The sequence below is a fragment of the Vitis riparia genome, chromosome 14, assembly GCF_004353265.1.
Source record: "Vitis riparia cultivar Riparia Gloire de Montpellier isolate 1030 chromosome 14, EGFV_Vit.rip_1.0, whole genome shotgun sequence".
Classification (NCBI taxonomy): domain Eukaryota; kingdom Viridiplantae; phylum Streptophyta; class Magnoliopsida; order Vitales; family Vitaceae; genus Vitis; species Vitis riparia.
This window is the reverse complement of record NC_048444.1, coordinates 8485958-8558046: the sequence shown is the minus strand read 5'-3', so window position 1 is coordinate 8558046 and position 72089 is coordinate 8485958. Positions and strand designations below refer to the sequence as shown.

General features: G+C 30.5%; 3 protein-coding genes and 4 long non-coding RNA genes across 13 annotated transcripts in view; 1 reads left to right on the top strand and 6 right to left on the bottom strand.

Moving 5' to 3' along the window:
• LOC117930252 overlaps window positions 1-985 on the bottom strand; it is a 12209-nt gene extending 11224 nt beyond the window's left edge. The window contains exon 1 of one of the 2 annotated variants that reach the window (XM_034850818.1): window positions 769-985. The gene's annotated coding sequence lies outside the window, so the exon portion shown is untranslated. The remainder of the gene's footprint in view (window positions 1-768) is intronic. The other variant, XM_034850817.1, reaches the window with a different exon arrangement.
• Window positions 986-1493: 508 nt separating this feature from the next.
• On the bottom strand, window positions 1494-14294 carry LOC117929594 (protein GAMETE EXPRESSED 3). Of its 5 annotated transcripts, XM_034849921.1 has the most exons (11): window positions 14074-14293; window positions 13002-13189; window positions 10986-11097; window positions 10768-10898; window positions 10104-10350; window positions 9400-9684; window positions 9216-9302; window positions 2937-2969; window positions 2797-2856; window positions 2586-2728; window positions 1494-2272 (listed from the first exon to the last, which is right to left on the bottom strand). In XM_034849921.1, exons 1-11 carry the CDS (start codon window positions 14174-14176, stop codon window positions 1733-1735), a joined length of 1929 nt encoding a protein of 642 aa, XP_034705812.1. In that variant the 5' UTR covers window positions 14177-14293; the 3' UTR covers window positions 1494-1732. The 5 variants fall into 5 exon arrangements, with proteins under 5 accessions (XP_034705812.1, XP_034705811.1, XP_034705813.1 ...); XM_034849920.1 differs by having other exon boundaries at window positions 10768-11097; window positions 14074-14294; XM_034849922.1 differs by having other exon boundaries at window positions 10768-11097; window positions 13002-13184; window positions 14074-14184.
• Window positions 4132-5825, top strand: LOC117929596. The gene is made up of 2 exons (XM_034849925.1): window positions 4132-5255; window positions 5579-5825. The coding sequence occupies exons 1-2, from the start codon at window positions 4817-4819 to the stop codon at window positions 5611-5613; spliced, it is 474 nt and encodes a 157-aa protein (XP_034705816.1). The 5' UTR covers window positions 4132-4816; the 3' UTR covers window positions 5614-5825.
• A 17123-nt stretch (window positions 14295-31417) lies between the features above and the next one.
• Window positions 31418-32204, bottom strand: LOC117930906. Its single transcript, XR_004653954.1, has 2 exons — window positions 32094-32204; window positions 31418-31891 (listed from the first exon to the last, which is right to left on the bottom strand). It is a non-coding gene; the product is annotated as an uncharacterized LOC117930906 (long non-coding RNA).
• Window positions 32205-36296: 4092 nt separating this feature from the next.
• LOC117930684 lies at window positions 36297-37189 on the bottom strand. The gene is made up of 2 exons (XR_004653926.1): window positions 37082-37189; window positions 36297-36660 (listed from the first exon to the last, which is right to left on the bottom strand). It is a non-coding gene; the product is annotated as an uncharacterized LOC117930684 (long non-coding RNA).
• Window positions 37190-52528: 15339 nt separating this feature from the next.
• LOC117930688 lies at window positions 52529-53319 on the bottom strand. Its single transcript, XR_004653931.1, has 2 exons — window positions 53218-53319; window positions 52529-53013 (listed from the first exon to the last, which is right to left on the bottom strand). It is a non-coding gene; the product is annotated as an uncharacterized LOC117930688 (long non-coding RNA).
• Window positions 53320-57020: 3701 nt separating this feature from the next.
• LOC117930686 lies at window positions 57021-62726 on the bottom strand. Of its 2 annotated transcripts, XR_004653929.1 has the most exons (3): window positions 62621-62726; window positions 61672-62222; window positions 57021-57506 (listed from the first exon to the last, which is right to left on the bottom strand). It is a non-coding gene; the product is annotated as an uncharacterized LOC117930686 (long non-coding RNA). The 2 variants fall into 2 exon arrangements; XR_004653928.1 differs by lacking the exons at window positions 61672-62222; window positions 62621-62726 and adding an exon at window positions 57928-58043.
• Between the last annotated feature and the right edge of the window lie 9363 nt (window positions 62727-72089).

The following is a 72089-nucleotide window of genomic DNA, read 5'->3' as shown; positions in this document are numbered from 1 at the left end:
GCCAAGGAAGTCAAAAAAGGAACTGGCCCTTGTGATGCTCTTGAAAAGTTATAATGTTGCTTCCTGGATTTGAAGGGATCAATTTAGATTTGACTCCCTAATTCGATCTACACTAATGAATGACTACTAATAACGCAAATTTGAACTCAGAAGAACTCACAATGAATAATTGATAAACCCACAACTTAAACAAGAAAATATATCTCATCTGAATTGCTAAAATTTGTCCCATTCTTACGCCATAACCCATACAATGGCCCCATTGCTAAAACCCAAAACCCCAGTTTATCAACTCATAATTTATCCGAAAGAATAAACCCAAAATCATAGAATACAGCGCAATTGAAGCAAAAGAGCACCTTCTTTGTCCACGCACTATGTTTTCTATTGTAAGACCAATTATACAACTTGGGTCTTTTGGTGGGAAAAAAGTGTTTCAATTTAAATTCACTGAATTTTCAAATAATAACGCTATCTAGGTACCATAAAAACCAATAAGCCTTGGTCTGGTCGCTGAGAAAACGAAGGAAAATGGAAAAAAAAATAAAATTATAAATCCTATCAACTTCTGTGGCCTTGCTCTTGCTTCCTAAAATAAAAAATATTAGGAAAAATCTAAGAAAGAACAAATCTCCTGAACCAAGCCAAACAGTTCAAAAGGGTCCTTATTTCTTGTTTCCAGAGCAATGAAAATTCTAATTCAACGGAAAAGCAACAAGAATAAAAGAAAAAGAGAATTCAGCTGTAAAATTCTTTCATTCTTCTTACCTTATCTCAGCAACCAAACGTGAGGCAAGGACAAAGGCGGATTGAATCTGGGAGAAAATTTGCAGGAATTTGGTGGGTAAGAGCTTAGGGTTTTGAAGAAAAAATCTCAGGAAAAGCTGAAACAATGATAGATCTCAGGGATTTCATTTGTCTATGGGCGGAGGGGAAAAGGATCAGATGCATCGCCGACAGGGTGTTCCATCATCCGGGGCAATCCTGACTTTCTATGTTACAATTGGCGGTACAGATTATACGTGGCGCTTTTTGGGTTGTCAGATCAGTGGCCCACCGTTCTTGTGACCTTTTGACTATTCAATTTTAGAACAAACATACCAAAATGCCCTTGCCCATCTTTTGTCTCTAAGGAAGATGCGTTTCTGAATTTAACGGATCATAGACTACTTTATTTTTCTCTCCTTTTCTTTTCCCTTCTCTTTTCTTCTGAGTTTCAGGAATTAAGAACACAATTGACTTTGTGGACTTGATTTTGGCCTTTATTCTGTGGAAATTTTCTCACTTGAACCGTCAAGGTATATTTACGTTCTTCACAAAAAAAATATATATATTATATAATTATTTTCTTATTTATGTAATAATTTTTTAAAATATTTTCTTATTTATATAATAATTTTTTAAAAATAAATAAAAACAACAAAAAATAATTAAAATATATTCTCATAGTCACATATATAGGTGAATATAACACACTCTCTAACATTTCTAGAGACCAAAGAATTTAACCATGGCATATCGAACAGATTATCCAAAACACCAACTCAACATTGTAGTCATGAAAATAATTACTGGTCAGACATCAGAATGAAACTAAAAATCAGGATGCCTTCTAGTTGATTAAAGATTAAGATTACAAGGTTCCGCTTTCTAGTTTGTTGAAGACAGGGATCTCCTCTTCAGCCATATGCTCATATCACTCTTCTGCATCGACTCCATTGCATCTCCTTCATCATGCTGGTTTGACCTCCCTCAGCTCTTCAAATGGTTTCTCCATGAATAATGGGCTCATTGAACTTGTCGAGCTTGATGCCGGCTCAGATGAACTTCCCAGATAATCTTCTTTGCAAATCCTATCATCACTAGAGCTACCATCTGCTATAGGTGCCTTTGCCTTTGCCTTTGCCTTTGCCTTGGCTGCAGACTCCTTGTCTTCGAAGGAATGCCAGCTAATCTCTCGGTCACCGTAGCTTTCTCCTGATGAGGCATCACTTACAGTGTGGAAAATTGTAACACTCTCTTTCTTAGCACCTTGAAAAGAATAGCTTCTTGTTTTCCCATCATATAATGGGAGGAGAGTTTTTCTGTGTAAGCCAGTCACATCCCTGCCCAAACTGTACGTTGTTGAGAGCTTCCTCTGTATGCCTTCCCTCTCCTGGACCAAATCCCCTAATTTTTCAAGCACTGCACTGGTGGAGGCTTCCTCTGCAGCCTTTTTCTCTAGCTCGGTGATTGTCCTGTCAAATTCCTTTTTTTGGAGTCGAAGAGAATGCTGAAGAGTAAAGAAGGTCAGAAGCATATCCATAGCATTCAACAGTTTTACTGTAGAAAAATCACTCTTCTCCAAGAAACCATGTTTCAGACTAGTAGTGGCTACCTCATGGAACAAGCTGACCCTAAGCCTGCAGAATGTTATGCTTTTTATATCACTACAGAAACCCTCTTTTTATTACAAAATCCTACTGAAGTTATCTTAATCCCACCTCTTTGTTGTGCAACATTTTTTAACCTTGTATAGCATTCAGCCCCTCACACTTTAGTGAAGCATAATAAATGGAAGCAAACAGAAGTGCTTATAAGCTTACCCGCTTTTCTAAGAATTTTCCGAGATCTTGACCCTGAAGCTTCTTTTTCCTCCAAAATATACAACAGAACCGTACAAGACCAGCTAGTAGGACTAGGACAGCAGATTCGAATAACAAGAACAACAGTATCGCCCTTTCATTACCTGGGAAAAGCAGCAATGGCAATTCAAAGCAGTTCATGCACTATGTTTCACATGTAGCTGCAACTTACCCGTGTAGATGCTGAGATACTTGGGCCTTGCCTCGGAACAACTAGCTGCAAGCTTTTGATCTGGTAGGAACAGATGGATTAAAGTATAAAACACATAATGAAGTTCATGGAAATGTGAAGGCAGTTATGGGATTCCTTACATGTGGTTCGACATGGCAGCGGATTGCCAATCTCTGCATCAAATAGGAAAAAGGGAAATTTTCAGTTTTGAGATTAGTAGAGGTTAAAATGCATTAGCAACATAAAACATGAGAAATTTCCTCTCTTGGAGTTATACTTAAGAGCCCACTAAAATTTTAAAGAACATGACAGTAAAATCTTTAACCTTGAAGAAGAAATTCAATTTCATCAGGTCTCTAGAATGACTCAAAGTAAAAAAGACCTGTATTAAGTGTTCATTTCCGGAATTTTAGTAAGTTTACTTGACAGGGGACTATCAACTTATGCACAAATACCAAGCATAATATCAGGTGAGCAAGAAGACAGCATCTAGAGTCCGATTCAAGCTGAAAAGTACATAACTAAGTTTTTAGACTACCATTTGATGGCAGTCAACTTGGGAACATCTTTAGTGGTGCAGGGGACCTCTACATGAACTCCACTTCAGTCTACAATTCCACATACCTAGCAAAAAGAAGATTGGGACCCAAAAATAAAGGGCTCATATCTAAGATGTCTATAATTTAAAAAAGGATGACCAGACCGGTTTCAATTGGAAGGTAGAAGATTTTTTACAAAATGTAACAAAAATCATTCAATTAGAGAGTCTAGAGTTATCATTTCTGTATGATTGTTATCATTTCTGGTGGTTCCTTGACAAATAAATGTGATATTGTGAGAAAACCCAATGTTCACATATAGGAGATTGTGTGTAATTGTAAATATTGTTAACCTAGATTAGGTCATTTCAATGGTGAAGTAATCCTTTTAGGGATTCAAGTTAGGATAGAATCAAGCCCTAAATTATAGGGAATTAATATTCTAGATAGGGAAGAATCTGCTCCCATTTTCTAGCCTAGAATCGTGCACCTGTAAAATACTAAATGTGCTAAATGTGCTATATATTGCCTAGGGTTGGAACAAGTCAGATGAATGAAAAATTTTGATTTCTTCACATGGTATTAGAGCACTAGGGCTCACTGGGAACTCCCTTCCTTTTTTTTTTTTTTTTGGCCTTGTGTCTTCTTTGTCCTTCAAGCTTCTTTCTCAGCCTTCTCTGTCAATGTTGCTGAACTTTTCTTTTGCCTTTTTACTGTTGTCCTTTCATTTTAGCAGTTCTATTTAAAGCCCAGTTTATACTTTTGGTTTGGTTACCTGATATCTATCCAAAACCAAGCCCAGTTTATACCTTTGGTTTGGTTACCTGATATCTATCCAAAACCAGGAGTTATAATGTCAGAAATCGTTGAAAAATCCAATCCCAAACTAACAGTGGCAGAACACACAAACTCATCATCAACAGGAGAGTTGCAGAATGTTCAGGTAGCATATGGGCTAAATAAGAAAAACTACTTGAAGTGGTCTCAAGCTGTTCGAACCTTTCTAAAAGGGAAGGATAACCTGAGTCATCTTCTGGGAACTAGACCGAAGTATGATCCAAGGATTCCATGGTAATGTCTTGGGTATGGAATTCTATGTTACCTAGAATAAGTGACACCTGAAGGAGATTTGGGAGGCCGTTCGACAAAAACCTACTCAAAGGTTTGTGATGCTGCACATATCTATGAGATCAAAACTAAGATCTCAACCACCAATCAAGGGAGTCGATCAATCACAGAGTATGCCAATCTCCAGAAGATCTTGTAGCAAGGGATGGACCATTATCCGTGTATTCAAATGAAGGGCAATGAGGATGTGACTATGCTTAAAAGACTAGTAGAAAAAGACTGAATTTATGACTCTCACTGGATTAAACATAAAGTTTGATCTAGGTTGAGTTCAAGTATTGGGAAAGGAAGATCTACCTTCACTAAAAGAGACTATTGCTATAATCTGAGTAGAGGGAGGAAGGAGAGGAGTTATGGTTTTGTCCTTGTCAACAGAAAGCTCGACCATGGTCTCAAAAGGCATGAAGAATTCTAATCCTGATCAACAACAGTTTGGTGGAAGCAATGAGCAATCGGATTTCTCTAAAAGCATAAAAGCGAAAATAAAGATACCTTGTGGTACACCTACAGCAAAAGGCCTCGCCACATCAGAGATTGCTGCTACAAACTTCATGGAAGGCCACAAACTGTATCAATGCCCAACAGACCAGAATGTGAGAAACAACCATCAAAGTGGGCAAGGATGGGCCCATATGACGCATACGCGATCCATTGGTGAAGGAATCCCTCAAGACAAAGAGGAAGATCATAAAGAAGGTGTGTTCAATCAAGATGAGAATGGGAAGCTAAAAACATTGTTGGGAACTCTAGAGAAACCTATGGGTGCAGATACTTGTTCAGTAGCACTCTTAGGTGTGTATCCTTTTTCTCTTGCATTTAGTGTCTTAAATACTCCCTTTTCTTTCTCATGGGTAATTGACTCAAGGGCCACTGACAATATGACCCATTCCTCACACAAGTTTGTCACATACAACCTGTGCCCTAGTAGTAAGAAAATTGCTACTGTTGACTACATTGACAACAATTATTGGCCAAGGAGATGTCATAAACCAGTCCTTTATCCTAAAAAATGTCCTCCATGTTCCAAAATTGTTCACTAATCTTGTATTAATCAATAAACTTACTAAAGATTTGAATTGTATTGTAACATTTTATCCCTCTTTTTTTTTTTTCAGGACAAGGGTATGGGGAAGATGATTGGACTTGCTAGGGAGCAAAAAGGACTTTACTATCTTGAAGAACTAAGTGGGCAAACTAATATGGAGAATCACTTACCTTTGTCTCTAATTTTTTAGTATGCCATTTCCAATAAGAATAAAGTTTGGCTTCATCATCATCATCTTGGTCATCCTTTCTTTAGCGTTCTTAAGTTTATGTTCCATTGTTATTCAAAGCAATTGATGTTGAAAATTTTCACTCTGATGTTTATGAACTTGTAAAGCATAAACATGTTTCTTTTCTAATCAGTAATCAAAGAATATCTATTCCTTTTTCACTCATTTATAGTGATATTTAGGAACCTTCATTAGTTCCTAATATTTCTAGAGCTCACTAGTTTATTTCATTGATAGATGATTGTACCCATGTAATATGAATCTTTCCTATGGAAAAATAAATCAGATATATGTTCAGTTCTCCCAACCTTTCACAAAATGATAAAATAAAAAAAATAAAAAAAAAATCAATTCGGTGTTGAAATTAAGAGATTTAGATCAGATAATGCTAGAGATAATTTCAATCAAATTCTGTCATCATACTTTCAAAAGGAAGATATAATCCATGAGTCCTCATGCATCAGCACATCTCAACAAAGTGGGGTGGCTGAAAGGAAAAATGACCATCATCTAGCCGTGACTAGGGCCTTTCTTTTTCACAATAATGTTCCAAAAACCATTTGGGAGAAGTAGTGCTAACTGCTACTCATCTCATAAATCGATTGTCTTCCTGAGTTCTTGATTTCAAAAATCTTATGCAAATCTTTTCAAAATTCTTTCCTGACTTCAACACCACCAACCATCTCATTCCTAAAGTCTTTGGGTGTGTTTCTTTTGTCCACATTCACTTTCATAGTCGGGAAAACTAGATCCAAGAGCTCTTAAATGTATCTTTGTGGGATATTCTTCCACACAAAATGGTTACAAGTGTTATCATCCCCCCGCAAGAAAATTTTATGTCTCTGCTAATGTTACCTTTGTTACAAATGAAACCTACTTTTCTCATCTTTATCTTTAGTGGGAGACATCTGTTATAGAAGATAAGGAAAAAGATCTCTTCTTGCTTGATCTTCCAAGTCATTCTCATTCATTCAGCTATGCACCCGAACATAGCCAACCTTCTTCTCCCTTAGACACCAACCATCCCCTTTCTGATTCTTCCAAATCCAAACCTGGTACACCTAGCTCAAGAAATCCAGCAAAGGAAAACAAGTTCAAGGTACAACTCGTCCATTATAGGTTTATTCCATAAGGACAAGATCCATTGATTAACCTATGCAAATCCAAGAGTTAGAACCAGCTCCTAGTATCGAGATCACTAGTAGTTTTGAATCTCATCTGGAAATGAATTCTACTTCTAATGATGGTAATCTGCCCATTGCTATTCGAAAAGGCGCCAGAAAAGGCACTCAATTTCCTTTATATCCTTTGTCCTATTTTGTGTCCTATGATAAATTGTCACACACCCAAGACCTTTCTTACTTTCCTAAATAGTATAACCATTCTAAGAAAGTTATTCAAGGGATTAGATCATGAGGAGTGGAAAAATGATATGAGAGTGGAGATGGAGGCCCTTGAAAAGAACAAGACATGGAAGTTAGTACAAATGCTAAAAGGAAGAGTCTAACTGGGTGTAAATGGATTTTTATGGTAAAGTACAAAGCTGATGAACCCTAGAAAGATACAAAGTTAGGTTGGTGGCAAAGGGATATACTCAGACCTATGGGATTGACTATATTGAGGCTTTTACTCCAGTTGCGAAGATGAATATAATAAGAAGACTTCTGTCATTGGATGCACATCATGAGTGGAATTTACACCAGTTTGATGTTAAAAACACCTTCCTACATGGTGATCTTGATGAAGAAATTTACATGGAAGTCCCTCCCGATTTTGAATCACACTCAAAAGGAAAAATGACAAGTAAGCTCAAAAAGGCATTGTACGGGTTGAAACAATCTCCTAGAACTTGGTTTGGGAGATTTGTGAAAGCTATGATAGGGTACATACAAAGCCAAGGAGATCACATATTGTTTGTTAAACATTCGACCTTGTGGGGAGCCAAGATCCTATTAGTGTATGTTGATTATATTGTAGTAACAGGAGATGATTTAGAAGGAAGAGAAGCCTTAAGAAAATGTTTAGTAAAGGAATTTAAGATAAAAGAGCTTAGAAAATTGAAGTACTTTTTGGGTATTGAAGTAGCTCACTTTCAATAAGGAATTTTTATATCACAACAAAAGTATGTGTTAGATCTGTTGAAAGAGACAAATAAAACAAGGTGTAGACCAACAGAACCACCCATTGAACAGAATAATAGACTCAGAGAGGCTCATAGAGACACTGTCATGGACAGGGGCATGTATGAAAGGCTCATTGGGAGACTAATTTTTCTCTCGCATACCAGGTCGGACATAATATACGTAGTCAACATTGTCAGCCAATTTATGCACAATCCCAAAGAAATCTTCAAGCAATGTATCAAATTTTACAACACTTGAAGGGAGCACCAGGAAAAGGGATATTGTTCAAAAAGGGAGAGAGGTTAACGCTTGAAGCATACACTAATGACGACTATGTAGGGTCTCTACTTAATAGGAGATCCACATTTGGTTATTACATAATCTTTAGAGGAAATCTTGTAACATGGAGAAGATGCAGAATGTAATCACTCGATCATGTGTAGAGGCTGAATTTAGAGCAATGGAACTAGGGGTTTGTGAGCTTTTATGGCTCCAAATAATTTTGGAAGATCCGAAAATTAAGTGGGAAGGACCTATGAGACTCTATTGTGACAACAAATCAACAATCAATATTGTCCATAATCCAGTGCAACACAATTGTACCAAGCACATACACTTCATAAAAGAAAAACTGGATGGTGGATTGATTTGCACTCTTTTTATATCCACTACAGGTCAACTTGCATATATGCTAACCAAAGGTTTAAACAGTGCTATTTTTCAAACTATCATTGGCAAGATGGGAATCACCATATTGAGGGGGAATGTGAGAAAGCCTAATTTCAAATAATAGGAGATTGCGGGTAATTGTAAATATTGTTAACCTAAATTAGACCATTTTGGTGGTGAAGTAATCCCTAATTTTTAGGGACTTAAATTAGGATAGAATCAATCCCTGAATTATAGAGATTTAATATTCTAGATAGGTTAGAATTTGCTCTTATTTTTCTAGCCTGGAATAGTGCACCTGCAAACTACTAAATGTACTACTATATATCACCTAGGGTTGGAACACTTCGGATGAATGAAAAATTCTGATTTCTTCACAAATACAATAGGAATACGGTGCATAAGAATTTGTGCTCCAGCTGAGGCCAGATGCAATTGTTCCTTCAACTTATCCACATCAAACTGATGTCTAAAGACACTAAATCTCAAGACAGGCTGGAAAAGGAGAAAAAAAAAGATTTGTGAGTGCTTGAAAATGACAATTCTCTACAATTTTCTAAACAGTTTTATACAGGTATAGAGTTTCAAGCCAAAAAGCTCTAAGATACTCAAATGGAGGGAAAAATAAAAAATAAAGAAGATTTTTTTGTGAGGAGTATAAATTATTTACTGAGAGAGAATCTCACTTGAAGCAGCAACAAAAGCAAGAAGGACGCTCTCATCCAGTACAAAATTTTGCAGATCAGTCTCAACGAGTAAGGATGAGAACTTCCCTGTTAATTAAACCACTGAAAGCAATTAGGGTATGAAAAAGAATTTCAGCTGGTGAAAATTAAAATCCGCAGGAAAGTTCCAACAAATAGGAATCACCAGGATAGCTTTTAGACCAATAGGTGGAGCCAGTTGATGGAGCCAACATTGTGAATACTACATTTCTGGGTTTCAATGCTGAGATACAAGTGTATTCACCAGTGACATGGCTAATCTTTTCCTCCATCTCTGTCTGAGAGATATAAACTGCATAGCCAGAGCAATCAAGAAGTGGACTAACTTGAACCACAGAATCTAGTACAGCTGCTCTTGGGAATTTTTTTAAACTCCCAGTTGGTGAAAATGAATATAGAAACCCATCCAAAGAACCAATAGATATCCAGCCTGTCATAGTAAAAAGAAAAAGAAATAACTGAGCATGTTCATAATATTCCACAACAGTACCAAATTAATCACCAGAGTCTCATTCACCACACAACTCAAATATAGCAAGTATAGTTCAACAAACCTTTATATTAGTCTTAATTGTTAAATATAGTTACAAATGGTTTCATATACTAACATGTTGCTTGAACCCCTCCATCTACCCCAAACAAGCACTCTTCTAATCCCATTTTCCCAACTTAGTTCAAAAATTCCTATCGAGCTTTGTCATGTACACACACACACACACACACACACGCACGCACACACACATATATAGTTCCCAAGTTCTAATTCATCACAAGTTATCAATTCAAACTTTCCATGAGAAGCCATCAAATTAATCTATAGTTCAAGACATGCATGGAACATCTATTTACCATTTGAATCAACAACTGGTGCACATTCTGTTGTACTTAATGGTCCAGTATTCCTCTGCCACAGAATGTTTCCGGTAGTAACATCTAGTGCCAACACAAGCACTCTAACTGGTACAGTAACATACAGACGACCATTGTTTCCAGGGGTGATGGTGAAAACTTTGTCAAATGAACTAAAATCCTGGATCCATTTAAATTGAGGGCTACGAACTGACAATGAATAGATTTCTCCTTCTGTATTTGACATCTGCAGAGGTAAAGCATAGATACGAGTTCATGTATATAAAAAGAGAAAATAGTCCTAGAAGCATGATCGGTTGTACACAACCAAACGGACTACAAAACAGCTTGTAGTCAACCACTTTTAAAACTTTAACATTCAACTATGTAAATGAACTCATGAAAAAGGAACGGACTTTACCAAGGAAATCTATACTGATGTGATGTGAAATTATGCTGGTTTTAAGGTAGTGATTTTTCCAGAGAACCTCCAAACCAACACCTTTTTGTCATCAAAAGACCTTAGAAAATTATTTCCCTTGCTCACATCATCATCAAAACATTTGCCATGCAGAAGAATTTGACAGCGTAGAATGACTCTAAACAGTTATAGACCCAAAATTGGAAAAATGGAAGAAACAGAACAGAGATGTGAGGACCTTACATATATACTAGCCTCACATCGATCAATCACTGGGGTTGAAGAAAAATAACAGTCTCTAACATTCTGCTTACAACCTTGACGGTAGCCAAATCGATAAAGCACAGGTCCAGCACTCCAGCGCAGATGTCCATCTAAACTGTATGCAAAGAGTCCCCGGTTTTTAACATTAATAAATACAGACGAACTTGACGTGCTCACTGAGAGCCCTATAATTTCACCTGATACCTCTTGACCTGGTTCTGGACCAAAGAACACTTCTGCAGCAGATTCAGTTGTTCCAATATTTGAAGGATTGATTTTCATTACTCTGCTTTCTGCAACCAAATATATCTGCCAATAATAGGGTTGCATGAATCAATAACCAAAGAGAGTTGCAGAAGAGATTATGGAAAGCATATGATGGGTTCATATTGGGATGAAAGATATTAATATGGAGGCAAACTTTTCGCTCCATATGAGCTGGGCTTTCTTAGAGCTATTCACCAGATATTGAACCTTAGGCAAAATTAAAGAGAACAAGCATGTGAGAAAAAAATGACATATTGATGTATCTCTATCATGTATCAAGTTCAGGCTGCTCTTAACTCTTTAAGCCAAAATTTTCTCTCATTACATGATATTATTACTATTATAGGACAAAGGAAAATCTATAATTATTCTTAACCAGACATGGCTAGGGAAAGAAAGGTTCAGTTGTTTCCATGACTCTACCATCCACTCAATTCTGTTCCACGTAATCCTTATTTCATGACCAAATATCTTTCCTTCTAAGGAATAGGAGATCCTTCTGCTCTTAGGTGAGTCCAATTTTCATCCGCTTATGCGTGAAATTCTCAAACAGCTATAAAGGCCCAAGCATAAGCACAAAATAGAATGATGAATCTAATTTTCATCTGCTTCTGAGTTAAATTCTTGGACACCAATTAAGGCTCAGGCATAAGAAGGGAAAAGAAAAATAGCAATAAAAATCCCAGTCTAGAGAGAAGAAAAGTTGACTGTTAGTGCCTTGGCTGCAGTGTTAGCCAGGTTTGACAGCATTATGTCTTTATAAAGGCTCAGGACTAATAAGGGAATAGAAAATCTGATTTTCATCTGCTTCTGGGAAAATTCTTGAACAGGCATAAGAAGGGAAAAAAATCTGATTTACATCTGCTTCTGGGAAATTCTTCAACAGGCATAAGAAGGGAATAGAAAATATGAATTGAATTTTCAACTGCTTCTGGTGAAATTCTTTAACACCAATAATGGCTCAGGCATAGGAAGAGAATAGAAATATAGCAGCAGATGTCTCATTCTAGAGAGTAGAGGAGTTGGCTGTCATTGACTTGTCAGCACTCAGCAGTAGTAACCAGGTTTAACAGTGTTAGGTCCTTCCACCAAGAGATCACCTTAATAAAACATTTTATAGTTGAGCATATTGAGTTATCCTCATCATCCTCATCCATCTTTATTCCAATTATTTGGAGTCAGCTGCATAAATCCTTATCCACCATGGTCTGCTAGCCTTCTATTAGACCATGTAATGCCACTTTTTTCAGTCATCGCTATCTGATCTTGTTGTTTTCAATCTGTGCCAGAACACCTCCAGTTATGCATCTTTGGAGCACAAGATGGGACCTTCTTAATTAGTTAGCCTCTATCATATCATCTTGAGGGTTCTCTTAGGCTTCCTATTGCGGATAATCCTGATATCATCCATCTTACTCATTTCACTTTACATCTTAACATCCTTGGTCTCAATAAGCAAGTTGTTTTTTGATTTTTCAGTGCTCTACTCCATAACAATTGCCCCCCACCCCCAGATTAAAAAAAATAGAACAGGCTGATTAACAATCTCTACCATCAATAGAGTCCTTCCCTTGAAATTCTCCTCGAAAATCTTGGCAGTCACGGTGTAATATATCTAATCCAAGTGCTTAATGAGTTAGTGCCTCAACCTATTACCTACTTCCTCAACACAGAAATTCCATGTGTCTATAAAGCATTGAAGATCCTAAGCTTTTTTTCTTCAAATGATGGTTTTGCATGAATGTTACTTCATATTAGTATTATATTTCAATTGATGTACAATCCGGTCAGGAACTTGACGAATCTTAAGTATCTGCTAATCTGAGTTTACTTTTTCCAGGTTAATGCATCATATCTGGGCATTGCATTTGTTGGATATGTGCTGAATATGTAACAGCAATCAGTGAGAGAGATTTGAATGAAGCAAATCAAGCCAGATCTCTTACCTTTCCTCTATCTCCATGAACTGGAGCTATACCAACATTGCATGTATAGTTTAGAGGGACAGTCCAAGAAATAGAACCATTCCGTTCAAAAGCAAATAGGTTCCTTTCAGAACAAGTATATACCCTCCCATCATATCCAATTAGAGGATTGGAAAGCCTGCAAGCAGTTTTTTGGGAAGGCCCCTGTGCTGAAACAGAAGAAATTGCATTACAAACCATCTTTATCTGCAGTGATGAATTCATACAAAAGACTCATATCAATATGTTATATGTACCCCCACAGATTTGAGAACTTTTTTATAGGTTGCATAACTAGCCCTCATAATTGAAACAATTTATCAGTTTTTAAATAGAATTTCAAAATAGTCCATTCAGCTTCTGATACCATCAAAAGGAATTGGGATTTTTTTTCCATTACAATTTTTGCATTTTCATTTTCCAATATGTGACCTCACTTCTGTTTCATTCATTGAAAGTTGAAACCATGCCAGATATATTCAAATACAATTTCTAGTACAATTGTGTAATCAAGTGCTATGTAAATAATGGACTAGTCTATTTCCTGACAAATATCGGAATCCAAATTTAGATAAATGTCAATAATCTGAGGTTGAAACAGTTTGTTTCAAGTTGCTACAGAGCTATTTCCCCAGCAACTTATCTTCCAGTCGTCCCTTCAAATAATCCATTTTAAGGCTGACTATAGCAGCTAAAACTATCTCAGTACTTTTTCCTTACTGAATATATTGTGTCCTGTCTTAATTTAACTTCTGCTTGGTTGCTGAGGACAAGTAGTCAGTGCTTGGATCTGTGAGAACAGAAACCTCAACACAATTGGCTTAGTTCTAGTGACAACATGAAGACAGATTTTCCTTTCTTTCCTTTTTCCTTTGGTTTTCTCAGCAACCAAACAGAGCGTCATAGAGAAACAATTTCTAGAAAAATAAAGAGGAATTGCTATCATTATTGAATTGCACCTCAATTTTCCAATAAACTGATTTCTACTTAAACAAACAGTACTACAAGGAAAGAAAATTTCAAAAAGGGCAAATTGAGAGAGTGTGTGTGAGACCTGAAAATGATGGTGCATTTGCAGAGTTATTCTGGAATTGCACGGACAGAGAAACAATCGAAGCTGATTGGAGAAGGAAGAGCAAAAAGATTTGGAACCGCATTGAAGAGACTGCAGAGAATCGATTTTGCAAGCGAAGTGGTTTCTAGGGTTCTGTTGTCTGTGTAGTTTGAAAAATAACGGTTGCTAACCGCTCTGTACGTGGCCGCAACAGAACCTCTGTACGTGGCCGCAACAGAACCGGAGTTGCCGGTCCTGGCATCTCATGCTTTGAGCAGCATGGATTCTCGTAATTTAAAAAAAAAAAAAAAAAAAAAAAAAAAAAAATTTAATTAGCCTTGTTCACTTGGTGTGTGTTTAAATAGATTTTTATTTTATTTTATGTTTTATAAAAATAAAAAATAATAATAACCTTTACATAAAATACAAAAAATATTTATGGTATGTTTGGAAAAAAAAAGAATTTCTTTAATTTCATTGTGAAAAAAAGAATAAAATATAATTAATATTAGTTAAAAATGATGTATTTTCTATTATTATTATAAAAAATTTCAAATAAGTAAAATTAATTTAAAGTAATATATAAAAATAATTTAGTGATTTTAAATTTATTTTATGTTTTTTTTTTCCTTCTAATTTTTATGTATGGTTCTTGAAAAATAATAAAGAGAAAATAAATATTAAAGAAAATTCTTTTGTCATGTTTGGTTTTATTATGAAAAATATAATAAAATATGATGTTTCATATCGGATAGGGAAGAAAGTTTTTAACATTATATGAGTATGAGTCTCTTATAACTATGTAGATGTGTGTTTAAAGTCATAAATAACCCTTTGAACTAAAAGTGGACAATATTTACACTGTTGGGTATAGATCGTTATAAATGGTATTAGAGTTAGGTTTTAAATCTTGTGTGAGGGTTTATTTGACCATGTGAAGGATATTTGTTTGTTTGTTTAGCTCTATAATCTTATGGGACACAACAAGGACATTTTGTCCGTATGAGAGGTGTTTTTGATATCCAACATCGGATAAGGGAGAAATTTTTTGGCATTATATAAGTATGAGTTCCTTTTAAATATGTAGATACGTTTTAAGGCCGTGAGGACCTCTTTGGACCTAGAGCAGACAATATCTATACGATTGGGTGCGAGTTGTACAAAAAAAAATTCATACAACCAAGCACTATCAAAACTTAAACCCATGCTTTCTTGCTTGCTAGGGATGCCACAAGGGCCATTGAATTATATATAGTTTCATTATTTTGTCTTATCTCACATTGAATAAGAGAGAAAGTTTATGATAATATAGAAGTATGGACTCCTTTTAACCTGTAAATACGTTTTAAAACCATAAGGGTCCTTTTAGACTCAAAGCGGACAATATTTACACAGTTGGGTGCAAGTGACTACAAATGGTAATAGAGTTAATCTGCACGAAAGGTATTTATGATGTTCCACATCGAATAGGGGAGAAAGTTCCTAATGTTATATAAATATAAGTTCCTCTTAACCCCTATAGACATGTTTTAAAACAGTGAGGTCCTTTTAAGTCCTAGAGCGTATAATATCTATATGGTTGGATGCAGGTCATTATATAGAAAGTTGAATATGATTAAAATTGGTAAAATAACTAAAATTAGTTTAGAGTAGGACATGAAAATAAGTTTCTGACTTTAAATCTATTTTTTCTTTTCTTCTCCTTTTCCTCTTTAGTTTTCCCATCACATTTTCTCTTCAACCTTCTAAAAGCCAAATATTACTGAACTCCTTATTTACTTTCTCATATTTTTAACTCAAGTTTTTTAGGAATCAAGTATAACCTTAGAGACTTATGTTAAAATTGACTAAAAAAAATTGAGACATTAATTTTATTATTATTATTATTATCTCAACACACACATTAAAAACAAAAAATGTATGGAAACGAAGCCTTCATTGTTATTTTATTAATTAAAAAATTTTAAATGATAATTCACTTAATGGAACCCACCATGAACATCTATTTTTAAAATTTACAAATTTAGTTTTATTGGCTTTTATTAAGTTGATTGGTAATAAAAATTAACTAATAATTTATAGTGATAGGGTGAAAAAATTAGGTACTCCTGTAATTTCAATAACTTCCAATTCTCCTTTATTTTTATAAAATTATTTTTTTTTAAAAAAATTACCACGCAAGAGGCTGCAGAAAAAAAAAACAACGAATTAAAACAATGAAACCATTGCTTCCATATTTAAAAGAAAAATTATTATTTTATTATTATTATCGGTATGAAGAGAATCATTGTCTTTAGTTTAAAATCTTTAAAAGATAATTGGAGTTGTGATTATTAAGGTAGTATTAATGTTGACGTCCCAAATCCTAACGGAGGTGTAAATAGGGATTTCAAGAATCCCATGCCATGATAATTTTAAATCTTAGTAGGCGTTTGGTAAACTAACTAATAATTTAAATTAAGTTATTAAGTAAATTAAATATATTTGGTAAAGTAATTTAATGTATGATTTAAAGTAAAAAACAACTTTAAGTAATAAGTAAAAATAATTAACTTATTTTTAAGTCAACATCTTCATTTTATCTTTTTATCTTTATTTACCTTAATTGTCTCTATAATCTCCTTTGCTACTCCATGACCTCCATTGTTACTCGACCTCCTCTATCTTAGTTATAATTTATGAGGATCAATATATTAATTTAATGATTTAGAATAAATTATAAGTTAATTTTATCAAACAACCTTAATACTTAAAATAAAAATTAAGTAATAAGTTTTAAGTCAACAACTTAAATATAATTTAACTTAAAGTCAACTTAATAATTAAGTAATTAGTATTAAGTTTTATTAAATATCCCCTTATATCTTAGCATATTTTAATTTTTATTGCTTTGAGTTATTAATTTTTTTATGCATGTGGTGAAATTAATGATGATGATTTTTTTCCATTATTTGTTTTATGCTTTTATAAAATGATTTTTCCACTTATAAAATAAGTTTTTATTTTGTTGATTTGACATCAAGGCTTTGGTTTGTGCTTCCATATTATTACTTAATAATAAGTGTAATATATTAAACTTTGTAAATCTAAAATTCATTAGGTTTCATAATTTTATCATTGAACTAAGTCAAACTAATGGTTAAGTACAAACAAGCGGGATGTTTGATTGTATGATTAAAAAAAAGTTTTTTATTTTTAAAAATAGAAAGTTGTTTTTAAGATTTTATCACATTGTTTGGTCATTGTTTTTTCTTTCCAATTTTTAAAAAGAAAGTAAAATAGAAAATAGTTTTTAGAGAACAAATAGAAATTTTTGTCATCGATTTTTAAAAATAAAAGGAAAGCACAAAACAAATTATAAGAAAAAACATAAAAATAAAATTGAACATGATATCATTCTTCTTTTTTCTACGATTCAATATCAACACTGAAAATATTCAAATATGATATTCTTTTAAATTACAAATACTTTTTTTTAATTTCTTTTAATTTATCTAAAAAAATTTATTAAACAAATAAATTCCAAATTAAACTATACTTGATACATAAAATTTATTAAATTTTAAAAATAATTTGAAACTCAAAAACTGATTTAATTAGTACTAGAATGTCATTCAACTCAACAACATTAAAAAGTTATAGACCAAAATTTAATTTAAATGACTTGATTGATTTGTTCTTTTTTTTTACATATATATTATATTTTTTTCACTACGCAAATAAACTTTGAAATCAAGCAATACTTAATGTGTTAGATTCAATAAAGGGTTTCGTAATTTTTAAAAATAAATTAAAACTTAAATAATGATCTAATTAATATTAGAAATTTCTGGACACAAATTGGTTTAAAATGACTCTATTGTTTCTCTTTGACAAGGAATTATTATTTTAAAAACTTTTTTATTAGACAAATGAACTCCAAACTAAGCAAGATTTAGTACATTAGATTCATTAACAAGTCTAGTAATTTTTAAATATGATTTGAAACTAAAATAATGAATTTATTAATACTAGAAATTTATAGATAAAAATATATGCACAATGATTCTATTATTTCTTTTTTGCACATAAATTTTTTCACTAGAGAAATGAACTACAAATCAAGTAAAAATTTATATTAAATTTATTAATAGGTTTAACAATTTTTAAAAATAATTTGGAACTCAAAAGATAGATAATCACTTCAAAAAATAATATACCAAAATTGATATATTATGAGCTATTTATAACTTTATTGTTTTTGTTGTACACAACTATATTTTTGAATTTTCTTATAAGATAAATAAATTCTAAATTAAGTGAAACATAATATAATAATTTAAATTCTTTAATGAATCTTTTAATTTTAAAGAATAATTTGGAATTCAAAAAATAGATCCAATTAATTGCATATTAAATCAAAGCATTTCAAAATACTATATTTATAATTGAGCAGTGAATGTGTGTATGTAATGAAAAACTTGACCCATTTACATGTTAAAAAAGCTAAATTTTATTTGTTATTCATTATAAATAAAATATTATTATTTTTATTTTTAAATTATCGTTATTCATTTTTAACAAAAATCAATTATACTTTTACAAAAATGTTAATAATCATATTTTTATAACATATACTAAAATAGGTGTTATGAAATACGGGGTTTGTCACAAGAATTTGTCAGGATGGATTATTATTTGTTACCTAATATTTCTCAATTATTGTTGTTAACCCCCTTCCGATTTCTTATAAAATGAGGGTTCTACTAATGGAACTTACACAAAATTTGATTCCCACTATCTCTTCTTCTATTTCCTCTCTTATTATTTTGTTCTTTTATAACACGTTATCAGCACAAACATAATAAAAGAACATTGGCTATAGCAAAAGAGAACGAGACTAGAGTGAAGTAAAAAATTTCATCAAAGGATTATACATGATAAGGTGGGGCATGATATAACCTTTTAATTTATTTTCTATGGGTATTGTATTCTTCAATGTTCATGATTTAATCCAAATCAAAAGTAATGTAAAGAAAAAAAGGTTAGAGATAAACAAATGTTAAACTCATATAGCTTGAAACCATATATCACAAATTATAATTATACATAGCAAAACACTATGTAATTATTATTCATGATAAACTCATATAGTTAGAAGTTATATGTTACAAATTAAATTTATACATAGCCAAAAGCTATGTAAATACTATTTATAACCAGTTATGAATATAAATTATTAACATTTTTTCTACTAGTTGTTTTTTTTTTTTATATGATTATTTACTATTGTACAATAATTTCTAGATGTTTATTATTGAAAGTTGAAAAAAAATTAATGATAATGATAAAGACTTGCATGATAGGATATTATTGTAGATAAACTCATATAGTTAGAAGTTATATGTTACAAATTAAATTTATACATAACCAAAAGCTATGTAAATACTATTTATAACTAGTTATGAAAATAAATTATTAACATTTTTTCTACTAGTTGTTGTTTTTTTTTTATATATGATTATTTACTATTGTACAATAATTTCTAGATGTTTATTATTGAAAGTTGAAAAAAAAATAATGATAATGATAAAGACTTGCATGATAGGATATTATTGTAGAATATATATATATATATATATATTTAATTTTATAGATTCTAATTTTGAATTATGAGGTTTGATCATAAAAGTAGTTTCTTTTATATGTAGCAATACAATTAATATTATTTACTTTGTAAATATTTTTACACTTTTATGAATGGATAAAATTAAATAATAATATTATTATTTGTTTTTTGCAAGGGATAAGAACATTTTGAAAAGTTTGTTTTAGTAAGATGAGAGAAAAGAATGGTGCTATCTAATGCTCTTCAAATTCTAATTTTGAGGGAAAAAAAAGTGGTAGTTACTAGGTGGGTAAGTTTAGCTTTAAATAAAAAATTTACTCTCTCTTTATTATTATCTAAGCCACATTATACTCATATATATGTCATATCAATTTTTTTTCTCCTTTTTCTTTTCACCTTATTATAAATTTATAAAATTCTTTATTTATCATTTATACTTCAAGTTTGTATATATTTCTCATTAAATTATTTCATATGTAAATCTTAGACAATGTCAAACCTCACCAAACTTGAGTTTGTTGCCCTTGATATATTTGAGAAAAACTACTTATGATGGATATTGGATGCCATGAACTTTAGGATAACCATTAAGGAAGGAAATGATGTATCCCTATAGGATCACATAAGAGCCCTCATATTCCTTTGCCATCACATTAGTGAAGGGTTAAAAGTTTAATATCTTTTGATAAAATACCGTTTCATTCTCTAGAACCATTTGAAAAAAATGATATAACCACCAAAATATTGTGATCTTGCCCAAAGCTCGTTATGATTGGCTACATTTGAGATTGCAAGATTTTAAGTTTGCTAGTGAATACAATTTTGCACTATTCAAAATCTACTCTTAATTAAAACTATGTGGAGAAAAGATTACTGAAGAAGACATGCTAGCACATATTCAGTAAATATTCAAAATTAATTTCATAACTTCTAATTGTTGAAAAAAACAACGAGCTTTTATTTGAAAAACCATCAATCTCATCCAATTGGTTCTATGCCATTCCCTAAAGCAAATGCCATCTCATCCCATGATTTTAGACATGAACATGGTCAAGGACACATATGCGATCGTGGTAATGGAAGACACAATTCCAAACATCATGGTAGTCATAATAGTAGAAATACCACCTACCATTAGAAGTGGAACAATACTCAATCGAAATCATTAGAAAATGAGAAAGATAGACAAGACACACAAACTTATGAGAATGAATGCTATAGATATGACATGAAAGAGCATTGGTTATGTGCCTGTTGTACACCGAAACATTTAGTTATCTTTTCCCAAGCCTCACAAAAGGAAAAAGGAAAAAAAGTTGAGATGAACTTTGTTAATAATAATGGATTTCATAACATTTAGTTATTTTATTTATTTATTTATTTTAAGATCTTAATGACAAAATTGATTATTTAATTGGAGATGGATGTGTTCTTTATGATTGATTGTTATGTCTTGATATTATTTTATCTTCATATGTTTTTTGGTTTTACAAACATTAAATTTTAACTTCATCTGTTCTACTTATTTCCTTTTATGATTATTGTTATAAATATAATGTTTCTTTGACTGATGCAACATTTGCATTTATGATATAATTCCTTTTTGTTTATTACATTTCAATCTGATTATCTAAATATGAGAGTGATTAGACATTATGTTCATAGTATATTTAAAAACTTGATTAACTTTCATCCAACATATTTATTTGTCAACAAAGATAAAGATAAAGTTCATTGATGTTGATTTCTTTAATGAAAATGTTTATTCAATGTAGACACCATTATATATGTTTAACTTCCATATCTTATTCTTTTCATATAGTATTTGTACTGTTTTTGCATTTCAAACCTCTTATTTGTTTATACATAAAATTATATGGGTTTACTAATAAATTGATAAATCCTTACATGATTGTCTCATAAACTATGCAACATTAGCCTGAAGCTAATGTTAATACAATATTAAGGCTTGAAAGCTTGATTAAAAGGTCTTAAAAAGTTCCTATTTTATTATTAGATAGAACATAATTCTATAAGAATAATGCTCCAGATTCTAATTATGATGAACTAGAAGTTCTTTGAAATAAAGTATTATATGTTTTCATATGGCCAACTTGGCCTCCCAAGGTTAGCATTTATTGTCCTCACATGGACTTAACAAAAAAAAAACCCAAAAATTCACTTGTCTAGTACATGTCCATCTATGGTAACATATATTATACCAAGTGGTATATATTTTGATGAGACAATTTTCTGGGGATGTAGTTCCAAAAGAATGATGTGAAAATAATAAATTATTTGGAATGCATAGACTTCGTTTCATCTTGATTCTTGTATAAATAAATATGAACTAGAAGTTTAGAGAATTATTGAGTTTCAAAGTATTGCAAATCAATTATGAGGTCATTGACACAAGGATAGTAACGAAGTCACATATTCTAAAGGACAAATCAACAAAAGTTATACTAATATAAATTTAAAACATGCTTGAAACATGATAAATATGTTTGTTCAAAGGGCAGTAATTCTCTTGAAGAGATTGACATAAGGAAAAACACAATTGATATATTGGTTACTCTTGAAGACACTACAATTAGTCTTACTAAAGAGATTGTAATCATAAGAAGGGCAATAAAATAACTAATCAATCTAAAATTATAAATAAATAGTCCTTAAAAAAGTATAAATAAATAGCAATAAAAAAACCAACAAATTATACAACATCCCTTGACAAGAAAGATGGTTTTTAAAAAGGAAATAAACCTTGAAGAGACTTAGGTACCTAAAAATAGTGAGATCCCCATATGCCATATAAAATGGGATCAAAATAATGTCTTTTTTCTAAAGTGACTTAACAACATTAACAATGATGAGCATCCCAACTGAAAAAAGATACAAAACCATTAGTCAAAGTGGAAATAAATAATCTAAACAAATCTAAACTCGTGAACAAAACAAGAAATATTAGGACCAAAAGTCTAATGCCTAAAGACATAAAAAAAAAAGAACCTTAAATCTTATTCAATAAAATGAGTATTTGTATTGAAGTGCTATGAAATATGAGATCATGAAACATTAAACATTACTTACAGTATGGAGTTTCTCGAAGAAACCATATGTTAGCTCTCGTAATAACTCAATTATGAAGTAGTCCTAGAAGGACTTAATACATACTTTCTAAATCAAGCTACAACTTATTTATATTGATCCATAAACATTAATATATGTATAAATAATAGAACGATTTTGAATGTGTGAAGCAAATAATTTAAAACCTCAAATATGTGAACTTTCTAAAGAATTTAAAATGCTTGAAGCAAATTATTTAAGACCTCATAACATGTATTCAATCAAGCTACAACAATCCTTAAATGAATTAAAGTAATCTAAACGTATGTGGTATAATCATTTTACCAAATATCTTCTAAAAGAGAGTATAGGAATAACCTTATATGTCTATGCGTTTTTGTTAAGATATCAAAAACCAGATTGCAATTATAACAATAGATGGTTCAAGAGGTTCATTGGTAATACAACCTGCTCATGGTCGAATTAACTAGTGGTTTTATTTAAACCCATTATTTTCCCCTCAAACTTATAAATAAACATATAAAAATGCATCATCTCACCTATACAAGAATCCTCATACCAACTTGCACCATTTATATAACAAAAATTCAAACCAACCAATTCCATTATAAAAAAAACCAAACCAATCAATTTCCATTATAGAAAATCCAAACCAACCGTTGTTGTTATCTAGTTTCCTTTTATTTATATTTTCTTTATTTCAAGTACTTGGTGTTCTAATAGATTTGATGAAATACTGAAAAAGTAAAATACTACCTAGAGTAAGTGGTGACGTGCATATCTCAAGCAACTGGTCACCTCATAATTTTCTTTTGAATGGTTTTCTAAATTTAGTTTAGTTATCTTTAATTATTAAGAGGACTGCAATCTTTTGTAAGAAGGGATAACCACTTATATAAAGATAAGTGGTGTAAAAAAAAAAAAAAACCCAAAATAAAAGGGTCATAAGTTGCATAATAGTTGTGTAAGTGTGCAACCTAGACTTGTAGATCTACATGTAGGAAAAAAATTACTTTAGGCTATGTTTGATAGGCGGGAATGAATATTTCATATATTTTCTCTTTCATTCTCATGTTTGGATAACTTATATGAATTTAGGAATGGAATAAAAAATTATTCTAGTAGAAATGATATCTTACTTATAAGTAGAATTTCAATTCATCTCTCATAAATGGTATTCTAATTTATTGAACATAGGAAATAATATAAAATAACTTTAAATTACTATTTTAGCCCTTGATTCTATCGATCAAGCCTGATGCCTTTATCTTTAATCTCTAAAGCTAGAGCCTCTATTCATCGACTTTTTCCACAATACTAAGTAGATTTGCCTTTTTCTCTTAATTTTTTTTCTTTTACTTTTTTCTTTACCTTTCTTCTTTCTTGTGAATTGAATGTTTTTTATTGATTTGTGTTTCAAACCGTGGTTTTTATTTTTTATTTTTTATATTAAATTTAATGTTTTAAGATTGCCCTTTGCTATTTTTATAAAAGAAATTTTGTTTTGTGACTTCCAACAAAAACCTATGGAGTTACTTTTACTATTTTTTTTCCCTTTCAATTACATTTTTTTTAATCATTAAAAGGTTGAGATTGTTTGAATTCATTTCAAAATATATTAACAATAAATTGAGATGAATATTTGGAGTTCAGAATTGTGATTTTCAATAGAGCCTAATTGATGGTTGATCAAAACTAGGCCACTCAGATATTGAATTTCACAAGAAATGCTTTGTTGATTATGGATTTTGGCGGTATTGGTGGAATTTGGGAGGAAAATGCATTTGCACCCTTATGCTTAATGCTAAGAGGTTTAAAAAGTGTGATTGCTCAAAGTTTTGATAGGTTTTTAGGTTTTTTGAAGTGAGATCGTGGGGTGCATTTGCCCAAAAGGATCTCAACATTTAATATAAGGAACTAAAGCTCTTACTTGAATCCTTTGTGTTCCAGCTATTGGATTAGAGTGGTCTACTTGGTTGTTTCAATTTGTCATTTATAGCTTTTGGATTTCCATGTTATCATTTTCGAGTTTTCAACCTCAAAGCATAATGCAATTTAACGTGGAAGGTTCTAATGTTTAAATTAGTTTTTTTTGTTTCTCATTTTCTTTCATACCACGATTAATAAATGACCATGATTTTTTGTTGTCGAAAATACAAAACCTTTTTACATAGCAACTCTGTCCAAGAAAAACCAAAGAGAGATTACGAATTTTTTAATACTCTCAAGGACTAGCCTTTTGAAGTTGTCAAACTAGGTATAAATGATTTCTTTTTACCTACTTTTTTGAATTGAGAATGTGTAAAAGTGATTTGAATAAATTGAATTTACTAAAACAAACCTAATTAAATTATAAAAGAATTATTGATTTCTAATTCAAATGATTTAAGATTGAAAGTTCTACAATCTAACTTTAAGTATAAGGCCTCAAGCAAAACAAAGGTATCAACTTTAGATATTCTTAGGGTATTCAAAATGTGGAGTAAAATGAGATGAACCCAAGTTCCATAACTCAGGTTTGTATCTGTATTGTAACTTTTAATATTTGATTCAATTATTGAAATACCAAATAGATGAATAGATATGAAATTTGGGTTTAGGTCTAGGATTTAGGTCTTCATCACTCTATGTAAATTTGTCTTAAGATAGATAGTTATAGAAAAACCTTAAATAACTAGGGATCAAGAATTACTAAGAATCCTTAGTATTAAGGAATAAACTATTGTACCGTCCCCTGATTCAAACTAACATTAGAGGATATCTATATTTTTATTCATTATGCCTTAGCCTTTCATTCATTTCATTTTTAGTTCAATTTTACTCATTGTTTTTCCCTTGGTTCTAACCTTAGGTTTTCATGTTTCACATCCTAAGATAGCTTGTTAGCCTCTCATAGTGGTGATTTAATTAACACAATTCATAAAAGAAAAATAAAGAATAATTATTGTATAAAAAAAATAAAAAATTGATTAAATTAATAAAATGGAGAAAACAAACCAAGAATCTTCAATATCGTCTTCTCTCTCATGAAAATCCAAGAACCCTTAAAAAAGAAATTTAATGTCCTATTTATAGGCCAAAAGTTAAGTTGACACATAATAAGATCTTAGAGACCATTTAAATATTCTTTCCAAATCAAGGTCTCTCAATCAAAATTGTAAAATTTGAATCATGAGAGCCTTCAATGAAAAATGATTAATTTCGCACGAGGATGCTCCATTTCACATGGTCATGTCAAATTTATTCCCATTGCTCTCTCAACATGCTCTCTGGTGCATTCCACACGTTCATGCGAAAATTTGCATGTTCATGCAAAAGTGATATACATAGGTTTTTGAGTTGTTGCAAAAGTTAGCTCTTTGGTTTATTTCACACGTTCATGTGAAAATTTGTATGATCATGTGAAATTGACACTTCTTTGGTTTCTCTATGTGTAGTTCTCTTCAATCACCCATATCTTCCTTGTTTTAGCTTTGATTTGCCCATCGTTTGAAGTATTGGACTCCTGGCTTCTTGAGCCTCGAAATGATATATAGCATGCCTAAAAATGACCTAAAATAATACTCCATATGTCACCTAAAAATTATAGTATATGTTGCTAGATTTTGAGTTCCAATTAGAATGTTTGAAAGTTATATCCTTTAACTTTCTTTCTTGTATTTGTTTGCTTTCTAACACTTTCCAAAACCTTCATTTCTCATCTCTTATGCTATGAATTGCTCTATTTTCATTTTTCAAAACTTTTCTCATGTTTCACACTATTGGAACTCGTTTTAAACATATCTAGTCTCTTCTTTATCATGATTGAAATTGATTTCTTCAACTTACATCATTTTCATCTTTTAAACCTGAGATTTAGTTCAAGATATATGTTAGTTTCATGGCTAGGGTTTTAGCAATAATTCAAGTCAAGTGAGTTGAATCTTTACAGTTGCATAATTCATTCTTATATATGCCATTAGAGTACAATTTGTGACTTTAATCAATAAACCTGATGACAAACTAATTTATTTGCACTGATAAACCTTACAATCCATTTATTATTATACAAGCTTGAACAACCTAAAATGTTTCATTTATGGTTTTTTGTACTCTTTTTTCTATAGTCTCACCCTTTTCTTCCTCCTCTTCATTAGGCTTATTATTGTGGGCTTCTAATTGTTGACTTTGTTATGTTTGCTCTCCATAAGGCTTGTCATTTCCCCCCTTGTTCTGTATAAGGGGTTAAGTCTTAGACTTGTTATTGGACATCATTACTAATTTATTTATGTTACTAAGTGAATTTGCTTTACACTATTCATATGGTTCTGCTTTATAAAAGTAATTCATTCACATCTTTTCTATTAAAGTTACTTTCAAAAGTGAATACTTACATAATTGTTAGTGTTTAATCACATAATATTTTAACACATGTTCTTGGATTTGCCTCCTTATCCTCTTTAATGATATTTTCTTACTTATTTAAAAATATATAGGCATGCTTAATTCGATAATTATTGGTGTTTTTTCATGAATTTGATATTCTAAAGTGAATTTTTTATCTAACCTCTATGGCATATGTATGGTCCAAACTATAAAAAAGTGGTGCATGGAATCAAAATATTGTAATTTGTTTTTATCTCCATGAATATGGTTTTGGTGATTTTTGTAATTAACTACATTATGTGCAATAGTGATGCACATCAATTGATATAGAAAGTGAATTCAAATATTTTCATTTGTATTTAATTTTTGTATTTGATTTTTCAGGAACCATGGATCCATTCTAGCTATCTCTTAGAGTTGATGATTATAATATGTTGTTCCCTTTAGCCTTACCAATGCCAATTTTCAATCATGAATTTGTGCTATTCTACTAAAATCTGTTATGTGCACCAATTTCGATTTGATGCAAGGTTTCTTAGCATTAAATAAAATTTTTTGCATACAATACTTTATTATAGCATACAATTATATTATGTGCAACTAATTTTAATGGGCTACACAATGCAATTTAGCTAGTTTTTTTTTTTTTTTTTATTATTTAATTTCCATTTAGTTGTTGATGTTGCTAGGTTTCTCCCTTGCTTGGATTGCTCTATCATATTGTTGGGTTGCTACAACTCATGCATTTTGTATTATTGATGTTACATTTTTTACTTTAGTTTTTGTCATATTCATGAAGATGGAGGCTTTTCTTAGTATTAAGGTGGTTGATCACTCAACAAAATTAACTTTATTTTAATAAAAATTCTGAATCATACCAAATTCTTTTGGATTATATTATATAATTCAACAATGTAACAAGACCATCAAGAGAGGATTATTGTTAATGGATGTGTGCTCTAATTCTTTCAACACATGAATGCATTTGTGAATACTTAGAACTTGGATAATTGGATATATTGTTGCACCTGAGAAAAAATTAACAATTTTGTGCATGAATAACAAAACATTAGTACTTGTAGTTACAAGATGGCTATATATAAGGATAATATTTTTATATGATATTTTAGTGTAGACATATTGTGTAGTGTTTGGATTGAGGAAGGACATATTTTTTTGGATTTTCAATTGTTGATGGGTGTTTTTTTTTTTTTTTTTCTAAATGGTAATTGATTGAGATTAAAATAGAGAAGTGTACAATTTGTAATTTACTAGAAAGTTGACCACTAGGAAGACTTAACAACAACTATTTTTATGATGCATAAGACATTTCTTTAGGTTAATTACTTTTATGTTAATAAAAATTCAAATATCATTTTTGTTATTTCTTTCATCTACTTCATTATTTTGTGTATATTTTATAGGGGCATAAATATTCTAATGATTTGAGACTCAAACCATTTTCACATGATGATCTAAGTCTTGTTTTTGGTAAAGATCGTGTCAATGGAAGTTTGGTTGATACTTTGTATTTCAACTATTTTGATATGTTTAAACAAATTACTAAGAATTTAATAGGAATTCGTTTTACTTGTATTTTCTTTGAACAAATCTATTTATACATAATTTAGTTTAGGTTGCAATATTTTATGTAAATAATTTATTAATTGGGTATGAGAATTATTTTTATGAATGGTTGAGTAGATTCAAGTTTATATATTAATATATTGGGAATGAAAATTATTTATTAAGAGATGATTTGGTAGCTATGTGATGGAATTAACTTGTTAAACAAAATAAAACAATAATATATTACTTTAACTTAAATTAGTTTCTTGATGGTAGCAATGTCGAAAAAAAAATTAATAAAGACTTACTTTGATGAGAAAATGATAATTAATCAACATAATTTTCTATTGACTTATAAAATTGGGTCAACATATAAATATATTAATGGAACAAGAAGACCTATACGGATAATGAAACATCAACATTAGCCTATATTGATAACTTTGGAATATTAACATCTGTCCATGGTGATAGCAAGATGCTATCAACATATCTTATACCTATGTTGACAACTCGATCAATGATGCTAATCCTAATCTTCATCGTTAACATAAGTCAATGTTGATGGTGAAATGCTATCAACAAAGCCATTCTTCTTTATAGTGGGTTCACTGGTAATACATAACCCATCCATGGCGCAATCAACTACCAATTCCTTTAAACCCATTATTTTTCCCTCAAACCTATAAAGAAACCCATAAAAAAGCATCATCTCATCTCGATAAGACTCTTTTGACCAGCATGCACTGTTTTTATTATAGAAATCCAAACCAACCAATTCTATTATAGAAAACCTAAACTAATCGCCATTGTTTTCTATTTTCTTTTTGTTTTTATTTTTTTATTTTTAATACTTGGTATTCGCAAATGGTTAATGAAAGTAAATGAAAGACTAAAGAGGTAAAATGTTACTCAAAGTAGGTGATGATGTGCTTATTCTAAGTAATTGGTCATTGCATAACTTTCTTTTGAATGGTGTTGTAAATTTAGTTTAGTTGTCTTTGGTTATTTAGAGGACTATAATATTTTCTATGAAGGACTAACTTTTTATGCAAAGGCAAGGTAGTAAAAGAAAAAAAAAAAAAAGGTAAGATGGAGGGGTGAAAAGGTACACAATAGGTGTATAAGTGCGTGGCCTAGACCTATAGGCTTGCAAGAAGGAAAAAAAGACTATTTTACATGACAGGATAACACTGATACAATTAAAAATAGGTAGTGTAAAATTAAAAAAACAAAAAACAAAATAAAAGGGTCAAAATATGAACATTAGGTGTGCAAGTGTGCAACCTAAACTATTAGGTCTGTAAGAAAAAAAAAAAGGGAAATAATCGTCTAGTTCTTGAGATCAATAGTACCAGAGGTTTACTGGTAATACAACCAGTCTAAGATCTAATCGACCCCTAGTTTCCATTTAACCCATTGTTTTCCTCTCGAACCAATAAAGAAATTCATAAAAAAGAATTATCTCACCTAGATAAGACTTTTTTGACCAACTTGCACTATTTTTATTATAGAAATCCAAACCAGCCAATTCTATTAGAGAAAACCCAAACCAATGATCATTGTTTTTTTTATCTTCCTTTTGTTTTTATTTCTATTATTTCAAAATATTAGTATTTTGACAGGCTTGATTAAAGGAAAAGAAAGACTAAATAGGTAAAGTACTGCTCAGAGCAGGTTACGATGTACTTATCTCCAATAGTTAGTCACCATAAAAATTTATTTTGGATGGTGTTGTAAATTTATTTATTTATCTTTGGTTATTCAAAGGATTTATATAAGGAGGGATAACCACTCATATAAAGGCAAGTGGTGTGAAAAAAAAAGAAGTAAAACGAAGGGTCAAAAGGTACATAGTAGGCGTATAAGTATACAACTTAAACCTTTAGGCCTATAGGGAAGAGAAAAAAAATTACATTACATGAAGGGATAACACTGATACAAAGATAAATAGTGTAAAAATAAAAATGGGGAGCGAAATGGATGGGTTAGAAGGTGAACATTAGGTGTGTAAGTGTACAACCTAAACCATTAAGCCCACAAGAGAGAGGAACAAAAAAAAAAAAAGAAAAAAAAAAGAAGAGGAAATAACCATTTGACTGTTGAGATCGATGGTTCAAGAGGTTCATTGGTAATACAATCAGTCCAAGTCCTACTGACAACCGGTTTCCATTAAACACATTGTTTTTCCTCAAACCTATAAAGAAGCTCATAAAAAATGCATAATCTCACATGGACAAGACTCTTAAGAATATAATGTTACTCTTTCTTTACAATGTGATATTATGTTATAATAATTATATATATAACTTTATTATTATTATTATTATATATATAATATTTTCACTATACTTTTTATTTTAAAATGCTTGAATAAAATGTTTTAATATGTTTATGATATTTCATATATATATATATATATCGAGGTTCCTTTTATATATATTTATGGGTTCTACAATGTCTTGTTTATGGTTTTATTTTCTTACTCATTTTCAACTTTTTGAAAATACTTTTCACTTTTCTAAGAAATTCATACAATAAGAAAGGCCTTATGTAAATTAATTGGCGATCATGTTGTATATATATACACTTTTATTTATATGCAGCACACCCCTCAAATACTAGCCTCAGTTCCCACCCACGTTTGATTATGAGTAGAAAGGGGCCAATTAATCCTCCTACAAGAGGGAAGCAAAGAAAAGACGATGAAGATATGGTTCACTAGAAGCATTATCAGTTGATGATGGAGTAGTTCCCCAATTGGGAATAAATCATCAGCAAAGAAGAAACACAACATACTTTCTCATGGAGACTGACCTAAGTCAGCTCTATTATTAATTAAGCAAACTCCCAATACACATAGTACTTCTGGATTATATATCCAACACTCGAAACCACAAACTCCAAATCAACCCATACGTATGTCACATGCGCCAAGCTATATATATTATTCTTCAACCCCAAGAAACCACAAACTCCAAATCAACTTCCTTCATTACACACTAAGCATTATATAGAATGCCCGTTGAGCTTCTTCTCAGTTTCAAGGGCCTGGTGGGTTGCGTGGGCTGTGTGGACTTCCCTTTTTTTCACACCCATGTGATCGTAACGGATTGCACTTTTTTTTAGACGGTGGATCAGGTAAATTTCCTGTTATAACGCCCATCTTGTCGCTACTCATTTCTTCTGCAACATCCATGTCAAATATCATCATATATCACAAAGAGGCAAAAACGTACAGCAGCTCATGCATGACTGTATTAAATTGGAAAATTATGTACTAGCCTCCAACCATATCTATTTGAAGTATCATTAAGAGAAAGTTATCGTATGTATAGTTAATTACTTAGTTATACGAATATTAAATGCATGTAGAAAAAGAAATTACCATTTTGAATCAGCTCTCGAGCACTAACGCAAGAGGGAAAGAGAAGGACTGAAACCAAGAGAAAGCATACAAGGAAAGCCTTCATGGTGGTGGGAGATTGGAGTAGACTATGCTAAACTTTCTCCCCCACTGCCCTTATTTATAATGGCATTCATATGCGTGGATTGGGAAAAAGATATGGTCATTTTAATTAATTGGAAAGCATGTAGGGCTGGGTGTCCCACCAAAAAAGGGGAGCAAGGTTGACAGGCTTTTTAAACTTGTACGACTATTTTAAAAAATAATTCTTAAAAAATGGTAGTTTGAATTTTTATTTTATTTTAAAAATACAATCATTATAAAACAATTGATAAATACTTTTTACCATTTTGAAAAGTGTTTTTTGAAAAGATACCTTCCATGTTTTTCATATCAACGATACATGTTAAAAAAAAATTGAATTTACATTAAAAGTGTCTCTCCTATGATTCTATAAAATTGAATTTATATTAAAAGTGTTTCTTCAAAAACACTTTTCCATAAATTTTTTATTAGTCATACACGTTAAAATAAATTGAATTTATACTAAAGAAATATTCTTTCCACAAAACCCATAAAATCAAATTTATAGTAAATGTGTTTCTTGAAGAGACATTTTCTACAATTTTTATATTAGTCATATAGTGAAAAAAAAAAAAAATTTACATTGAAAGCGTCTGTACAATTCTACAAAATTGAATTTATACTAAATGTGTCTTTTGAATAAACATTTTTCATAATTTTTATATTAGTCACTTATCGAAAAAATTAAATTTATACTAAAAGTGTCTCGTGAAGGAAAACCTTTTAATATAAATTTAATTTTATGAAATTGTGGAAGATATATTTTGAAAAGACATTTTTAGTATAAATTCAATTATTTCAATAGATGATTGATACAAGAATTGTTGAAGACGTCTCTTCATCTTTAATATAAATTTAATTTTATGAAATTATAAAAAGTGTCTCTTAATAAGATATCTTTATAGTGCGTTTGGTAATGATTCTAAAAAGTGTTTCTAATTTTTATCACACTTAAAATTTTTCATCTTTTAAGTATTAAAAAAAAGTTAGAAACATTTTCTAAAATCATTATTAAACGCATTTTTACTATAAATTCAATTTTTTTTCACTGTGTAATTGATATGAAAATTATGAAAAAAGTTTATTTAAAATACACTTTTAATATAAATTTGATTTTTAAAAAATTTCACTGTATAATTATCAAAAATCCCAAGGATACTCACTATCTCAATTATCACAACACTCCAAATAATCCCTAACCCTAATAAAATAAAGTAAAATAAAACGACACCCTTTTTCTTAAAGTAAAACAGAAGGCATCTTACTTTGGAAAACCAAACCCGTTCCTATCCAGAGGTCGTCACCTGCTGATGTTGGCTCATGACGTCTGCTCAAACATTTGGCTGACTCGTATCCTAATTTCTATACTTTATATAATGCCATAAAAAAGAAAGCTAGATGCCCTCGATTCTAGAGTGGTCATGAGCCCCACTGAAAAGCAAAGGGATTAGAATAAATAATCTTTCACACATAAAAGCTAAGACTTGCAAAAGTTGCAATGAGAGAAAGAGAGATGACAAGGATAACATCAGACTCCAATTCCATATTCACCATGTTTCACGTGACTCACCTCCTGTTCATATTTTACTTCATCCAAAGATTTTGAGTACGTTTTTTAATTAAAGTATTTTTTTTGAAAATATTTTTTAAAAATAATTATTTATTAAATATTTCTTCAAAAAACATTGTAAATAATTTTTTAATATGTGATTTTTAAATTTTTTTTAAATTTTATCAAATGAACTTTTTTTTTTTAAAAAAAACACAAAGGTGGTGTTTGTTTTTTAACTTAATTCTAAATAGAACTTTAATACTTAATAGTATTAAATATTAGGTTGTTTGTTTTTATAGTATTTTATTTCTATTAAGTATTAAAAAGTAAAAAAAACTATTGTGTTATTTTTTCTATTTAGAAAAAGCCACATATTTTGGCTTTTTCTATTTAGTAAAAAGTTTATAATAAGTCATGAAAAAGTAAAAAAACAAATAACCTAAATTCTAAAACTAAATGGTTTTCAGTAAAAAGTCAAAAAAACAAACACCATCAAAGTGTTTTTGAAAAACTATGTAAAAACGGAATCTTAAATCATGACGAAGTTGTGGCCAGCCGAGAGGGTGCTGTTGAAGGGAGGGAAGGAAAGAAAATTACACTTTGTGTGGGGAAAGAAGAGTGATGAAATTAAAGTATTGTGAAGTTAGGTAAGTTGAGAAATTTGCATTGAAATATCTTGTTTGCTTAGATTGACTTTATCAAACAGGCTTTAATTAGTTCACCAGAGGGATTTCATCTGGGGTACATCTTTGTCCATGTGCATGAAAATCAAGCCTTTCTTTGCTGTTAATGTCAATTATTATGATAATAACAAAATTTAAATATCATATGAACATTGTGACTATTTTTCATTAAAAATTACACGTATGAGAACTCAACAATAATGCTAGGGATTTTCATGAGAGCTTAAGGATTGCAAGCTATATTCTACCCTAACCTACCATATGTTTCTATTGTGAAACACAATCATTTCATCATAAATCAAGTGATATTATATTGTAGGTCATATTCTATTAGCAACTGCAACACTTGGGATAACAGCCATGTGTTTGTCAAAAGGAGGAACTACCCATTCTTGACTTAAGGTCTTAATAAAGCTAAATGCTTCATTCATTTCTTAAATTAATAAACAGTCAAACTTAGTTTGATCTACTAAGATATACACCCGTCGCTATTTTTTGAGATGAAGTCACGATAGTACATCGACATGCTTTTAAAACCATTGATCAAACTTTAAAAGGCTTAAATTACGTTTGGTAGTGATTCTAAGAAACGTTTTTAGTCTATCTAACACTTAAATGATTAAAGAATTTAGGTGTTAAAAAATTTAAAAATACTTCTTAAAATCACTATCAAATGGACTCTTAATAGGTATTGATGAATCATTTAGTGAAAAGGTAATGATATTAGAAGGAGATTTTTGCTAAATCCTTCATGTTGTGAAAAAAGGTATAAAGTCTAAACTAATTGATGCATGTGTGGTTAAATCACCATTGTCAACAAATTAATGTTCAAGTTCTAAGATTGAAAAGAAATAGGAGATCCATAAATAATTAACCATTCATGGATCTTCTGTTTTGAGTTGGTATTGGATCTCAACCTACATAACGGGATGACACGATAATGAACATTTATAACACATCAAAATGAGTTATTCATTAACAAATTATTAGAGAGGTGTTTCCACAAATAGACCATCATATAAGTGATGAAAAGGCTTTAATAACTCCTCCACATGAAGATATCCATCGATTGGCTTAATAAAAGCATCATACATATGTTCCTTGGTGAAGAATTGTACAAGTTTTACTCATCATTTGACTCGTTTAAGGATGAGACAAGGAATTTGTATCAACAAGTATTTCTTGATTCAATCTCACTTAGAGGGTTACCACCACATAGATTGATACTGAAAGAAAGGATCATCCGTTATGCTGATATAGAATATTGACTCTAAGATCGAATCATGTAATGGTACAAGATTGTTTTTCTATGATTATTAAAACAATTTGATTGATTGTTAAATTTTGGTTGTTCAATTCGCTGGAAGTAGAGTTTTCTTACCAGAAATTCCTATGAAGACTTCAAAAAACATGGAAGTACTTCTATTTTGAAGATTAGTAATAATCATTGTACCACAATAGGTATATGTCCATTTACTACTAGTTATCTCATTCTTTTGAATCTATTATGTGCATGTTTAACCTATACAAGACTACTCAATTTTAGGGAAATCTGAAAAGATGAAACAATGTGTTCATGATGAAGAACATTCGGAGTCCATGTGACATGTGCAATGCAAAAGGTGAAGAAAAGGTAAGTTGATTTTTTTCATACTTACTTGAACATATTAGCCATGTTTGTTCACATACTAGATCTATTGAGAATTTTACTTAAATTTTATTTTGATTCTTGTACTCTTAGCCCAACAATGAAAATCAAGATCTATGGTAAATATGAAATGTTGAAAATGTTGAATGGAGTAGAAGAATCAAAATAAAACAAAGAGAAAAGAACAAAAGAAGAAACACCACATACGCACCCATGGGGACTGACCTAAATCAGCTCTATTATTAACTAAGCAAACTCCTAATGCACATAGTCCAACACTCGAAACCACAAACTCCAAATGAACCCATACATATCTCAGTACATGCGCCAAGTAATATTATTCTTCAACCCCTAGCGACTCCTCTTCATACCATCTATCCATCTATCTATATATGTTTGTTGTTGATCCATAGCGGCCAGCTCCTTGATACTAAGCATTATCTTCTCATTTTCAAGGGCCTGGTGGCGCACATTTTTTATTCTTCCCAGAACACTTCTTTGGCTTGGGTCCGCAATTTCGACGATAAATTCCACAGCTCTCGCGGGCTGTAATGCCCACCTTATGATCAGTACTCATCATTTCTGCAAGACCCATGTAAGATATCATCAACACAAACAAGACCGAGACAATATTTATACTAACAGCAAAAAAAAAAAACAAAAAACAACTTCCTTTATATTAGATAAGATGGAAGTGAAAGGATTTTTCTTATCCAATTTTTATTTCCCTATATAACTTATATATGACAAAGAGGAAAAACAGGAGCTCATGCATGATTGTGCATTTGAAGTTTTTTACATGCAACGTCCCCTATATACATACATACTAATATTTTCCAAAACAAAGAAAAACACTTCCAATTTTTATCTCTCTCTCGTTTTCAAACTATGAAAAACCTTGATTATGTTAGCAGGACATTTTATTCAAGGCAGTGTAAGTAACGATCATATGTACAGCTAACTAGTTACATTAATATAAAATGGATGTAGAAAAAGAAATTACCATTTTGAACCAACTCTCGAGCACTAACGCAAGAGGCAAAGAGAAGGACTGAAATGAAGTGAAAGAATACAAGGAAAGCCTTCATGGTGATGGGAGATTGGAGTAGGGTCTGATAAACTTTCTCCCCCACTACCCTGATTTATAATGGCATTCATATATGTGGATCGGGAAAAAGAGGTGGTAACTTCAATTAATGGGAAAGTGTGAAGGGTAAAGTGTCCCGCAAAAAAGGGAAAGCAAGGATGAGTCCCCACCACCCCACTGCCTCAATTATCACAAAACATATGGTACCTCTCTTGCACATCTTTTGATCCGAAACCAACTTTTCTCATGCACATGGATTCACTGCTATCACATGTACCCAACTTTCTCACTCCACTCAATTATTTTACTCCACGATAGAATTTTCTCTCATTATCATGGTAATATTCATGAATTGACACTGGCTGAGGCCAGAATTCTCTGGAGGAAAAGAATACAAGCAATTTTTCATTTTTTTAAAACTTTTTGATTTCCATTTTCAAAAATGGTTTTTATATTAAAAATATTGGTGAATTGAAAGTGCGTTTATCAAATTTTCTTTTAAAGTATTTTTAATTTAAGTGTTTAAGAGTTTGATAGTGATTTTATAAAGCGTTTTTAGCATTTCTAATATTTGAAAGATAATTTTTTTTTTAAATGTTAGAAAGACTAAAAGTATTTCCTATAATCACTATCAAACGAACTCTTAAATATTTTTGAAAAAAACCGCTTATCAAATATTGCTATAAAAAACACTATTAATGATTTTTCAACTATTTAAAAGTATTTTCTAAATTTCAAATACCTAATTTTTCTTGAAAAATACTTTTTGATATAGAATTGTTTTTCAAAACACTATTAAATATGATTTTTCAACTATTTAAAAGTGTTTTCTAAATTTTAAATACCTGATTTTTCTTCAAAAATACTTTTTGATTTAAGAACTATTTTTAAAAAAACAATCTAGCTAGTTAATATTAGAACTGCCATAATGCTAATTATTGGAGCGGCAGATAAACACATTACTTTTGCGGATCAAAAGGAGCTGGATGACATGAAGTTTTGTTGTTGGATTAATCTTAGAACTGCCTCCAATTCTAATGTGTTCATATCTATTATATATATGGTCATGAAAATATATGAAAAGGCATAACATATTATTTGACTAAAATATATGAAATAATCTAAATTTGTAAATCTCACTCTCCTTTGTTTAAACTTGAAAAGTAATTTGTTTTTGTTATAAATGTCCTTCAATGTTTTGATTATTTATTTGTAATTTTTTAAAAAGAAGGTTATATTTTTGTGGTTTAATTTAGGTATCAACCCGATGTTTGAATGGAGTTGAACAATCATTTAAAATACTCGGATTGGGTTTGAATTAGGTTTTTTCCAACTCAAGTTCTATTTATGGGTTGGACTCAGATTAATGTTCGAACAATCCAAACCTATGTTTTTATAATATTTATTATGTATATTATCCTATATAATAATATTCTTTTTTTTTTTTTTAAGAAAAAATATCAAATTATTTTATATTGTATACTTTTTTTTAGAAAGATATATAAATTTATTTTTACTTTTTTTTGGTTATTATCTTGAAAATTTGTTCTATTTATTTTAAAAAATTTTAATATAAATATATTTAAGAAACATTATAGATAGATTTTAAATTATGCAACTCAATCAACCTAACCAACCTAAACTTGGAGAAATGATATTAGGTAAAGTTTAGGTTAAGTATTTCATGTTAAAGGTTAAGTTGAACTTAGATTTACTGTTTCTTAATTTAAGTTGCGATTGGATTAGTCATCAATCCACCCAAGTTGCAACCTCATTGTTTTTAAAAGAAAAATATTAAGATGTTTTTTTTTTTTTTATTAAAAATTTGTATTTTTTAGGCTAAAAGAATGTGAAAGGTTAGACTTACAAATTGAGGATTATTTCAAAGTCAAATAACCCTATATATATATATATATATATATATATATATATATTAAAAATAACATTGTATATTAATTAATAAGAAATTATGGTAATAATATTTGTTTTCATTATTTATCTTTTTAACTTGGAATAGAATAGTGATGATAAATCATCTTCGAACTTTTTCCCATTGCTCATCTCTACTAATTGAATAGATATTTTTTTTAAAAAATAAAATAAAATAAAATTGAATGTATATAAGTGTAGACCCCCATTTAGGCATGAGTCACTTTTTCTCTATTTGTTTTTGCAGATCACATTTTTAGCCACATGTCACATCCTTAGTGGCCATAAGGAATCAACCTCGCTTTTTGAAGCTGCAGTAAGACTTTGACACGTGGAGGAACTTTCTGTGAGGGAGACCCCCCATTTCTGACCATGAATCCCGGCCAAATGGGACGTGCAGCCAGGAAGCTGGGGGCTTTATGCCGGTTGCAGCAGGCGTGCAGCAGGCGTGCAGCAGCAGAGAGAGTGGTTGGGGGAGCCATGCTTGCTAACCAGTGAACAACAGGGAAGAAGAAGACACCAAAAAAAAAAAAGGAGGACACCAGAAGGAGGACAGAAAGAAAAAAAAAAAAAAAAAGTGGAGGAAAAAGGGGCAGAAAAAAAAAAGAAAGGGGAAACGATAGGGAGAGGGGGAACGAGAGGAGGAGAGGAGAGTTCGAAGAGTAGCCTTGGGAAAAGAGGTCCTGATCTGGGCATCTTCCAGGAGGGGTCATAAAAACAGGGCTCGAAGTCAGGTGAGCTTCCATCTGCGAGGAAGCTTTTCAGGTATGGACCCTGTTCATTATCTTCTCTATTTTGTTTTTGGATATCGATAAGATTCTATTTTAGTGCTTGGATGCGAGCATTGGAGATTTTATTATGTTCTTATGGAATCTGAGTTCGTTTGCCTCCATGTTGTGCTTGATTTCTAACTTGGCTTTTAACTTGTTTACACCGACTATTTTAAACTGCTCTTCTCTGTTTCTTGATTGTTTACGGGTTATCCTCGATGCCTGGAGTATACTTATTCTCTCTATTCCGCCAAATTTTGAGAGAAGATTCATCACACGCTTTTGATTCGTGGGGTCGCGCCAGCATTTCTTTTCTTTTATTTATTTATTTACCATTCCACCTTCTCCGGATGTCTCACATCCGGAATCCTGTCTGGCCGCCATTCTACCTTCTTCGGATGTCTCACATCCGAAATCCTGGCCCGACCGTCATTCCCTTCTCTAGATGTCTCGCATCCGGAATCCTGTCCCACCGCCATTCCACCTTCTCCGGATGTCTCACATCCGGAATCCTGCCCTGACCGCCATTCCCTTCTCCGGATGTCTCACCTTCGGAACTCTGTCCGGCCGAAATCCCACATTCTTCGGATGTCTCACATCCGGAATTCTGTCCGGCCGACGTTCCACCTTCTCTGGATATTTCACATCCGACGCCTGATGTCGGATGGGAGAGGGGGGTGATTCAACTTCCCCCGTCAGACATGTCCGGATCCTCGTTTTATAACTTCTTTTTTTTTAAAACCATTTCAAAGCATCCTATCTTTCATCCTTAGAATTTTTAAGATCACCCAAGTGTCCCATTTCCAATAAAAATTGGTTGCCATTTTCTTTCTGGTAAGCCATTTTCACACCTCCTCTGTTTTAAAATTGTTTTGAAATAAGCAAAGAATCAAATCTTGTAATTCAGAATAATGGAGTTTATGAAATTAATTCATGCAAAAATAAACGGGCTTTGGTGGGAGCCCGACATATGTGACTTTATAATTGATTGATTGATTGATTGATTTAGTTGCCATGCATGATTGTTTCTATTTTGCCCTATGACATGCTTGAAATTATTATTTAATCGTGCACTAACCTCACTTCTTGATAGCGCATTATGGATCGCTACCCAGGTACGCATCTACATCCGCTCGGGTCATTTTTTGTATGCATGTTTAGATTCTCACATGCGCATGATCATTCTGAGTATCCATTGATTCCCTCATCAATTGTCATGATTGCTTCATTTTATTAGTAGAGACCCGACTTTAGGGATTTAGAAGAGTGCTACGGTCTCTACCGTACCTTCCCGATAAGTAACTTGACCCCCGAACCCGATCCGATTTTTCGTAGACCACGTTTTCCAAATAAGGAGTCACACTTAGGGTTTTTCTTTTTTATTTTGTTTACCCTTTTAAAAATAAAACAAAAATAAGTGGCGACTTCAAGTCATTTTCTTAACCAATATAAAATCAAATTTTCCAATAAAATAAAAATCGAGCTCGCCATCGCGTGGGAAACCCATTGAGCCGAAATGCGGGGTCCACAATAAGTTATATAAATTCATATAACTTCCTTTATATTAGATAAGATGGAAATGAAAGGAATTTTCTTTTACAATTTTTATTCCTCTGTATAACTTACATATATGACAAAGGGGAAAAACAGCGGCTCATGCATGATTGTGTATTTGAAGTTTTTACATGTAACGTACCCTATATACATACATACTAATATTTTTCACAAAAAAAGAAAAACACTTCCAATGTGAATACAATTTCACATTATTCAAAATCTACTCTTAATTAAAACTAAGTGGAGAAAAGGTTATTGAAGAAGACATGCTAGAAAAGACATTTACTATTTTTCATGCCTTGAACGTACTCTTGCAACAAAAATATCAAGAGCACATATTTAGTAAATATTCAGAATTAATTTCATGACTTCTAATTGTTGAAAAAAACAACGAGCTATTATTTGAAAAACCATCAATCTCATCCAATTGGTTCTATGCCATTCCTTAAAGCGAATGCCATCTCATCCCATGATTTTAGACGTGGACATGGTCAAGGACATAGATGCGATCGTGGTAATGGAAGTCACAATTCCAAACATCATGGTAGTCATAATAGTAGAAATACCACTTACCATTAGAAGTGGAACAATACTCAAGCAAAATCATTAGAAAATGAGAAAGATAAATAAGACACAAACTCATGAGAATGAATGCCACAGATGTGACATGAAAGAGCATTGGTCATGTACCTGCCGTACACCAAAACATTTAATTATCTTTTACCAAGCCTCAGAAAAGGAAAAAGGAAAAAAGGAAAAAAAGTTGAGAGAACTTTGTTAATAATAATGGATTTCATAACATAACCCACTTGAATGTCTTTGATTTTTTTTTTAAGATCTTAACGACAAGATTGATTATTTAATTGGAGATGGATGTGTTCTTTATGATTGATTGTTATGTCTTGATATTATTTCATCTTCATATGTTTTTTCGTTTTACAAACATTAAATTTTATCTTCATTTGTTCTTCTTATTTCCTTAAACTATGCAACATTAGCCTGAAGCTAATGTCAATACGATATTAAGGCTTGAAAACTTGATTAAAAGGTCTTAAAAAGTTACTATTTTATTATTAGATAGAACACAATTCTTTGAGAATAATGCTCAAGATTCTTGAAGAATAAACAAAAGATTTCACTTGTAGCAGATATCATATTCTAATTATGATGAACTAAAAGTTCTTTGAAATAAAGTAATACATGTTTTCATATGGCCAACTTGATCCCCCAAGGTTAGCATTTATTGTCCTCACATGGACTTAACAAAAAAAAAAAAAAAAAAAAAAAATCCAAAAATTCACTTTTCTAGTACTTGTCCATCTATGGTAACATATATTATACCAAGTGGTATTTTGATTAGACAATTTTCTTGTCATTAGGGGGACGTAGTTCCAAAAGAATGATGTGAAAATAATAAAATTATTCTGAATGCATAGACTTTGTTTCATCTTGATCCTCGTATAAATAAATATGAACTAGAAGTTTAAAGAATTATTGATTTTCAAAGTATTGCAAATCAATTCTGAGGTCATTGACACAAGGATAGTAATAGAGTCACATATCCAAAAGGACAAATGAACAAAAATTATAGTAATATAAATTTAAAATATGCTTGAAACATGATAGATCTATTTGTTCAAAGGGTAGTAATTCTCTTGAAGAGACTGACATAAGGAAAAACACATTGAAATATTGGTTACTCTTGAAGAGACTACAATTAGTCTTACTAAAGAGATTGTAATCATAAGAAGGGTAATAAAATGACTAATCAATCTAAAATTATAAATAAATAGTCCTTAAAAAAGTATAAATAAATAGCCATAAAAAAACCAACAAATTATACAACATCCCTTGAAAAGAAATATGGTTCTTAAAAATGAAATAACCCTTGAAGAGACATAGGTACACCTAAAAATAGTGAGATCTCCATATGCCATATAAAATGGAATCAAAATAATGTCTTCTTTCTAAAGTGACTTAACATCATTAACAATGATGAGCATCCCAACTGAAAAAAAAAAAAAAAAAAAAAAAAGGTACAAAACCATTAGTCAAAGTGGAAATAAACAATCTAAACAAATCTAAACTCGTTAACAAAACGAGAAATATTAGGACCAAAAGTCTAACACCTAAAGACATTAAAAAAAAGACCTAAAGTTTAAATCTTATTTAATAAAATGAGTATTTATATTAAAGTGCTATGAAAAATGAGATCATGAAACATTAAACATTACTTACAACATGGAGTTTTTTTGAAGAAACCATATGTTAGCTCTTGTAATAACTCAATTATGTAGTAGTCCTAGAAGGACTTAATACATACTTTCTAAATAAAGCTACAACTTATTTATATTGATCCATAAACATTAATATATGTATAAATAACAGAAGGATTAATTTGAATGTCTAAAGCAAATAATTTAAAATCTCAAATATGTGAACTTTCTAAAGAATTTAAAATGCTTGAAGCAAATTATTTAAGACCTCAAAACATGTATTCAATCAAACTACAACAATCCTTAAATGGATTAAAGCAATCCAGACGTATGTGGCATAATCATTTTATCAAATATCTTCTAGAAGAAGGGTATATGAATAACCCTATATGTCCATGCGTTTTCATTAAGAGATCAAAAACCATATTGCAATTATAGCAGTAGATGGTTCAAGAGGTTCATTGGTAATACAACCTGCTCATGGTCTAATCAACTAGTGGTTTTTATTAAACCCATTATTTTCCCCTCGAGCTTATAAATAAACATATAAAAATGCATCATCTCACCTATACAAGAATCCTCATACCAACTTGCACCATTTATATTATAAAAATCCAAGCCAACCAATTCCATTATAAAAAATCCAAACCACTCAATTTCCATTATAGAAAATCCAAACCAATTTTTGTTGTTATCTAGTTTCCTTTTATTTATATTTTCTTTATTTCAAGTACTTGGTGTTCTAATAGATTTGATGAAAAACAACGAAAGACTAAAAAAGTAAAATACTACCTAGAGTATGTGGTAACATGCATATCTCGAGCAACTGTTCACCTCATAATTTTCTTTTGAATGGTTTTCTAAATTTAGTTTAGTTATCTTTGATTATTAAGAGGATTGCAACCTTTTGTAAGAAGGGATAATCACTTATATAAAGATAAGTGGTGTAAAAAAAAAAAAAACAAAAATAAAAGGGTCATAAGTTGCATAATAGTTGTGTAAGTGTGCAACCTAGACTTGTAGGTCTGCATGTAGGAAAAAAAAACTACTTTAGGTTATGTTTGATAGGTGGGAATGAATATTTCATTTATTTTCTCTTTCATTCTCATGTTTGGATAACTTATATGAATCTAGGAATGGAATAAAAAATTATTCCAATAGAAATGAAATCTTACTTATAGGTGAAATTTCAATTCATCTCTCATAAGTGGTATTCTAATTCATTGAACATAGGAAATAATATAAAATAAATTTAAATTATTATTTTAGCCCTTGATTCTATTAATCAAGCTTGATGCCTTTATTTTCAATCTCCAAAGCTAGAGTCTCTATTCATCGACCCTTTCCACAACACCAAGTGATTCTGTCAATCCTTTACCAATCTAATTTTTGTTTCCAATTCCATCAAACATTCCACAACACAAGGTATAGAAAAAAACTTTCAGGTTTCTAATTTCTAGGGTTTTGGATGTTTATTTTATATTGTTAGATTTGGGATTCATCATTGTTCTCTAAAACTAGGATTCTGATAACCTCCTAGTGCATTTTCAATTAGATTTGCCTTCTCCTCTTAATATTTCTTCTTTTACTATTTTCTCTATTTTTTTCTTCCTTGTGAATTGAATCTTTTTTTTATTGATTTGTGTTTGAAATCGTGTTTTTTTTTTTTAAAAAAATTATACTAAATTTGATGTTTTAAGATTGCTCTTTGCTACTTTTATAAGAGAAATTTTGTTTTGTGACTTCTAACAAAAACTTATGGAGTTACTTTTACTAATTTTTTTCCCTTTTAGTTACCATTTTTTATCAATAAAAGGTTGAGATTGTTTGAATTCATTTCAAAATATATTAACAATAAATTGAGATGAATATTTGGAGTTTAGAATTGTGATTTTCAATAGAGCCTGATTGATGGTTGATCACAACTAGGGTACTTAGATATTGAATTTCACAAGAAATGCTTTGTTGATTGTGGATATTGGCAGTGCTGGTGGAATTTGGGAGGAATATGCATTTGCACCATTGTGCTTAATGCTAAGAAGTTTAAAAAGTGTGATTGCTCCAAAGTTTTGGCAGGTTTTTAGGTTTTTTGAAGTGAGATCGTGGGGTGCATTTGCCCAAAAGGATCTCAACATTTAATATAAGGAACTAAAGCTCTTACTTGAATCCTTTGTGTTCCAGCTATTAGATTAGAGTGGTCTATTTGGTTGTTTCAATTTGTCATTTATAGCTTTTGGATTTCTATGTTATCATTTTCGAGTTTTCAACCTCAAAGCATAATGCAATTTAATGTGGGAGGTTCTAATGTTTAAATTAGTTTTTTGTGTTTATCATTTTCTTTCATACCATGATTAATAAATGACCATTATTTTTTGTTGTCCAAAATATGAAACATTTTTATATAGCAACTCTGTCTAATAAAAACCAAAGAAAGAGATTACGAATTTTTTAATACTTCGGGTATCATCCTCAAGGACTAGCCTTTTGAAGTTGTCAAACTAGGTATAAATGATTTCTTTTTGCCTACTTTTTTGAATTGACAATGTGTAAAAGTGATTTGAATAAATTGAATTTACTAAAGCAAACCTAATTAAATTACAAAAGCATTATTGATTTCTAATTCAAATGATTTAAGATTGAAAGTTCTACAATCTAACTTTAAGTATAAGGCCTCAAGCAAAACAAAGGTATCAACTTTAGATGTTCTTAGGGTATTTAAAATGTGAAGTAAAATAAGATGAACCCGAGTTCCATAATTCAAGCTTGCATCTGTATCCTAACTTTTAATATTTGATTCAATGATTGAAATACCAAATAGATTAATAGATATGAAATTTGGGTTTAGGTTTAGGATTTAGGCCTTCATCACTCTATATAAATTTGTCTTAGGGTAGATAACTATAGCAAAACCTCAGATAAGTAGGATAAAAAATTACCAAGAATCCCTAGTATCAATGAATGAACTATTGTACCATCCCCTAATTCAAACTAACATTAGAGGATGTCTATATTTTTATTTATTATGCCTTATCCTTTCATTTATTTCATTTTTAGTTCAATTTTATCCATTGTTTTTCCCTTGGTTCTAACCTTAGGTTTTCATGTTTCACAACCCAAGATAGTTTTTTAGCTTCTCATAGTGGTCATGATTTAATTCACACAATCCATAAAAGAAAAATAAAGAATAATTATTAAATAAAAAAATAGAAACAATTGATTAAATTAATAAAATAGAGAAAACAAACCAAGAATCTTCAATATAGTCTTCTCTCCCATGAAAATCCAAGAACCCTTAAAAAAGAAATTTATTGTCCTATTTATAAGCCAAAAGTTAAGTTGACACATAATAAGATCTTAGAGACCATATAAAATCTTCTTTCTGAATCAAGGTCTCTCAATCAAAATTGTAAAATTTGAATCATGGGAGCCTTTAATGAAGAGTTATTAATTTTGCATGAGGATGTTCCATTTCACATGGTCATGTCAAATTTATTCCCATTGTTATGTCAACATGCTCTCTGGTGCATTCCACACATTCATGCGAAAATTTGCATGTTTATGCAAAAGTGATTTACATAGGTTTTTGAGTTGTTGCAAAAGTTAGTTCTTTGGCTTATTTCGCACGTTCATGTGAAAATTTGTATGATCACGTGAAATTGACACTTCTTTGGTTTCTCTTTGTGTAATTCTCTTCAATCACCCATATTTTCCTTGTTTTAGCTTTGATTTGCCCATCATTTGAAGTGTTGGACTCCTGACTTCTTGAGCCTTCAAATGATATATAGCATGCCTAAAAATGGCCTAAAATAATACTCCATATTTCACCTCAAAGTTATAGTATATGTTGCTAGATTTTGAGTTCCAATTAGAATGTTTGAAGTTCAAGCTATATCCTTTAACTTTCTTTCTTCTATTTGCTTACTCTCCAACTCTTTCTAGAACCTTCATTTCTCATCTCTCATGCTATGAATTGCTCCATTTTCATTTTTCAAAACTTTTATTATGCTTCATACTATTGGAACTCGTTTTAAACATATCTACTCTCTTTTTTACCATGATTGAAATTGATTTCTTCAACTTACATCATTTTCATCCTTTAAACTTGAGATTTAGTTCAAGATATATGTTAGTTCCATCGCTAGGGTTTTAGTAATAATTCAAGTTAAGTTAGGTGAGTTGAATCTTTACAGTTGCATAATTCATTCCTATATATGCCATTAGAGCACAATTTGTGACTCTAATAAATAAACTTGGTGGCAAACTAATTTTTTTGCATTGATAAACCTTACAATCCATTTGTTATTACACAAACTTGAACAACCTAAAATGTTCCATTTATGGTTTTTTGTACTATTTTTTTCTATAGTCTCACTCTCTTTCTTCTTTCTCCTCATTAGGCTTGTTATTGTGGGCTTCTAATTGTTGACTTTGTTATGTCTGCTCTTCATAGGGCTTGTCCTCCTCCCCCCCCCCCCCCCCCCCCCCCCCCCCTCTGCCCTTGCCCTGTATAAGGGGTTAAATATTAGACTTGTTATTGGACATCATTACTAATTTATTTATGTTACTAAGTCAATCCGCTTTACACTATTGATGTGGTTCTACTTTATGAAAGTCATTCATTCATGTCTTTTCTATTAAAGTTGCTTTCAAAAGTGAATACTTGCATAACCGTTAGTGTTTAAATCACATAATATTTTAACACATGTTCTTGGATTGTGTCTCCTTATCCTCTTTAATGATATTTTCTTGCTTATTTAAAAATATATAGGCATGCTTATTTCGATAATTATTGGTGTTTTTTCATGAATTTGATCTTCTAAAGTGAATTTTTTATCTAACCTCTATGGCATATATACGATTCAAACCATAAAAAAGTGGTGTATGGAATCAAAATATTGTAATTTGTTTTTATCTCCATGAATATGGTTTTGGTGATTTTTGTAATTAACTACATTATGTGCAGTAGTGATGCACATCAATTGATATAGAGAGTGAATTAAAATATTTTCATTTGTATTTGATTTTTAAAGAACCATGGATCCATTCTAGCTATCTCTTAGAGTTGATGATTTTAATATGTTGTTCCCCTTAGCCCTTACCAATGCCAATTTTCAATCATGAATTTTTGCTACTCTACTAAAATTTGTTATGTGCACCAATTTCGATTTGACACAAGGTTTCTTAGCATATTAAAAAAAAAAATTATAGACAATATTTTATTATAACATACAATTATATTATGTGGAACTGCTTTTAATGGACTATATAGTGCAATTTAGCTATTTTTTTTTCAATTTCCATTTAGTTGTTGATGTTCCTAGGTTTCTCCCTTGCTTAGATTGTTCTATCATGTTGTTGGGTTGCTACAACTCATTATGTATTATTGATGTTACATTTTTTACTTTAGTTTTTGTCATATTCATGAAGATAAGAGGCTTTCTCAGTATTAAGGTGGTTGATCACTCAACAAAATTAACTTTATTTCAAAAAAAATTCTGAGTCGTACCAAATTCTTTTAGATTATATTATATAATTCAACAATGTAACAAGACCATGAAGAGAGGATTATTATTAATGGATGTCTGCTCTAATTATTTCTACACATGAATGCATTTGTGAATACTTAGAATTTGGATAGTTGGATATTTTGTTGCACATGAGAAAAAATTAACAATTTTGCGCATGAATAACAAAACATTAGTATTTGTAGTTACAGGATGACTATATATAAGGATAATATTTTTATATGATATTTTAGTGTAGACATATTGTGTAGTGTTTGGATTGAGGAACATATTTTTTTTGGATTTTCAATTGTTGATGGGAGTTTTTTTTTCTAAATGGTAATTGATTGAGATTAAACTAGGGATTATAAGTAGTGTACAATTTGTAATTTACTGGAAAGTTGACCACTAGGAAGACTTAACAACAACTATTTTTATGATGCGTAAGACATTTATTTAGGTTAATAACTTTTATGTTAATAAAAATTCAAATATTATTTTTGTTATTTCTTTCATCTACTTCATTATTTGTGTATATTTTATGAGGGCATAAATATTCTAATGATTTGAGACTCAAACCATTTTCACACTTGATGATCTAAGTCTTGTTTTTGGTAAAGATTGTGTCAATGGAAGTTTGGTTGATACTTTGTATTTCAACTATTTTGATATGTTTAAACAAATTACTAAGAATTTAATGGGAATTTGTTTTACTTATATATTCTTTGAACAAATCTATTTATACATAATTTAATTTAGGTTGCAATGTTTTATGTAAATAATTTATTAATTGGGTATGAGAATTATTTTTATGAATGGTTGAGTAGATTCAAGTTTATATATTAATCTATTGGGAATGAAAATTATTTATTAAGAGATGATTTGGTAGCTATGTGATGGAATTAACTTGTTAAACAAGCTAAAATAATAATATATTACTTTAACTTAAATTATTTTCTTGAGGGTAGCAATGTTGAAAAAAAAAACTAATAAAGACTTACCTTGACGAGAAAATAGTAATTAACATAATTTTATATTGACTTATAAAATTGGGTCAACATAAAAATATATTAATGGAACAAGAAGACCTATGCAGATAATGAAACATCAACATTAGCCTCTATTGATAACTTTGGAATATCAACATATGTCTATGGTTATAGCAAGATGCTATCAACATATCTTATACCTATGTTGACACCTCGAACAATGATGTTAATCCTCATCGTTAACATAAGTCAATGTTGATGGTGAAATGCTATCAACAAAGCCATTCTTCCTTATAGTGGGTTCACTAGTAATACAACCTGTCCATGGCCCAATCGACTATCAATTCCTTTAAACCCATTATTTTTCCCTCAAACCTATAAAGATACCCATAAAAAAGCATCATCTCATTTGGATAAGACTCTATTGACAAGCTTGCACCATTTTTATTATAGAAATCCAAACCAACCAATTCTATTATAAAAAACCCAAACTAATCGCCATTGTTTTCTATTTTCCTTTTGTTTTTATTTTATTTTTATTTTTAATACTTGGTATTCGTAAAGGGTTGATGAAAGGAAAGAAAAGACTAAAGAGGTAAAATGTTACTCAAAGTAGGTGATGATGTGCTTATTCTAAGTAGTTGGTCATTGCATAACTTTCTTTTGAATGGTCTTGTAAATTTAGTTTAGTTGTCTTCAGTTATTTAGAGGACTACAATCTTTTATATGAAGGAATAACTTTTTATGCAAAGGCAAGGGTTGTAAAAAAAAAAAAACAAAAAAACAAAAAAAAAAAAAATGGAGGGGTGAAAAGGTACACAATAGGTGTATAAGTGTGTGGCCTAGACCTGTAGGCTTGCAAGAAGGAAAAAAAACTACTTTACATGAAGGGATAACACTAATACAATTAAAAATAGTAGTGTAAAATTAAAAAAGAAAACAAAATAAAAGGGTCAAAATATGAACATTAGGTGTGCAAGTGTGCAACCTAGACTATTAGGTCTGTAAGAAAAAAAAAAAGAGGAAATAATCGTCTAGCTCTTGAGATCGATAATACTAGAGGTTTATTGGTAATATGATTGGTTTAAGATCTAATCGACCCCTAGCTTCCATTTAACACATTGTTTTTCTCTTGAACCAATAAAGAAATTCATAAAAAAGAATTATCTCACTTAGATAAGACTCTTCTGACCAACTTGCACCATTTCCATTATAGAAATCCAAATCGGCCAATTCTATTAGAGAAAACCCAAACCAACCAATGATCATGGTTTTTTTTTTTATCTTCCCTTTGTTTTTATCTCTTATTTCAAAATATTGGTATTTTGACAGGCTTGATCAAAGGAAAAGAAAGACTGAATAGGTAAAATACTACTTAGAGTAGGTTACGATGTGCTTATCTCCAATAGTTGGTCACCATAAAAATTTATTTTGAATGTTCTTGTAAATTTATTTATTTACCTTTGGGTATTCATAGGACTTAAAATTTTTTTTATAAGGAGGGATAACCACTTATATAAAAAGGCAAGTGGTGTAAAAAAAAATAGAAGTAAAATGAAGGGTCAAAAGTTACATAGTAAGTGTATAAGTATACAACCTAGACCTTTAGGCCTATAGGGAAGAGAAAAAAAATTACGTTACATGAAAGGATAACACCGATACAAAGATAAATAGTGTAAAAATAAAAATGGAAAGCGAAATGGATGGGTCAGAAGGTGAACATTAGGTGTGTAAGTGTACAACTTAAACCATTAAGCCCACAAGAGAATAAATTAATAAAAAATAAAAAGAGGAAATAACCATTTGACTGTTGAGATCGATGGTTCAAGAGGTTCATTGGTAATACAATTGGTCCATGTCCTACTGACAGCCGATTTCCATTAAACACATTGTTTTTCCTCAAACCTATAAAGAAGCTCATAAAAAATGCATAATCTCACATGGACAAAACTCTTAAGAATACAATGTTACTCTTTCTTTACAATGTGATATTATGTTATAATAATTATATATATAACTTTATTATATATTTTCACTATACTTTTTATTTTAAAATGCTTTAATAAAATGTTTTAATATGTTTATGATATTTCATATATATATATATATATATATTTATTGAGGTTCCTTTTATATATATTTATGGGTTCTACAATGTCTTGTTTATGGTTTTATTTTCTTACTCATTTTCAACTTTTTGAAAATGCTTTTCACTTTTCTAAGAAATTCATATAATAAGAAAGGCCTTATGTAAATTAATTGGCGATCATGTTGTATATATATACACTTTTACTTATATGCAGCGCACCCCTCAAATACTAGCCTCAGTTCCCACCCACGTTTGATTATGAGTAGAAAGGGACCAATTAACCCTCCTACATGAGGGAAGAAAAGAAAAGACGATGAAGATATGGTTCACTAGAAGCATTATCAGTTGATGATGGAGTAGTTCCCCAATTGGGAATAAATCATCAGCAAAGAAGAAACACAACATACTTTCTCATGGAGACTGACCTAAGTCAGCTCTATTATTAATTAAGCAAACTCCCAATACACATTGTACTTCTGGATTATATATCCAACACTCGAAACCACAAACTCCAAATCAACCCATACGTATGTCACATGCGCCAAGCTATATATATTATTCTTCAACCCCAAGAAACCACAAACTCCAAATCAACCTCCTTCATTACATACTAAGCATTATATAGAATGCCCGTTGAGCTTCTTCTCAGTTTCAAGGGCCTGGTGGGTTGCGTGGGCTGTGTGTACTTCCCTTTTTTTCACACCCCTTACTTCGGGCCGGATTGCACTTGCTTTTAGATGGTGGATCAGGTTAATTCCCTGTTATAACGCCCACCTTATCGCTACTCATTTCTTCTGCAACATCCATGTCAAATATCATCATATATCACAAAGAGGCAAAAACGTACAGCAGCTCATGCATGACTGTGTATTAAATTGGAAAATTATGTACTAGCCTCCAACCATATCTATTTGAAGTATCATTAAGAGAAACTTATCGTATGTATAGTTAATTGCTTAGTTATACGAATATTAAATGCATGTAGAAAAAGAAATTACCATTTTGAATCAGCTCTCGAGCACTAACGCAAGAGGGAAAGAGAAGGACTGAAACCAAGAGAAAGCATACAAGGAAAGCCTTCATGGTGGTGGGAGATTGGAGTTGGCTATGCTAAACTTTCTCCCCCACTGCCCTTATTTATAATGGCATTCATGTGCGTGGATTGGGAAAAAGATATGGTAATTTTAATTAATTGGAAAGTATGTAGGGCAGGGTGTCCCACCAAAAAAGGGAGCAAGGTTGACGGGCTTTTTAAACTTGTACGACTATTTTAAAAAATAATTCTTAAAAAATTGTTAGTTTGAATTTTTTTTTTTAAAAAATACAATCATTATAAAACTATTGATAAATACTTTTTACCATTTAGAAAAATGTTTTTTTAAAAGATACCTTCCATATTTTTCATATTAACAATACATGTTAAAAAAAAAAATTGAATTTACATTAAAAGTGTCTCTTTTATGATTCCATAAAATTAAATTTATATTAAAAGTGTTTCTTCAAAAGACATTTTTCCATAAATTTTTTATTATTCATACACGTTAAAATAAATTGAATTTATACTAAAGAAATATTCTTTCCACAAAACCCATAAAATCAAATTTATAGTAAATGTGTTTCTTGAAGAGACATTTTTCATAATTTTTATATTAGTCACTTATCGAAAAAATTAAATTTATACTAAAAGTGTCTCATGAAGGAAAACCTTTTAATATAAATTTAATTTTATGAAATTGTGGAAGATATATTTTGAAAAGACACTTTTAGTATAAATTTAATTATTTCAATAGATGATTGATACAAGAATTGTTGAAGATGTCTCTTCATCTTTAATATAAATTTAATTTTATGAAATTATAAAAAGTGTCTCTTAATAAGATATCTTTATAGTGCGTTTGGTAATGATTCTAAAAAGTGTTTCTAATTTTTATCACATTTAAAATTTTTCATCTTTTAAGTATTAAAAAAAAGTTAGAAATATTTTCTAAAATCATTATTAAACACACTTTTACTATAAATTCAATTTTTTTCACTATGATATGAAAATTGTGAAAAAAGTTTATTTAAAATATATTTTTAAAATAAATTCGATTTTATAGAATTATAAAAAGTGTCTCTTGAAGAGGCACTTTTAATATAAGTTCAATTTTTAAAAAATTCATTGTATAATTATCAAAAATCCCAAGGATGACTCACTATCTCAATTATCACAACACTCCAAATAATCCCTAATCCTAATAAAATAAAGTAAAATAAAACGACACCCTTTTTCTTAAAGTAAAACAGAAGGCATCTTACTTTGGAAAACCAAACCCCTTCCTCTCCAGAGGTCGTCACCTGCTGATGTTGGCTCATGACGTCTGCTCAAACATTTGGCTGACTCGTATCCTAATTTCTATATTACCTTTATTATAATTTCATTATTTATATTGTATGTACATGAATCTAACAACCTTCGCATTCTTTACATAATGCCACAAAAAGAAAGCTAGATGCCCTCGATTCTAGAGTGGTCATGAGCCCCACTGAAAAGCAAAGGGATTAGAATAAATAATCTTTCACACATAAAAGCTAAGACTTGCAAAAGTTGCAATGAGAGAAAGAGAGATGACAAGGATAACATCAGACTCCAATTCCATATTCACCATGTTTCACGTGACTCACCTCCTGTTCATATTTTACTTCATCCAAAGATTTTGAGTACGTTTTTTAATTGAAGTATTTTTTTTTGAAAATATTTTTTAAAAAATAATTATTTATTAAATATTTCTTCAAAAAACATTGTAAATAATTTTTTAACATGTGATTTTTAAATTTTTTTAAAATTTTATCAAATGAACTTTTTTTTTTTTTTTTTTATAAAAAAAAACACAAAGTGTTTTTGAAAAACTATGTAAAAACGGAATCTTAAATCATGACGAAGTTGTGGCCAGCCGAGAGGGTGCTGTTGAAGGGAGGGAAGGAAAGAAAATTACACTTTGTGTGGGGAAAGAAGAGTGAAATTAAAGTATTGTGAAGTTAGGTAAGTTGAGAAATTTGCATTGAAATATCTTGTTTGCTTAGATTGACTTTATCAAACAGGCTTTAATTAGTTCACCAGAGGGATTTCATCTGGGGTACATCTTTGTCCATGTGCATGAAAATCAAGCCTTTCTTTGCTGTTAATGTCAATTATTATGATAATAACAAAATTTAAATATCATATGAACATTGTGACTATTTTTCATTAAAGATTACACGTATGAGAACTCAACAATAATGCTAGGGATTTTCATGAGAGCTTAAGGATTGCAAGCTATATTCTACCCTAACCTACCATATGTTTCTATTGTGAAACATAATCATTTCATCATAAATCAAGTGATATTATATTGAAGGTCATATTCTATTAGCAACTGCAACACTAACAGCCATGTGTTTGTCAAAAGGAGGAACTACCCATTCTTGACTTAAGGTCTTAATAAAGCTAAATGCTTCATTCATTTCTTAAATTAATAAACAGTCAAACTTAGTTTGATCTACTAAGATATACACCCGTCGCTATTTTTTGAGATGAAGTCACGATAGTACATCGACATGCTTTTAAAACCATTGATCAAACTTTAAAATGCTTAAATTACGTTTGGTAGTGATTCTAAGAAACGTTTTTAGTCTATCTAACACTTAAATGATTAAAGAATTTAGGTGTTAAAAAATTTAAAAATACTTCTTAAAATCACTGTCAAATGGACTCTTAATAGGTATTGATGAATCATTTAGTGAAAAGGTAATGATATTAGAAGGAGATTTTTGCTAAATCCTTCATGTTGTGAAAAAAGGTATAAAGTCTAAACTAATTGATGCATGTGTGGTTAAATCACCATTGTCAACAAATTAATGTTCAAGTTCTAAGATTGAAAAGAAATAGGAGATCCATAAATAATTAACCATTCATGGATCTTCTGTTTTGAGTTGGTATTGGATCTCAACCTACATAACGGGATGACACGATAATGAACATTTATAACACATCAAAATGAGTTATTCATTAACAAATTATTAGAGAGGTGTTTCCACAAATAGACCATCATATAAGTGATGAAAAGGCTTTAATAACTCCTCCACATGAAGATATCCATCGATTGGCTTAATAAAAGCATCATACATATGTTCCTTGGTGAAGAATTGTACAAGTTTTACTCATCATTTGACTCGTTTAAGGATGAGACAAGGAATTTGTATCAACAAGTATTTCTTGATTCAATCTCACTTAGAGGGTTACCACCACATAGATTGATACTGAAAGAAAGGATCATCCGTTATGCTGATATAGAATATTGACTCTAAGATCGAATCATGTAATGGTACAAGATTGTTTTTCTATGATTATTAAAACAATTTGATTGATTGTTAAATTTTGGTTGTTCAATTCGCTGGAAGTAGAGTTTTCTTACCAGAAATTCCTATGAAGACTTCAAAAAACATGGAAGTACTTCTATTTTGAAGATTAGTAATAATCATTGTACCACAATAGGTATATGTCCATTTACTACTAGTTATCTCATTCTTTTGAATCTATTATGTGCATGTTTAACCTATACAAGACTACTCAATTTTAGGGAAATCTGAAAAGATGAAACAATGTGTTCATGATGAAGAACATTCGGAGTCCATGTGACATGTGCAATGCAAAAGGTGAAGAAAAGGTAAGTTGATTTTTTTTCTACTTACTTGAACATATTAGCCATGTTTGTTCACATACTAGATCTATTGAGAATTTTACTTAAATTTTATTTTGATTTTTGTACTCTTAGCCCAACAATGAAAATCAAGATCTATGGTAAATATGAAATGTTGAAAATGATGCTAGAATGATGGAGTAGAAGAATCAAAATAAAACAAAGAGAAAAGAACAAAAGAAGAAACACAACATACGCACCCATGGAGACCGACCTAAATCAGCTCTATTATTAACTAAGCAAACTCCTAATGCATATAGTCCAACACTCGAAACCACAAACTCCAAATCAACCCATACATCTCAGTACATGCGCCAAGTAATATTATTCTTCAACCCCTGGCGACTCCTCTTCATACCATCTATCCATCTATCTATATATGTTTGTTGTTGGTCCATAGCGGCCAGCTCCTTGATACTAAGCATTATCTTCTCATTTTCAAGGGCCTGGTGGCGCACATTCTTTATTCTTCCCAGAACACTTCTTTGGCTTGGGTCCGCAATTTCGACGATAAATTCCACAGCTCTCGCGGGCTGTAATGCCCACCTTATGATCAGTACTCATCATTTCTGCAAGACCCATGTAAGATATCATCAACACAAACAAGATTGAGACAATATTTATACTAACAGCAAAAAAAAAAAAAAAAAAAACAACTTCCTTTATATTAGATAAGATGGAAGTGAAAGGATTTTTCTTATCCAATTTTTATTTCCCTATATAACTTATATATGACAAAGAGGAAAAACAGCAGCTCATGCATGATTGTGTATTTGAAGTTTTTTACATGCAACGTACCCTATATACATACGTACTAATATTTTCCAAAACAAAGAAAAACACTTCCAATTTTTATCTCTCTCTCGTTTCAAACTATGAAAAACCTCTATTATGTTAGCAGGACATTTTATTCAAGGCAGTGTAAGTAACGATCATATGTACAGCTAACTAGTTACATTAATATAAAATGGATGTAGAAAAAGAAATTACCATTTTGAACCAACTCTCGAGCGCTAACGCAAGAGGCAAAGAGAAGGACTGAAATGAAGAGAAAGCATACAAGGAAAGCCTTCATGGTGATGGGAGATTGGAGTAGGGTCTGATAAACTTTCTCCCCCACTACCCTTATTTATAATGGCATTCATATGTGTGGATCGGGAAAAAGAGGTGGTAACTTCAATTAATGGGAAAGTGTGAAGGGTAAAGTGTCTCGCAAAAAAGGGGAAGCAAGGATGAGTCCCCACCACCCCACTACCTCAATTATCACAAAACATATGGTACCTCTTTTGCACATCTTTTGATCCGAAACCAACTTTTCTCATGCACATGGGTTCACTGCTATCACATGTACCCAACTTTCTCACTCCACTCAATTATTTTACTCCACGATAGAATTTTCTCTCATTATCATGGTAATATTCATGAATTGACACTGGCTGAGGCCAGAATTCTCTGGAGGAAAAGAATACAAGCAATTTTTCTTTTTCTTTTTTTTTTAACTTTTTGATTTCCATTTTCAAAAATGGTTTTTATATTAAAAATATTGGTGAATTGAAAGTGCGCTTTTCAAATTTTCTTTTTAAAGTATTTTTAATTTAAGTGTTTAAGAGTTTGATTGGTAGTGATTTTATAAAATGTTTTTAATATTTCTAATATTTGAAAGATAAAATTTTTTAAACGCTAAAAAGACTAAAAGTATTTTCTATAATCACTATCAAACGAACTCTTAAATATTTTTTGAAAAAATCGCTTATCAAATGTTGCTATAAAAAACACAATTAAATATTTTTTAAGTATTTTCTAAATTTCAATATTAGAACTGCCTCCAATTCTAATGTGTTCATATCTATTATATATATGGTCATGAAAATATATGAAAAGGCATAACATATTATTTGATTAAAATATATGAAATAATCAAAATTTGTAAATCTCACTTTCCTTTGTTTAAACTTGAAAAGTAATTTGTTTTTGTTATAAATGTCCTTCAGTGTTTTGATTATTTATTTGTAATTTTTAAAAAAGAAGGTTCTTTTTTTGTGGTTTAACTTAGGTGTCAACCCGATGTTTGAATGGAGTTGAACAATCATTTAAAATACTCGGATTGGGTTTGAATTAGGTTTTTTCCAACTCAAGTTCAATTTATGGGTTGGATAGATTAATGTTCGAACAACTCAAACCTAATTCAAACCTATGTTTTTATAATATTTATTATGTATATTATCCTATATAATAATATTCATTTTTTTTTAATTTTTAAGAAAAAATATCAAATTATTTTATATTGTATACTTTTTTTAGAAAGATATATAAATTTATTTTTACTTTTTTTGTTATTATCTTGAAACTTTGCTCTATTTATTTTTAAAATTTTAATATAAATATATTTAAAAAACATTATAGATGGATTTTAAATTATACAACTCAGTCAACCCAACCAACCTGAACTTGGAGAAATGATATTAAGTTAAGTTTAGGTTGAGTATTTCATGTTAGAGGTTAAGTTGAACATCGATTTATTGTTTCTTAATTTAAGTTGTGATTAGATTAGTCATCAATCCACCCAAGTTGCAGCCTCATTGTTTTTAAAAGAAAAATGTGAAGATATTTTTTTATTAAAAAATTGTATTTTTCTAGGCTAAAAGAATGTGGAAGGCTAGACTTACAAATTGAGGATTATTTCACAGTCAAATAACCCTATATATTAAAAATAACATTATATATTAATAAGAGATTATGGGAGTAATATTTGTTTTCATTATTTATCTTTTTTAACTTGGAATAGAATAGTGATGATAAATCATCTTCGAACTTTTTCCCATTACTCATCTCTACTAATTGAATAGATAATTTTTTTTAAAAAAATGAATGTATATAAGTTATATACATTCATATAACTTCCTTTATACTCACTACAAGAAAAATGGGAAACAATGACGTTTTTTAAGCGTCAAGAAAGGTAACAGATGACGCTTCTCTAAAGCGTCCTTTCCGCCTCTGTCATTGTATGTCTTAGGCAACAATGACACTTTCAGGAAGCGCCATCTTTGGCTGAAAAAAGCCCACCAAAATAAATGTTATGTTTTTGGCTGAAAGATGACTTTACAAAACTCTAAATCCGATCTTCACCGTTCAAATTTAAGATTAATGACTTATGAACCTCTCCTCCAAATTTCAGCTCAATCAGACCATGAACAAAGTGGCATCGGACCTTTGATGAAATCTGGGCATGATGTAAAAAACCGCTATTTTTCTCTCTTCTCCTCTTTCTCTCTAATGACTGTCCGAAACTCCAAATCCGATCTCCACCGTTAATATTGAAGATACATGAGCCACGAACCTCTCCTTCAAATTTCAACTCGATCGGACCACGGACGAAGCGGGATCGGACATTTGATGAAATCTGGGCATGATGAGAAAAACCTGCGTTTTTCTCTCTTCTCCTCTTTCTTTATAATGACTTTACGAACCTCCAAATCCGATCTTCACCGTTCAGATTGAAGATAAATGAGTCACGAAACTCTCCTCCAAATTTCAGCTCAATCGGACCACAGACGAAGTGGGATCGGACCTTTGATGAAATTTGGATGAGAAAAACTTGCGTTTTTCTCTCTTCTCTTCTTTCTCACTAAAAACGGTGGCTCTCTCCCTCTTTCTTGTCTTCCAAAAGTTAGGGTTTTCAATGGAGACTTTATAACAAATTCTAAAATACCATGCATGTCCTTTTTTAATAAATTAAAAATAGTATTCTTTATTTCATCTTTCAATAATAATTTTTATATATTGAACTCATAATGAATTTATATTGTTTAATTATTTGATTTTTTAGTTTGATGTTGGTTTAATTTGAATATTGATATTTAAAAAAAAAACTAATTTAATAGAATGAGCTTAATAGATTGTATTGATACAAACTATAAAAACATTAATATAAAATAATAAAAAAATAATTTATTAGGATTTTCTTTTATTTATATCCATTTTTTTTTTAAAAAAAACCTTAATGTAGCAACTTTATGTCATTAATATTAATGTCAATTTACCATAATTAATTTATAGAATAAAATTCTAATATCAAAATTTGTATAAGTTAACTTAAAAACAAAAATTTTAGAAGTCAATACAACTATGACACTTATTAGGAGCGTCATTACATACCCATCAAATAATGATGCTTATAATAAGTATCAAGGTAAATAATAAAACTATGATGCTTCTTATAAGCGTCATTATATACACAGTTATAAGGAAAAAGATGACATCAAATAATGACACTTATAATAAGTATCAAGATAAATAATACAACTATGACACTTCTTATAAGCGTCATTGTATAACCTCAATAATGACGCTTTTAGAAAGCGTCATAAAATAAAGCGCCATTAATTTCAATTTTTGTAGTAGTGACTAGATAAGATGGAAATGAAAGGAATTTTCTTTTACAATTTTTATTCCCCTATATAACTTATATATATGACAAAGGGGAAAAACAGCAGCTCATCCATGTTTGTGTATTTGAAGTTTTTACATGTAACGTACCCTATATACATACATACTAATATTTTTCACAAAAAAAGAAAAACACTTCCAATTTTTATCTCTCTCTCCTTTTCAAACTAGGAAAAACCTTGATTATGTTAGCAGGACATTTTATTCAAGGCAATGTAAGTAAACGATCATATGTACAGCTAACCAGTTTCATGAATATAAAATGGATGTAGAAAAAGAAATTACCATTTTGAACCAACTCTCGAGCACTAACACAAGAAGCCAAGAGAAGGACTGAAATGAAGAGAGAGCGAGCATACAAGGAAAGCCCTCATGGTGATGGGAGATTGGAGTAGGGTGTGATAAACTCTCCCCCACTACCCTTATTTATAACGGCATTCATATGTGTGAAGTGTGAAGGGCAAAGTGTCCCACAAAAAGGGGAAGCAAGGATGAGTCCCCGCTACCCCACTATCTCAATTATCACAAAACATATGGTACCTCTCCTGCATATCTTTTGATCCGAAACCAACTTTTCTCATTCACATGGGTTCACTGCCATCTCATGCGCCCAACTTTCTCACTCCACTCATCTTGGTACCAGGAGGGCAACAGCAAGGACCTTAAGGTCACAGGTTCGAATCCTGGGGAGGCCACCCTGGGCGCCGCATTGGCTCTTCAGCCTAGGCACCAGGGCCAAAAAATACAAATGACGTCCCAACAGTTTCTGTAAGCTTTTCCAGATCCACAGTTAGAGCCTGCTCTAATGCCCACCTTATGATCAGTACTCATCATTTCTGCAAGATCCATGTAAGATATCATCAACACAAACAAGATCGAGACAATATTTATACTAACAGCAAAAAAAAAAAAAAAAAAAAAAAAAAACAAACTACTTCCTTTATATTAGATAAGATGGAAGTGAAAGGATTTTTCTTATCCAATTTTAATTTCCCTATATAACTTATATATGACAAAGAGGAAAAACAGCAGCTCATGCATGATTGTGTATTTGAAGTTTTTACATGCAACGTACCCTATACACATACATACTAATATTTTCCTAAAAAGAAATGGAATAATGAAAATATAGGTTGTTGATTTTACGCAAAAGTCCAAGAAAATATTAATGATATGGACTGAAATTTTATTAATAGAAACTTAAATATAAAATGGATGTAGAAAAGGAAATTACCATTTTGAACCAACTCTCGAGCACTAAGTACGCAAGAGGGAGAGAGAAGGACTGAAATCAAGAGAGAGCATACAAGGATAGCCTTCATAGCGATGGGAGATTGAAGTAGGGTATGCTAAAGTTTCTCCCCCGCTGCCCCTATTTATAATAATGGGATTCGCATGTGTAGATCGGGAAAAAGAGATGGTAATTTTTATTTATTTAAAAGTACGAAGGGCAAGGTGTCCCACAAAAAAAACAAAGGATGACTCACTCTCTCAATTATCACAATACTCCGAATCATCCATATCATATCATAGAAAGCAAAGAAAGCAAAGAATCCTAATACAATAAAATAAATTATGAACTTGTTTGATAGTAAGTTTAAGAAACGCTTCCAATATTTTTAATATTTAAAAAATTATATCATTCAAATGTTTGAAAAATTAAAAATATATTTTAAAATTATTATCCAATGCACTTTAAATCATTAAAATTTATCCGTTAAAAGATTTTTTTTTTTTTTTTTTTTTTTTAAAGAAATGCATGGTCTTCCTATGAGAAACTAAAGTCACCTTGGTTTCGATATTACTTTTATTGTAATTCCATTCTTTATTTTGAATATAGGTACGGTAATCCAATAATTAAATACCGCATTCTTTAAATAATGCCACAAAAAGAAGAGAATGACACAATATGCCAAACTTGATTAGGAAAAAAGCAAGGAATGGTATTATAAAAATAAAAACATAAAAAAGGACTTATGGATTGACTACTATTTCCTTTCCATCATTTGCAGAACTTTTTCACTCCACTCAACTATTTTACTCCAAAATAGTATTTTTCTCTCATTATCATATGGGAAAATAGTAATTTTGTAGATCACAAATGCCACACTGCCTTAATGCTAATTATTAGAACGGCTGATAGACAGAGATCATGAAGCCAGCTGAGAAGCAACGGAATTGGAATAAAGAATACTTCACGTACAAAAGCTAGAAAGACTTGCAAAAATTGCAATGAGAGAGAGTGATGAAAAGGATAACATCAAATCCAATCCTATATTGGTCATGTTTCACGTTGCTCCACTCTTGTTCATATTTTATTACATCTGGAAGATTAAAATAACAAAGTTGTGGCCAGCGCAGAGGGTGCTGTTGGAGGTATGGAAGGAAAGAAAATTGAAATTTGTATAGAGGAGAAAGAGTGAAAATGAGTATAATAAGTGATGAAAAAAATAACGAGTGCTCTTAATAAATATCCAAAAAAATAATGAAGACAAAAATTATACCTTAAGCTTGATTTTTACATTAAATGTAACTTCAAATTAGTCAATTGTATATTACTTTGTATATGCTCAATTCTCTCACATCTTCTATTAGTTGTTGATGTTTATAACTAGTTTCATAAATAATAATAATCTTGATAATTTCTTAAGACATCCGGAATGCAAAGTAGGATATGAGTGGAGTGGAAGGATCAAAATTGCATAAAGATCAATGACCAAGTCCAATAAAACATTTGAGGATGATTGAAGAGGTTTGGAGATGTCCAAACGAGCTTAAGTAAATTTTTATAAAAAAAAAAACCTAGACTCTTCAAATATCAATCTCATCAATCTTTAAAAGATTTGAACATTGTTTGCTTATGCAGAAAAAGTTGGCAAAATTGGCAAAAAAACAAGAAAAATGTTGAAGGAGCTAAGGGGCATTTTGACAAAAATGGTGCCACCCTATAGTCTTGCGCCATTTTTCATAGTTAGGCCTTAATACTATAATATGGCAAACAAATGGGTTGTGGGGGCTTTAAGGATTTCACAAGGAGGTTCAACTCACAAGTTTGAAGCAATGGTTTTAATTAAATTGCGCTTGTATTGAAAATTCTCGAACTGAGAACACTTCTAGGTAATCTCGATTGTGTTAGCTTGATTGAGAGAAATTTCATGAAAAGAAAAGCCCAAGTGACATAGTTATCCTTACAATTTTAGCAAATGTTATTAAGTCAAATTTAAATTTAAATTCACATGGTTTTTCCCATATTTTTCATAAAATTTATTAACCTCTTTTTTTTTTTTTTTTTGAAAAGTGTCTCAAATTCTAATTTGACTCGATTGGAAAGTCATTGATAGTTTGTCATTGATAGTTTTCGAATGGGATATATTCTTGTAAAGAAGTTTTCTATTATCATAAAGAAAATTTCCTATTGTGAGATTTTTTTTTTTTTAAGAAATAAGTATTTTTTATAATCACATAATTAGTTTCCTACAAGGAATCTTATCTTGTAATTAGAAAAATATATAAGAAGAGATTTTGATTAAAAAGAATGAGTCTCTTTTTTGGTTTAGGTGAGATTTTGAGATTTGAGAGCTTTAGGGTTGTAATCTTCTTCAATAATAATAGAAATTCTTCTTCTTTACCATGGATGTAAGCTTTAGGTCAAACCACAGAAATCATAACATGTTTTTGTGTGTTTTCTGTTTTCGTATTCTTATTTTCTTCTCCCTATTATTATTCTTTATTGTGATTTTTCACAATTGTTTTGTTTTTTTTTTTTTTTTTTGTTTTTTACAAATTTAGTGAAAGAAAAAAATTTATTCATTTTCTAAACCTCTCAATTTCCCCATTATATGTAAGATTTCCCTATCTTTCAAGACCCAACTTATGAGGATTTTAAATTAAAAAATTGACTCCATATACTTGGGGAATTGCACTTTTGCATGTATATTTGGGAGCGACCAATAGGTTAAAGAGAAGTTCGGGGGTTAGGTTACCCAGTAAGAAGGTATTATGTGCCCACTAAGCCCAACATGAGAAAATGGAGGCAACTTAATAAGTGATTGATTTGATAAAAAAATACAAAGTCAAATTAAAATAATAAAATTAGTTTTCTCTAGCTATCTGTGACTTTTGACATGGTGGTGGAAGAAAGAAATGCATACAAATATGAATAATCACATGGATAATCAAGTAAAAGGTTGTGGACAAGGAATATGATGAGATATTTGCTCTTGTTACTTATTTAGAAACTATAAGATTATTCATCTCTTTGGTTACTCAAAATAACTGGAAGATTTTTCAAATTAATGTGAAATATGTCTTTTTAAATGGACATCTTGAAAAAAAAGTGTATATGGAACAACCCATGGATTTTGTGTTAAGATAAAACCCTTAAAAGTATGACATTATGTAATAAACTTTTAGATTTTATTTGTTTAATAAAGTTTCGATTCACTTTTATCTATCCTATTTCCATGTATCATATCTTGTGAGCATTTTAGTTTACATCTTTTGCATTGTACATAATTTGGGTGCATTAGAAGTTGCATGAAAAATCTAAGTCATGGGTTCTTTGAAAATAGATGATTGTTCACAGTCGGTTCATGGGTTTAGGCAACCCATTAGAGGTTGTAGCGCACCACCTCCTAATTGGATGGATGGTTGGTTTTGACTATCATGATGGGTTTCTCATGGTAAGTGCACTAGTATGCATGGTTATACATTGGACACAACCTACGATGAGTCATGACTTAAGGCTATCAAGTAGTCATGACTTTACCAAATTGTTTCATTGTGTTGTCTTTTAATTTTGACAGAATATTAAGTTTGTGCTAAAATTAACAATGGCTTTGACCTATGGGTGAGATTATAAGCTGATTATATATTATTTATAGATTGGGTCATTGTTAATGAAAGTTAATAGCAATATATTCACAACAATTCTATTATTTCTTTTTTGCACATATAAATTTTCTCACTAGAAAAATGAACTACAAATCAAGTAAAAATTTGTATTGAATTTATTAATAGATTTAACAATTTTTTAAAAATAATTTGGAACTCAAAAAATAGATAATCACTTCAAAAAATAATAGATCAAAATTGATATATTATGAGTTATTTATAACTTTATTGTTTTTGTTGTACACAATTATATTATTTGAATTTTCTTATAAGATAAATAGATTCTAAATTAAGTGAAACATAATATAATAATTTAAATTTTTTAATGAATCTTTTAATTTTTAAGAATAATTTGGGATTCAAAAAATGGATCCAATTAATTGCATACTAAATCAAAGCATTTTAAAATACTATGTTTGTAAATAAGTAGTGAATGTGTGCATGTAATGAAAAACTTGACCTATTTACATTTAAAAAAAAGTTAAACTTTATTCGTTATTCATTTTAAATAAAATATTATTAATTTTATTTTTAAATTATTATTATTCATTTTTAGGAAAAAAAATCAATTATACTTTTACAAAGATGTTAATAATCATATTTTTATAACATATACTAAAATAGGTGTTATGAAATACGGGGTTTGTTACAAGAATTTATTAGGATGGATTATTATCTGTTAGCTAATATTTCTCAATTGTTGTTAATCTCCTTCCAACTTTTTATAAAATGAGGGTTCTACTTACACAAAATTTGATTCCCACTATCTCTTCTTCTATTTCCTCTTTTATTATTTTGTTCTTTTATAACCAGCACAAGCATAATAAAAGAACACTTGGCTATAGCAGAAGAGAACGAGACTATAGCAAAGTAAAAATTTTCATCTTTTTTTCAAAGGATTTTACATGATAAGGTGGAGCATGATATAACCTTTTCATTTATTTTCTACGGGTATTGTATTCTTTAATTTTCATTAAATAAAAAAATTTACATACAATACTTTATTATAGCATACAATTATGTTATGTGCAATTGCTTTTAATGGACTACACAAAGCGATTTAGCTGGTTTAATTTTAATTTTAATTTTTAATTTTTTTTTTATTTTTTTAATTTCCATTTAGTTGTTGATGTTGCTAGGTTTCTCCCTTGCTTGGATTGTTCTATCATATTGTTGGGTTGCTACAGCTCATTCTGTATTATTAATGTTACATTTTTTTACTTTAGTTAATTCGTCATATTCATGAAGATAGGAGGCTTTTCTTAGTATTAAGGTGGTTGATCACTCAACAAAATTAACTTTATTTTAAAAAAAATTCTGAATCGTACCAAATTCTTTTGGATTATATTATATAATTCAATAATGTAACAAGACTATCAAGAGAGGATTATTGTTAATGAATGTGTGCTCTAATTCTTTCTACACATGAATGCATTTGTGAATACTTAGAACTTGGATAGTTGGATATTTTGTTGCACATGAGAAAAAATTAACAATTTTGTACATGAATAACAAAACATTAGTACTTGTAGTTACAGGATGGCTATATATAAGGATAATACTTTTATATGATATTTTAGTGTAGACATATTGTGTGGTTTTTGGATTGAGGAAGGACAAAATTTTTTGGATTTTCAATTGTTGATGGGTGTTTTATTTTTCTAAATGGTAATTGATTGAGATTAAACTAGAGATTATAAGTAGTGTACAATTTGTAATTTACTGGAAAGTTCACTACTAGGAAGACTTAACAACAACTATTTTTATGATGCTCGTAAGACATTTTTTTAGGTTAATAACTTTTATGTTAATAAAAATTAAAATATCATTTTTGTTATTTCTTTCATCTACTTCATTATTTTGTGTATATTTTATAGGGGCATAAAGATTCTAATGATTTGAGACTCAAACCATTTCCACACTTGATGATCTAAGTCTTGTTTTTGGTAAAGATCGTGTTAATGGAAGTTTGGTTGATACTTTGTATTTCAACTATTTTGATATGTTTAAACAAATTACTAAGAATTTAATGGGAATTCGTTTTACTTGTGTTTTCTTTAAACAAATCTATTTATACATAATTTAGTTTAGGTTGCAATATTTTATGTAAATAATTTATTAATTGGGTATGAGAATTATTTTTATGAATGGTTGAGTAGATTCAAGTTTATAAATTAATGTATTGGGAATGAAAATTATTTATTAAGAGATGATTTGGTAGCTATGTGATGGAATTAACTTGTTAAACAAGATAAAATAATAATATATTACTTTAACTTAAATTATTTTCTTGATGGTAGCAGTGTTGAAAAAAAAAAAATAATAAAGACTTAACTTGACGAGAAAATAGTAATGAACATAATTTTACACTGACCTATAAAATTATAAATATATTAATGGAACAAGAAGACCTATATAGATAATGAAACATCAACCTTATCCTATATTGATAACTTAGGAATATTAACATATGTCCGTGGTGATAGCAGGATGCTATCAACATATCTTATACCTATGTTGACACCTCGATCAATGATGCTAATCCTCGGCGTTAACATAAGTCAATGTTGATGGTGAAATGCTATCAACAAAGCCATTCTTCTTTATAGTGGGTTCACCGGTAATACAACCTATCCATGGCCCAATTGAGTACCAATTCCTTTAAACCCATTATTTTTCCCTCAAACCTATAAAGAAACCATAAAAAAGCATCATCTCATCTGGATAAGACTCTTTTGACCAGCATGCACTGTTTTTATTATAGAAATCCAAACCAACCAATTCTATTATAGAAAACCCAAACTAATCGCCATTGTTTTCTATTTTCCTTTTGTTTTTATTTTTTTATTTTTAATACTTGGTATTCACAAATGGTTAATGAAAGTAAATGAAAGACTAAAGAGGTAAAATGTTACTCAAAGTAGGTGATGATGTGCTTATTCTAAGTAATTGGTCATTGCATAACTTTCTTTTGAATGGTGTTGTAAATTTAGTTTAGTTGTCTTTGGTTATTTAGAGGACTATAATATTTTCTATGAAGGACTAACTTTTTATGCAAAGGCAAGGGTAGGAAAAAAAAAAGGCAAAATGGGGGTGAAAAGGTACACGATAGGTGTATAAGTGTGTGGCCTAGACTTATAGGCTTGTGAGAAGGAAAAAGACTACTTTACATGACAGGATAACACTGACACAATTAAAAATAGGTAGTGTAAAATTAAAAAAAAAAAGACAAAATAAATGGGTCAAAATATGAACATTAGGTGTGCAAGTGTGCAACCTAGACTCTTAGGTCTGTAAGAAAAAAAAAAGGAAAATAATCGTCTAGTTCTTGAGATCAATAGTACCAGAGGTTTATTGGTAATACAACCAGTCTAAGATCTAATCGACCCCTAGTTTCCATTTAACCCATTGTTTTCCTCTCGAACCAATAAAGAAATTCATAAAAAAGAATTATCTCACCTAGATAAGACTTTTGTGACCAACTTGCGCTATTTCCATTATAGAAATCCAAACCAGCCAATTCTATTAGAGAAAACCCAAGCCAATGATCATTGTTTTTTTATCTTCCTTTTGTTTTTATTTTTATTATTTCAAAATATTGGTATTTTGACAGACTTGATTAAAGGAAAAGAAAGACTGAATAGGTAAAATACTACTCAGAGCAGGTTACGATGTACTTATCTCCGACAGTTAGTCACCATAAAAATTTATTTTGAATGGTGTTGTAAATTTATTTATTTATCTTTGGTTATTTAAAGGATTTATATAAGGAGGGATAATCACTCATATAAAGGCAAGTGGTGTGAAAAAAAAAAAAGAAGTAAAACAAAGGGTCAAAAGGTACATAGTGGGCGTATAAGTATACAACGTAGACCTTTAGGCCTACAGGGAAGAGAAAAAAAATTACATTACATGAAAGGATAACACTGATACAAAGATAAATAGTGTAAAAATAAAAATGGAAAGCGAAATGGATGGGTTAGAAGGTGAACATTAGGTGTGTAAGTATACAACCTAAACCATTAAGCCCACAAGATAGAGGAAAAAAAAGAACAGGAAATAACCATTTGACTGTTGAGATCGATGGTTTAAGGGGTTCATCGGTAATACAATCTATCCATGTCCTACTGACAGCCGGTTTCCATTAAACACATTGTTTTCCCTCAAAGCTATAAAGAAGCTCATAAAAAATGCATAATCTCACATGGACAAGACTTGTATGAATATAAAGTTACTCTTTCTTTACAATGTGATATTATGTTATAATAATTATATATATAACTTTATTATTGTATATATATATATATATATATATATATTGAGGTTCCTTTTATATATATTTATGGGTTCTACAATATCTTGTTTATTGTTTTATTTTCTTACTCATTTTCAACTTTTTGACAATACTTTTCACTTTTCTAAGAAATTCATACAATAAGAAAGGCCTTATGTAAATTAATTGGCGATCATGTTGTATATATATACACTTCTATATATATGCAGCGCACCCCTCAAATACTAGCCTCAATTCCCACCCACGTTTGATTATGAGTAGAAAGGGCCCAATTAATCCTCCTACAAGAGGGAAGCAAAGAAAAGACGATGAAGATATGGTTCACTAGAAGAATTATCAGTTGATGATGGAGTAGTTCCCCAATTGGGAATAAATCATCAGCAAAGAAGAAACACAACATACTTTCTCATGGAGACTGACCTAAGTCAGCTCCGTTATTAATTAAGCAAACTCCTACTACACAGTACTTCTGGATTATATATCCAACACTTGAAACCACAAGCTCCAAATCAACCCATACGTATGTCACATGCGCCAAGCTATATATATTATTCTTCAACCCTAAGAAACCACAAACTCCAAATCAACCTCCTTCATTACATACTAAGCATTATATAGAATGCCCGTTGAGCTTCTTCTCAGTTTCAAGGCATGGTTCAAAGTCGCGATATCGGTCACTGACTCGGAGGGTCCCGAGGCGTATCGGTCTCGATGTATCGGCCTGGTATCGAGCGATACGTAAAATAAGCTAATTAGAAAATTCAAAAAAAATATAAAATATTATGTAAATCATCAGAAAAATATATACAATTAAATAAGCTCAAAAATTAAAAAAATAAAATTGTCTCACATTTAACATTATTTAAATAGTTATAAAAGTATCTGCTCAAAGTTATTTATGATAATGCTAATAAAAAGAAAGTTATTTTATTTCAAATATAATAACATTTTTACTAACAACACATACAATACAACAATCAATTCCATGTTGAATGACGAGGGGGTTCAAAATCATCTTCATCATCAGTCCTACGACGAGCATACAAATTGGGGTGGCAATTCCCGTAGTGAGGATATGATTGAAAGAGTGGTTCATAACTCAAACATGGTGGGTGAGATGATTGGCTTGATGATCTATAATCAAGAAAATATGGTTTCGAAGGCTGTTTGGGATCAACACCAGCTTGATAGTATCCAAAACCTCGATAAGCAATGCTACTGCTACTAGAAGATTGATCATATCCATATGAGTCACTAGCTCGTGTTCCAGTATTTGAATATCCCTCTGGATGCATCATTGGAAATTGATTAAAATCATTTCTACTAAAAGTACTGGAAGAGCTATCACGGTCTCTAAAGTTGTGATATGATCTATCATCTACCCCTCTGAAATACGGCCTTGATCCTATACCCAAATTTTGTAAGTGCTCATCAATACGGTGATGATTTGATCTATGATAATCATGCCCACTAGAATAATCATCATCACTGGAAAATGTAGTTAGTCTTTCCAAAT

Coding starts and splice junctions, on each gene's coding strand:
- LOC117929596 (XM_034849925.1), top strand. CDS start 4,817: ATGGTTTTGTCCTTGTCAACAGAAAGCTCGACCATGGTCTCAAAAGGC. Junction 5,256..5,578: donor TTGTTCAGTAGCACTCTTAG/GTGTGTATCCTT, acceptor TTTTTTTTTCAG/GACAAGGGTATGGGGAAGAT.
- LOC117929594 (XM_034849920.1), bottom strand. CDS start 14,176: ATGCGGTTCCAAATCTTTTTGCTCTTCCTTCTCCAATCAGCTTCGATT. Junction 11,098..13,001: donor TTCATGGAGATAGAGGAAAG/GTAAGAGATCTG, acceptor TATTATTGGCAG/ATATATTTGGTTGCAGAAAG. Junction 9,685..10,103: donor ACCAGTTGTTGATTCAAATG/GTAAATAGATGT, acceptor TTACTATGACAG/GCTGGATATCTATTGGTTCT.